Genomic DNA, 72,089 nt, shown 5'->3' on the forward strand with positions numbered 1-72,089 from the left:
TACACAATGACAGTGGTGACTATCAAAATTGTTTATATGACCAGACACCAAAGGTGAGTGATTTCAGTATTTGGGACTAGTAGACTTGTTACGCTATTTCCAATATATCAAATGAAAAGGTAGCATTTAGGCACTGTATACCATCATATCCACATATAAATCAGACTGGAGGTCAGAAAAAGATACAAACACTTCCAAATGAATTAAAACTAAAATAATTTTTCATATCAGAATTCTTTCCGCTTGCATTTCAAATCCCAGCAGGGCAGACTCACACCTACATTCATTTACGAATGACAGACAGGCTGCCAATAAGTTGTTACTAGTAACAGCTCTAATTTATTATCTTAAGACATAACAAACGTTAGTAACAGGTGCTACATGAGAACTATTTACAATTGTTATGTATTTGTTTGAGAAAGGTGTCAGTTCCAATTAATTTCTAGAGTACTTTTACTCAATTATCATGGACGTCACACAGGGCTGAACATAGATTGCTTTTGGTACAGTACAGAGCAGGGTTGAGATTGTAGCCAGGTGAAAACGAAAGCTCAGGGAAAGGTGGTCATTCTTTTGAATGCCACATTTCAAAATACAAGAATGCTCTTCCCCATCTGCTGTCTGTGCCATGCATTCTCACAGCTCCTTTAAAACGTTCTTGCGGCTCTTCTTTTCTTATTTTAATTAAACCACTTTGGGCCCGATGTAGGTGGCCCATTACTGGTCGGTAAACCTGAAATTCGGTAAATTTCAGGCATACCGACCGGTATTGAGCCATTTCAGATGTAGGGGATGATTCGGTAAACACCGAATCAGTATTTACCGATTCTGTATTTACCGCACCATTATTTACCGATCGGTATTTACCGAATCGATAAATGGCATGTAGGAAGCACTTTTAAGAGTGCTTTTGTGCTTTATGGATTCATTAATTACCACCAACTATTAGTTGTTGGTAAATACCGAATACCTTTGAAAATCTGTGCATTTTCAACAGTGCCATGTGGCAGACATACATGCCCATAGGGCCTCCAGGCCCATAGGAATGAATGGGAATTACCGAATTGGTAAATACCAATTTGGTAAATACCAAATCGTACCGATTTGGTAATAATTACCAATTTTCTTTCTACATAGCATTTACCGATTCTAAAATACCGAAATGGTAAAATTCGGTATTTTAGAATCGGTAAATGTACTTTACCTACATCTGGCCCTTTGTTCTCAGCAGGATTGAGGTTTAGCACCTAGGGTACCCAGGAGTGAGTGTCAGGTATCAATGCAACTCCATTCATTCACTCATTCATTCATTTACTCAACCATTCATTAATTTACAGTTGGATGCACTGGAAGACAACACATACACACATGCACACACACAGTCAAATAACACCAATGTGTACACAGACAGACACAGGTGACTGTTGCTGAAAGCACGGGTGGATTCATGGTTCTGTGGATGCATACACCCATGGAGGGATAGTTACATGGGAAGATGGCTGTGGGTATTTATGACAGTGGATGAGTGGCCAGCTGGCCAGCTGTGACATGTATTCGCTTGGGTCAGGGTGGAAACATGGACATGGGTGGAAGAATGTAAGTAGGAGTCAATTGAAGTTAGAGTAGAACTAAGTAAGCTATGCTATGCTATGCTATGCTATGGACACTTATAATGCGCACAGATGCTCCAGCAAAGGAGCGTCCTGGCGCACGACAAGGTAGAACACAACACCGCTAAATGCAAAGACAGTAAAGGGGAACAGCTACTAGGGCAAAATTTAAAATAAGAAGGTTTTAGTGGCCTTTCGAAACAACAGGAGGTCCTCCAACATACGGATCTCTACCGGAAGGGAGTTCCAGATAGCCGCAGCTCTCACTCGAAAGGAACGGCCCCCAGCTCGGCTGAACTTGAACCGGGGGACCACAGCGAGAGCTTGGCCCAAGGATCTGAGAGAGCGTGTCGGGACATACAAAGACAAGAGGTTGGCAAGGATCTGGGGAGTAGAACCTTTCAAGATTTTGAAGGCCAGACATAAGACCTTAAAATGAATTCTCATCTTGACCGGCAGCCAGTGCAAGGATCGTAGGGTGTTAGAAACGGAGCAGAACCTGGGCAGGCCAACTACCGCTCTGGCTGCAGCATTTTGAATGCGCTGCAGGCGAGTGATTTCTGCCTGGTTGGCCCCCACCAGGAGAGAGCTGGCATAGTCAAGCCGGGACATCACTGTCGCCTGAATCACCAGCTGCCTGGTCGGGGCATCAAAAAATTTGAGGACAGGTCTTAAGCCCCGAAGAACACCAAAGCAGCAGGCCGCAGTTCTCTTTGAGTGGCCAACAAAGCTGAGGGTGGGGTCCAGCCAGACTCCCAGGTTTCTTAATTCCGTAACCGGAGTCGGAGACGGCCCTAGTTCCGGAGGCCACCACCTGTCCCCCCAGAGTTCCGCTCTCTTACCGACAATCATGATTTCAGTCTCTTTTGCGTTAAGCTGGAGACAGTTGGCATTCATCCAGCTAGCCACCGCCCTCAGTCCACTCTGGAACCTATGGGCATCCCGCTCAGCATCCCCGCTGATTGTGACCGCTAGCTGAGTGTCGTCGGCATATGAGACCATAGTCATGCCCCACTGCTTGACGACATCAGCCAACGGTCTCACGTATAGATTGAATAACGTGGGACTCAGCGAGGATCCCTGCGGAACCCCCATGTCCAGAGGATGGAATTTGGACTGGTGAGGTGGGATGGCCACGCAAAAAGAGCGATTGTCGAGGAAGGAGCGGAACCACTGCAGAACAAGCCCACCGATGCCAATCTCCTCCAAGCGATGCAGAAGAATACGGTGAGAGACGGTGTCAAAGGCGGCGCTAAGGTCTACTTAAGCACGAGTAAGTAACAGTAAAAGTAAATTGCTGTAATACTATGTATAGATATAAGTAAGAAAAGAGCGAGTACAAGAAAGTGTACGACAAAGAATGTATAGAGGTAAGTAACTAGGAGTAAGAGTAGAAATAATTAGAATTAAGTAGCTGTAAGGATTGTTAGGAACAAGAGTGTGCTCAAGCAGAAGTAAGTCGGCGGAATTAGAGGTACGGTAAGAGTGACAATTATCAATGCAATTACAAAAATTAAGAAGGAGTAACAGTAGACATAAGTAGGAGCAAGAGTGAAAGTGGTAGGTGGAGTAGGGCAATGTGGGAGTAATTGGACGTGACTGAGTGTAGGCACAATTAGAAGTACAAGTAAGAATAGGAGTATGTCTTGAAAGAAGAGGAAGAGTAAGTAGAAGTAAGATTAAGAGTAAAATAAGCATTGTAAAGGAGACTGCAAAGAACAGTGAGCAGGAGTATGAGTACACATACATAGGAGTATGCATAGAAGAAAGTAGGAGTAACAGAATAAATATTACTAGTAAAGAGGATAGAAGACTAATAAACCATAATATTGGAATATACAAGAGCAATTACAAGTAATTAAAAATGGGAGTAGGCATAGGTGTATGAGTAAGTGTAAGAATCAGAGAAGAGGTAAGTAGGAATAAGAAGGCGTAAGTGTAGGATTATGAGTAAGCATGAGTTAAAGTAGGAGTGACAGTAGGTAGGATTAACATTGCAATTAAGTAGAAGTCTGTGCAAACAAAACCGGAGGTAAAACTAGAAGTACGTCAAGGGATAAATGTAAGAGTGTAATTGAAAATAAGTGTAGCAGTAAGCTGAAGAGTAAGAGTAGGAGTAAAATAGAAGGAAGGATAGGAGTAATCGTGAGAAGGTGCAAGCAAAAACTATTTTGAACATGTCCTAGGGAGGTTTGGTGTCACGAGGCATCAGACACTTTGTAAAACTGCCCCCTCCCACCCCCAGTCGAACAACCACAATGTAATGAAGTCGTCTAGAAGCCTGTGATGTCATTAAAATGATATGTCAGATAATATGCTGCCAACAACATTTCAGACACTTGGCTGTGGAAAGATATAGCAGCATAGCTGGAATTCCTTTAACAAGTGCAGAGGGAATGCAGATGAACTCCTGCCGAAATGCACGGTGGGTACTATTCATCGGACCACTCCTTGTCTCTGAAGCTGCTGACTTTGGAACTGAGGAACCAGAATCGAATCCCGGCGGCGGTTCAACATCTTGTGATTCTGAGCAAATCACTTACCCCCAGATGCATCAACAACCCATTTTGCGATTCCTTAATAGCGAAAAATACCGATTCGCTATTAAGGAATAGCAAAATGGAATGCATCAAGAAATCACAAAAAAAATATCGACTCGCAAATTGTAAGTCGCAATTAAGGATTACCTCCCCATTCATTCCTATGGGCCTAGAGGCCCATTGGAATGAATGGGAACACAATCTCAATTTGCGAATCCCAATTAGCGAATCGCAAATTGAGATTGTGATTTCAAGGGTGCAGGGGTGTCCAAAGGACATTGATCTGTGCACATATGCTGTGTATGTGTGCAACATGAAACTTTGAAAAATCCACTTTAGTGCATTTTTCAAGTTTTTGCAAATTACCATGAAGTTGTACTTCATGGTAATTTGCGTGCCCTATTAGGTAATTCGCTATTTTTAAAACTCTCATGCATTGCATTTAAGGAATCTCAATTTGAGATTCCTTAAATGCAAATAATCACAATTTAGCGAATTCTCAATTTGCGATTTTTGCATTTGAGATGATGTATCCCAAATGAAGAAATACCGGTCGCAAAGGGACAGATACTGAGAATCTGCCCCTTTGCGAGTGGATTTTTGTTTGATGCATCTGGGACTTAATCTCCCCGTGCCTGACAAAAAATGGATGCATCCTTGTGTGATGTAACTGGTGCTCATGTAAAGCCTCCATACTTTCAGGTCGAGTTTGCGCTATATAAATATATATAATAAAAAAATGAGCAAAAGGCTCACATAAATGTATTCGTCGTCACTACCAAACTGCAGAAATAAATGCAAACTACAAGGGATAATGTTTAAAAATGCCCGCAAGCACCAGCTCAGCCTTTGCTTCGGATGTTAGGAGTGTGTTTGAAACGTGTCTTTGCCTTTAAAGCAGAACAATGCTCCTTTGAACAGTGATTTCCAGATGTGTTGTGGGAGGCTGTTTAAAATAGAAACTCCAGCGTAATCTCCTATTCTGTGCAAAAAGAGAACATGCAGGATAAGCTGCTTAAAAATCCATCCTTTAATGTGTTTGAGCAATAGCATGTCGGACTACTTTGTCTCGTGCGTGCTGGGCCCTTCACAATGAGCAGGCGCAAGAAAACAAGCACGTCGCCATCATCAACAATGCACACGAATCCAAGCAGCCAATGAGCGTCCTGTGGGTTTACCAAAGTACCCACTGAAAGTGCGCCAAATGAGGTTCAGTTTCCATAGAGTGACTGACACTTCAGCAGAGCAATGGATGAGGAAGGGGGGCCCTGAGCTCCCGTATGTAACTCAATATAGTATTATTTAACGTAATACAATGTATTACCTTTAACAGATCTGGGGTCTCATGTACATGTGCAGACCTTATGAGTCAGTAAATCAGAGTGTTTGTGAACTCCAAAATTCTTTTTAAATGTACTAAACACAGGGCCGGACTGGCCAAAGCGGGCATTGGGTGTTTCCCCGGGAGGGTAGGGGACACTTTTGGAGCGGTGGGGGCCGGTTTTGTTACTGGGGGCCAGTTTTGCATCGATGCTGCTATATCGGTCACCAGTAATAATAGCAGCAGAGCTGGGAGCCGGGATTGTTAAGCGGCAGCGCTTCGCGCTTGCACTCCAAAACCCCTTTCCTGGGATGGGGGACCGTTTGACAAAATTGCCAGGGCCGCTTTGGGTTCCCTATCCGGCCCTGACTAAACCCTTGAGGAATTGCTATTTGAAAGGGGATTGTTAAGGGCGCCCCTTCCAAATACCGATGCCTTATAGTATGCATTCATATTTTTCAACTAAACCGATCTAAAAACATTATTTTACCACCAACTCAAAGGAGGTGGTAAGCTATTCACAAACGGGAAGGGGCCTGCAAACGACCCCTTTGTGAATGTTTCTAACATGTTTTACGAGTATGCGTTCCTAAAAAAGGTTTGTCTAACTTGGTATTTTTGTTTTAAACACCTCCCCTTTTCCTTCAAGGAAAATGGGCTGCATTTGTTAAAATAATTGCTTTATTTAATAGTAGTAACAGACATGGTTGTCTGCTGACGCCAGCAGGCCACTATCCTGTGATTGTGTCTAATTGTAGTGTGTCCCAATTTGCAATGTAATCCATGAATAGTAATCAAGTAGGTCGAATTACAGCGCACAATTTCGTGAACTGTCTTACTAGTACATAAGTTGGTTTGCAAAATACCAATTTATTTATTAGAAGTCGGTGCTCAAATAATGACTATTATCAAACTCAACTAAGAATTTGTAAATTGTGAATCAGTAGTAGTCACAATTTACGTTTTTTTATTTGGAATCTTTATACACGAGAGCCCTGGTGAGACAGATTACGATGTTTTTTAGGTCTCATGCCTGCGTTGCACTGCGCGAGACATTTAGTAGCTGAAAAACGGGGTTTAGGCTGGTGACCTAGGAAAAGCACACGCTTGTGCGTGTGCTTTTCCTGTTGTGTCCCCCTATTGGCCTTTACATGCGTGTTTGTCAGTAATAAGGCATGCAATAGGCCAAAGGCAGGCGCGCTGCTCCGTCCACGGCCTATTGGTGTCTATTACGCGCTTGATGCGCGTAATAGACACCAATAGGCCAAGTGGTTTCAATTATCGTGCCCAGAAACGGGCGCTATAATTGAAAACAAAACCAGGGCGCGCTGTGGCGCGCGCGCACCACTCGCGGGCTTCAAACACCCCAGCTGTAAGAGCTTGTTAAAGAAACCTCTGCCAAAATCGTAGGTGTGCTATGGTCAAGTGCCAAGACTTCGAGCTTCCTTCCAGAGGCCGGGATTTCCATGCCTTCTAGGCAAGCGAATTCCGCTCAATCTGGACCTGCCCACTTTTTTCCTACTCCTCAGTGGCTCATGGGTGTTATTGCAGCGAGAACGTGTCACATCTGGGATTCATAAAGTCATTACTGGTGATACGAATTTTGCAACACGTGAAAGAGGCGAGCAAATAACAGCACAGAGAGCGACAGGAAAGCGTGCGAGGCGGCTGCTTGTTAACACTGATGCGTCTTTGAATGTAGGGAAGACAACTTGTTGCATTCCCCGAGGGCAAGTGGGGCGCCCGTGTCTCTGGCAGGTGAATTATTGATGCTGAGAAAAGGGGTTTGAAATCTTGGAAGGTCAGAACCCGTGGCGAAGAAGGAACCGCACTAAAAATACTTCAACAGCATCACAGGTGAATTATTTTATTTTCTTCCACGCTGGAGGGAAAACCCTGTCTGAAATGTTTGGGTTGGCTAAATAGCGCTCTTCCACAGCGTAATCTCTTTAAGCACGAGAGAGAGATATGCAAAATTTGCATAACGCCATGTTCGTGAAACAAGTACTTCCGGTGGAAAAGCTTTTCTTAAAGAGATAATCAAAACCAGATAGGTTCTAACTACCGTAAACATGTAGGAAAATGTAACAAGGCGAGTGCCATTTCAACAGTAAGCAATTAACTATAATAGGATGGACTGTATAATTTGCAAAAATTAAAATGAGACCCAGTGTTGAATATTGTGGTTATCCAATCATATTTAATGTACAGTTCCTTGCTCGACTCGGAAACATCAAATCTACTGTGTCACTGCAGGCGCGGAAATTAAGAGCAATTACTGGTCCTCACCTGTTGCTAATAATTAGGTACACACAACATTCAACAAGCAGAGCTAAGTTTCATTTACCACCTCTCCATAGTCATTAGCTAAAGCTTCCTCCATCAACCAGGCATATCTATTAACTAGAGTTTGCTTCACCGGCCATGGATATGCATGGGGTGGAGTGTTCTATAACATTGCTTATAGGTTGTACATGGCATTAACAGCCCTATATAGTGTTTGTATGGAGCCGTATCAAATAATCAGGCATAGCCCCTGGCCGGAGATTCCTCTATCACCACTGCACATCCACTGGGTGGAACTTCCTCTACCACAACCAAATAACTTCCCCATGGAACTTGCATACCTGCCTTCGCCTAGCCACTGGATGACTCTTGCCTCTGTCACTTCTGCTTTGTCACTGCGATGTCCTTTCGTAGTCACCACTGCATAGGTGCTATGCTAATCACTAGACATTGTGAAATGCACACTAGCCATATATGTTCATAAAGTTCTACTTGCTCAGTCACTCTTTCAAGTGTCTCTGCTGAGGTACACGTGTGTGCTTAGTAGGTGGTTCATACAATGCCACCCCTGCACACTCACTGTGTGCGGAGGTGTCCTGCCTGGTCACCCCATAATATTGCCTGAACACTCCTGCTTATTGATTAGGTGGAGGTGTACTTGGCTCTTCAGTATATTAATTAGATGCTTATGGTTCTTACAGTGGCATCCCTGCGGGTGTATTAGGTAGTACTTGCCATGGCACTTCTGCTTATTGATTACCAAGTGTGTTCCCTGCCATCCCCCTCTCTCCGACTCATCCCAAACACCAATTCTTCTACTAAGATCAACAAAATAACCCTTTGTAGACTCTTCCCTCTTCTACCCCTCCTTGCATCATCTCATACCTCTTTTACTATTCAGATTTCCCAAACATCTGTAGACCAATTAACGAAAAAGGGGTGATGGCAGGGCAGGCCAACAACTTCCTCAGCACACACCTATGCCTTGGTACAAAGATTTTTAAAAAAAGTATATGTTGTAACACTGATGAACAAGGAAAAAGTGGAAGAGGCAGATTCTCCAGTCCGGCACCTTATACTATATGCATATGCAACGCTGCAGACGTCTCAGCTACTTACAACCACTCCCCCCTGCAAACAAATATTTTCACTTTTGTTTTTATGTTCCATCCTGCACCGCATACCTGACCTCGCCAACCACATGCTGCAAAACAAGCATTTGCAATGCAATAGGTCTCGCATTATTAAAGTTTGAGCTATTGGCATTGCTAAATAATGCAACACCAATAGCTCAAACTTTAATAATGCGAGACCTATTGTATTGCAAATGCTTGTTATATTGGCCAGAGCTTGTATGACCATGGGAATGAGGGGAAATGGATAGGATTAGAAAAAACGTTGACAAATAAATCACTCCTTCTATATACTAGGCATCTAATTACATCTCATCTCCCCCTGCCCCTGACATGGTTTTTGCTTTTTTGCTGTAAAAAAAGGGTCTGCTTTTCGGAATGTGTGTTAATATGCAGGTAGATTCCTGTTTTTTTGTAACGAACTTCAGCAGTGCGTTCTATATCCATGGCTGCTTAAATGTGTCCTTACCTGCTAATGACTGAGCCCAAGCAAGATTGGCTAAACAAAAAAAAAACAATTGGAAAACTTGTTATCCCTTTTATTCTTTGAACAGTTTTTTCAAGTCTTCTCCTTCACCCAGTGAAGTTCCTTACAGTGATATCACAACTCAAGTGCAACAACCCATTACAGTAGAGTAGTGATGCAATTTCTTACTGTGGTGAGCACTAATGTACAACTACACAGTAATATGTAGAATTATTGCCTACTCACGTTGAATAATAGGGAGGTATTACACTGAGGGGATCTTAGCAGCATCAAATATATGATGAGTTCAAAGCTCAAATTGTCTGACATCTTCAGACATCATCTAGAACCCATCCTACCCTCAGCACTACCCTCTCTTCCAATCACAAATAATAAAAATGAAAGGGCACCCCGCCATCTCTGCCCCCACTACTATGTGTGCCTTACCTTAAAATGACGTCAGAACAGCTCTGACTGAGCTCTGTGACAGCGGCTCATCAGCACAACCAATCCCCTGGCAGTCCTTGTCTGTGCAGATCAGTACTGACAGGGAAGACAAACAAACAACAGCAAAAGATTGCTACTCACATCCTCCTGTCTCCTTTGGTTCTGTGCAGTGCCTAATTTGAGCTGGTAGTTTCAGGTGGGGCCTACAAGAACTTATTTTTGAGGGCTGGCACTTGTTTTTGGTCATCAGATTTTGTCGCAGAGCAAGAGTGAGAAAAACACCAAAGGGGGAAAGAAGGAGGAAGAGAAAGAGTGAAAAGTTGTGAAAAAGGAAGAAAGCAAAGACAAAAAACATCCTGCAAGAGTGAGATTAAGGAGCCAGGGAGTGGCTGGTGGGAATGGAAGAGGCAAAAGGTGGCATCACGAAAAAGTCAATGGTAATATCATTCTCCTAAATGTACAGTTTGCATTTAAAAAATGCTTGGAACTTGTTCTAAGGGAATTGCAATTTATGTAATTACGTAAAATTGTGACTACAAAGCCTTTCATACATCATAAACAGCTATTTTGATTAAGAAAAGGCTGAATTTTGTGATTCGTACTGTTTGAGAATGCAAAATTGTTTCATACATATGTGGACCCAATTCTTTTACAAATTAAGCACTGGCTGAGAAAACCTGAAAGATGTCAAAAAGTATGGTGATATGTGTTTAAAAGTTACTTTGAAAGAGACAGCAGTGCCCACTAGGGCCTATAGCATTAATGCAGCGCCATCTACCAGTAGCACACCGCAGTGGCCATTGGAATGTTGACGTCACTAGCAGCTGCCAAACTGAAGAAGCAGGATAACCGATACAACACGGCACTCAAACATTATGTCCAGGATGTCATCACTGTGTAGACTGCATCATTTATCGGCTCAGATGGTACGAAGAGCCCGCTGAGATTCAGACTAGAAAAACATATATGGCTGCCAAATTAGAGGTTTAGGACTGAAGTGTCAACTAAATTGTGTCAGATCTTTGCCTTCAAGCCAAACCATTGCTTTAAATAAACCATACAGCATTATAAGTTTCCACTTAACTGTGTGTTGCCTTCTGTGTATTACATGTAATTGTGAGGCATGAGCCTTGGTACTGCAAATGCATCGGTCTGTGGCTCTGGTAGTATGTTAGACTTGGCATAATGGTGTGTACTTAGAATAACTGAGTTGGAGCAGAAGAAGGAACATGGAGGGTGCGGACTACACACAACTAACAAGAAAAATCAGGGGTAGCAAGCGCACCATAAATGCAAACCCTTCCCTCTTCTATCCCTGCACTATCCTTTTCAATCCAAATAACAGACTAACATGTCCACCATTCAAATGAATGTCATATTTCCCTTTACTAATTCACCACTAATCCTTTTTGGGTTGGTTCAGGAGTAACGTGCTACTCAACGAAAAGCGCTTCAACACCTCATCAGGGGTAGCAAACGCTATATAAATGCAAATCCTCTCTCTTCTATCCCTCTACTATCCTTTTCAATCCAAATAACAGACTAACATGTTGACTGTTCAAATTGATTTTATATTTTACTATGCCGGAATAGTGTGCTATTCGTGAGAAAAAAGCGCTTTGACGCCTGATCAGGGGTAGTAAGCGCTATATAAATGCAATTACAGTAATTGGTCAGCAACGTACAGTGGAGGACACACAGGCCACTCCATTCAGTTTCCTTTTGTTTCCACTTTAAGTCACAGTTGACCATTCTGACGGTTTTAAAATATTCTGCATGACGTGAATAATCCTGTCATTTAGAGCCCAAGGGACAGCGGAATAAAGAAGTGTTTCTACATACCTGAGCTTGCAGTCCTCATTACACTGGTGACGAGGAAACGCTGTGCAGGGGGCAGCCACCTCTCTTCCCCTTTCAGTCAGAGACGTTTTAAGGCATAGGATAAGTGGTCTCTGGCCAAGGGCCCAAGCCTTTCCGAGGGGGCCCCTGAAAGCTCTGTTCTGCAGAAACTCTTGCTGTGACCTTGAATAATTGTTCTACAGATTTTTCAAGTACCGTTTTCCTTTATTCTTAATGTGGGTAATGTGTGGGAGTCTATAACAGAGAAATATTGCGTCTATGTTTCATTCAACATCAATAAAAAAAAATCTTTTGGACCAAAAAAATGACCTCACTTATTCATGTCACAGAGATTATTTGCAGGAATATTAGTGAGCTGCTGCTGAGTTACAATGTTGAACACACATCTCACTATCCCTACATGTCGGATGTAAACACATTTAGAATTTGCACAAGTGTGCATGGGTCCTGTCAGTGATGTGGCCCAAGAGGGCATACAAGAGCTGAAATGAGATCATTCATTCAAAGCTGTTCCCAACAGGCCGCCCCAAAATACATTTGGCCCAGGTCCCCTAAATTCCTTAAGAAGTCCCTACTTTATGTTCCAACTCTCCAAGAATTTGTTGGGATTTCCACCTCAGCGTCTCCGGTGTTCATTGAGAACTGAAAAATCCAGAAGAGTTATTCTACCCATCATCAGTGCTCCACTAGCTTCCCCCGAAGACTTCATCCAGTGGCTGTTCACAAGACTATTTATGACGGAATAAATCCTCATTCGCAGTGGTTTACCCTTCATGGATGGATCCCAGCATCACGCCACCACCTGTCCACACTTACTGAGGGAAGAGTGAAAGGCAGAGCAAGAGTAAAACCTTTATGTGGTGTCTTATGAGGCAACGGCACTGAGTACCTACACCACGCACTAATGAGTCATTATTTTAATTACCAACATCTAGTGAGTTTCCCCAAGCACTACGGCTCATGCTACCACTTGTCCTCCTGAGATGATAGATTCTAAATAAACACATTGTTGGTGAAATTGCATCCTGCAAAATGACAGCTGCAAGAATGACCCAACCACCACCATTTCCCTACGAGGTGGGAGAACCTTTATTACCCTAGAAGGAATGGGTAAAGTTATTTGAATCTTACCTTGTTGCCATTAATGGAGAAATAAATAGTGCATTTAGGAAACAAAGCATAATTTAGCAATCCATGGGGGGTAAATTATTAAACATTACCAGAACCTATAGATTTACCTGAAAGTGTAGAGGAAGGGGATTTAGATGTGTAAACTAAAACATTTTTTAAACCTGAAGCACAATTTCGTGATAAAATAAACGTGGATTTGAAGAGACAAACATTTTTCAATAGACCACAAGGAAAACAAAAAATTGTCACAAATTATATTACCATATTTCAGGGTCTTAGTACATTTTGTGGCTTTGCTGACTTAAACGATTTATCAATTTGTCACCAACTTATATATGCCACCAATAATACATTAATAATATAAGACAAATTGTTGTAAAAAAAATCCAGGGCTACAAGAAGCGAATGAAATTGGTCAATTAGTGGGACATACTGCTTCATGCATTAAGGAAAATGGCTCCTGAATGTAATGTGATATATTTCTATAGGTACTGTATCGATCCCCCTATTCCTGACCCTGGTTTGGTTAATAATTAACTAGCAGCCATCCAACGGTGCAAAAACCGTTATCTGATTAAGCCACACTACGGCACAGAAGCGCGTTATCTGATTAGGTAATAACGCATGCCATCTAATTAGGCAAGCACTATTCCTCCAGCCCCTGATAAGGATTACGGAGTTCTCAAAACAAATCAAACCTACAGCGACCTGGGAAATTCCCGTAGCCATTGTTTTGATTTCACCGAGAACTTCAGTAAAAGAATGTGTGAACGAACCCGTTCGTATGACATCCTTATTGACGTATATATGTCCATCCTTACGCAATCTCGGCACCTTTAAGGTATAAATATTACCGACATTGCCTTAAGCAAACACACGTGGTGGTGACGAGATTGGAGCAGCGAGACTTGCCGAGGAGCCCAGCAGAGAGCGAAGCCCACAGGTGCTGCCCCGCCTTCCTGACGCGCTGAGAACGAGACGCTGCCTTTCTCCTGCCAAGAAATCCAGCTCCGGCGCTTCCAAGCAGCCCTCGCAGGCAGCTGGAATATCAAGACCTGGGATAAGAGATACCAGCCCTCCACCATTCTAGATCTCAGGTACAGAACTGAATAACCCCTTGCAGAGAATTCTTGAGTCAGTCCCTTGGCAAAACAAACTTAACTTAAACTGCTACTTATCTACTCCCGTCCACATATTAGGCTTAGGTCAGGTACACTGGCGTGGTTAGAAGCACCAGTTGAGTACGATTAGTCAAATGTATATATGTATATATCTATTTTATCCATGTTAAAGTATCATATGGCTCAGAAACCATATCAATGCTTTTTCAGTATTATTTTATAATTCTGTCTTTACTGTATGCACTTTACTTAACTATAAGTATAGCAATAATAGCGATTCATTTCTCTTGTATGAGAAAAGAGACTGATCAATAAATACCATCTTTTATTGAACACGCCCGTCTCTTTCTTTTCTCTACAATCTGGTGAAACTAAGAATGCACTGAACTGACTGAGTAAAATAAGTTGTCTTTTGTTTTCACACGACTCTAGAGATACACTCTTGATTAGGGGAGAGCAAAGTTGTCATGTTCTATGGTTGTCAGAAACTAAATCCCTTCTTGTCTATCCAGGGAGGTTAAAATCCTCCTTGCCTATTCGAGAAAGTTTCTAGTGAACTCTGAGCTAGCTGGCAAACACAAAACTTTAAGTCTAATATCGTCAGTAGAAGACCTAGTTGACCCCAGTCCCACGTCTATACTATTGAAGATATTATTCCAATGCGCAGAGCCTATTGGAATGATAGGAACTACACTACATGGCGCCCAAACGTTTGGATAGGCGATAAAACTAACGCAAGACATTAGAGTAACTCAGTCGTGCTTTTTCACACAGAGCCCCTTTTTTCCCATAATACTCCAAAGACGTCTGGAGTGGGTGAAAGGTCATATCCGCCAAACTTCGCAGGAGGAGACTCCTATGTATGGTTCTTGGTTTATTCAACGTTGAAGGATACACTGTTCCAAAATATTGTGCATCTAATCTTTGTTTCCGTGGAAACCTGATCTGTAAACAAACAGAAGAACCTTCTTGTCGGTAAAATGACAGACAGTGAAGAAGAAAGAGAGACAGTTAGAATAGCAGCTGAACTCGTAGCAGCTGATACTATTATGCAGGAAAATGACCCGGATATAATACTCATCCCGGTCAACATAAGGAAATCTATAACTTTAAAACTTATAGAAAATGGACTGACATCGAGAGGTGGTACAGTCATATTCGTAATTGAGGCACACGAATATCGGCAGACAGAGGTATTCTATTCATGGATAAATTTTCCAGCAGCAAACGCTGTAACAAAGGTCTTCCACTATTACAAAACAGAGGAACCTCCTAATGAGTACATTCCTTTTGAGGAGGTGGAAATACCACTCAAATTCCAAGAGCACCTGCTCTTGTTTAATGGCGCCCTAAAACATAATAATCACATCACCAGGCTCGGTCCACTAGGTAGACCAGGAGCAACGTGGCCGGTCCTAGCCGGATACACACCACATCCAGACATTGAAGAAATGCCTGCAGCAGACCTTTTAGCACAGCTAAAACAATTAATAAAAATACATAGACAATTAGTCCAATATGTAATGCGGACTTCAACAGTCCAACCAGCAATTAAAATTCCACAGCTGACCCCTACTCAGGGGAACACAAATAAAATTACACCACAGAACATACAGTCCTGTCTAGGTAAAGTACCCGCAAAACGGGAACAAATACCTTTCTGGCTAGCACAAAAAATCACTCAAATAGAGGCTGTGTTCCCAGATACGACCTCTGTTGAGAAACACAGGATTCTGACTATCTGTCTTTCAATGGGAATCGCACCACATGTGGAGGACTGTGACACTTGGGGAACAGTCTTTGCTTCCATTTACACAAAAACACATGGTGTACCATCCATGTCAGTAATACCAGATGTGCTAAAACAAATTCAAGATGAATACGGTCCAGAACCCGCTTTAACTCTCGGTATGAAATTACTGAAAGACTTCAAGCAGGTCTCGGCAATATTATTAGCCAACATAAAGGGAGAAGCAGCAAATGTGGCGATCCGCCAGAGGTTAAAAGAGACAAATATAGCAGACCAACCATCTGAAATTGCCAGAATCATAGAAAAATCCTATGAAGAACTAGGAAGAGATAGTTTGGGTGGAATATCAGTGAAACCCCAACTAGTTGAAAGTCCTGAAAAGGTATTTATTAAAAATAATTTAAACACTCAAAAAAAGAGCTGGGATGAAAATAAACAATCCAATCCTAAAGAAAAAAGATTCCAGTCCAGAGGAAGGTCTCCTCGGCGGAGAGAAAGATCTCCTGACCAAGGACGCAAGTCTCCCCAAAGGGAGCCCTCTGTGAAAAAATACAACCTTAGAAATAGGGATAATATAAAAAAAACTGATAGATATCAAGATATTGATACACGTCCCTCTCAATCTTTTCAGACTTCCTCGCAGAAATCGGAAAGAAGAGGACGATCAGAACACAGGGAAGAGCACGTCAAGTCCAAAGACAAGGAACCTGCTCATCTGAATAAAAAATTACAATTTCCAAAAAAGAAGGTAGCCAGTATTAAAGTAATCAACAATGCCGAGAATACTGAGGACACAGCTGAAAAACGGAGAATGGGCTCAGACAATGCTAGACAGCGCAGCAGAAGTGAGCATAGCTCGCAAAGTCCTTATGAATCATCTGGAGACAGTGGACACGAATGAATACATTCAGGTGGAAACTGCCGATACCAGAGTTAGCAAACCTCATAAAATATATGAAATAACATTACGTATAGAGGGGGATAAGACTAGAAAAATAAGGGGTCTATTTTGGGATAATCTCTCCGAGGGCTATGACATCCTTCTAGCTGAAAGAGACTGGCCACCAGAGTTTGTCAGGGAGTGCCCACATGGCGAAGAAATAATTATGCCTGCCTTCTCAAATCATATTCCAATTCATAAAAAATATACACTTGCAAGAAAGTGGGCAGTAGCTCAAGCCCCTGCCTTATATAAAAATCATGTGGGATGGGATGAGGACTCTCCTCCTCACAAAATCCAGTTAAAATCACAACCTACTGCACAGAGGCAGTACCCGATTAAGCAAGAAGCTATAAAACAGGTAAAAGAGATCCTAGATCAACTTGAATACTAGGGGGTGATTGAAACTTGCACCTCACAAATGAACAACCCTTTGTTTCCTGTCTCCAAGCCAGACAATTCATATCGTCTTGTTTTGGACTACAGACACCTTAAATCATGTTGCAAAACCTTTGCAGTACAAAACTCGCATAGTGCTGCACTAATGAATAACATAGTGCGCAAAAAATACAAAACAACATTAGACATCTCTAATGGATTCTTTTGTCAGAACATAGCACCAGAAAGCAGATATTTAACCGCGTTCTCAATAAATGGCGCGCAAAAAAATTTCTGTCGTTTGCCCCAGGGGTTCAAGAACAGCCCAGGATTATTCTCAGCGAGAGTAACAGAATTACTACAAACATATGATGACGAGGCATTATCTTATGTCGACGACATCTACCTAACAGACGATGACTTGGATACTCACTTGAAGAGAGTGAACACCATAATACTTGGGTTCGCAGCAGAGGGTTACAAATTCAACTTTAAAAAGTCAAGAATTGCCCATCTAACAGTCCTGCTTTTAGGATATGAACTATCAAGTGAAGGCAAAAGCCTGGCTGACAATTTCCTAGAGAAATGTGCTGTAATCCAAGCACCTAGAACACTAAAAAACCTACAATCAATTCTAGGCTCCATGAATTTCGGAAGAACTTACATTATAAATTACGCAGAAAGGGTTAAACCCCTTTATGATCTAATAAAACCAGATTTTAAAAGAATCAATTGGACTCAAAAACACACAGAAATTTTGAGATCTTTACAAACAGACATGTTAATTAAAACAAAATTACAAAGACGTGATAACACACGCAACCTTGTGAATCGAGTCATCCCAGGAAGATGCGGATTCACATACCTGACCTCTAATGAGGGAGAAAAGGTACCAATTGCATACAAATCACACTTGTACACAAAAGCTGAAATGAAATTTAGCCCAACGGAAAAAATTCTGACCGCGGTACAGACTGCTGTAGCAAAGGAGCGGGCCCTTGCACAAGGTAAACGAATAATCATCGTGACACCGATACCAGCCCTGGAGGCGGTAACAAAGGCAAGCATTCCGAATGCTAAAGCACTCCATCCAAGGTGGATACAGTGGGCTAACTCTCTTGCTGCAACAGACGTGGTATACGAATTTGATCCCAACTTAAAAACACAAGAATTTCTCCAATATGAATTTGAATGTCCTCCGCCAACCGAAATTCTGCCTCTAGAACATTACGGCTGTATAATATATACAGACGGATCAGCACAACCCGCAGTAGGGGGTAAACAAGCTTACAGTGCTCGATTGTTAAAGGTCACTGGCACGAAGGAAAATTTAAACCACTGGTCACTAAAACGCAATCTCTAGGAGATTGTACAGCTCAGCGAGCAGAACTACTGGCATTCAAGATGGCGCTTGAAAATACCGATCGAGAATTCCCCACACTCATAGTGTGCGATTCATATTATTGCGTTCAGTCTTACAATGAATACTTACAGATCTGGGTTCAGAATGGTTTCAAAGATGCGAAAGGTGGCACAATCAAGCATAAAATGCTTTGGGAACAAGTAGTTCTTTTACAAAAAGAACTACAAAAGACTCACGTGATACATACACTGAGTCATCAACGTGATGGCGTTCACGTTGCAGGGAATTCATTGGCTGATGAGGCCGCGAAGGCAGCTGTGCAAACGGCTTCCGTAGCTGCCATCACCCGTTCAAAAACAAAAATAGACAGCAAAATATTACAGGCTGTCAGCGCTACAGTAAAAGAAGCGATAGAAACACTCCCGAAAGGCTTTCCAGTAAAGTACTCATACATAACTGATGCAAATAATGTTCCGTTTGCTCGAATCCCTGGAGTGGGGGATAGGGCAATTCCAAACATGGAACATAGGTTAGGACTCATCATAGCGGCACACGAAGGGCTTGCTTCTGTACATGCTGGCGTTTCAGCCACAGTATCATTACTAAAGCAGAGATACTGGTGGCCACAAATGAGAAGACAGACAAGGAACTATGGTCTAGAATGTGAAATATGTCAAAGAATGAAGGTATCAACAGTGAGACGACCAGCACAGACGCCCCTTCTAATCTCAGATAAACCATTAGCCTGTGTTTATCTGGACCACTGTGGTCCCTTACAAAGGGATGGTAACTATAAATATATCTTGGTCGCAGTGGTTTCATGTACGAGATTCATATGGATGTGGCCCCAGCGATTGGCTGACGCCAGAACTGTTATAAAAGATTTGCGAGTCTTTATCGGCACATACGCAATTGGCATGCTACATTCTGACCAGGGTCCTGCCTTTAGCTCTCGAGCTTATAAGGAGGCCATGACCAGCATGGGCATTGCATTGCGGTACTCTTGTCCATTTCATCCTGAGGGAAACGGAATCGTAGAAAGAAAAAAACGTGACATAAAGCAATCTATAACAGCAAAGTTATTAGGTTCGGGAGCTGGGTGGGTCAAACATCTAATAAGTGTCCAACGTAGTCTAAATAACCTGCCAAGAGATTCTCTGAGGGGATTCAGTCCGTACGAACTATTGTTTGGGACTAGAATGATGATCCAAGATCTTGACAGTCAGACTTTAGTGGTTAAAGACAAAAGCTTTGATATCAAAGACCGTTTGGCTATTTTGCAGCACTTAAATGAAACAAGAAAAGACCTGAGCAACATAAAGTTGAAACAACAGCCAACAACCACTGAAGAGAAACCACCTGTCCCAGCAAGACCTGTCTCGATTCCAAAAGTCGGGGATCTAGTCATAGAGAAGATCGCGGTAAAGAAGGAATTTGGGCCTTCTTACAGGAAAGCAGTTCCTGTCTTGTCTATCAACGGGACAAGATCAGTAGTACTACCGCCCCTTGCTGGTAAAAAGGAGAACAGAGTTGTATCCATCGACCTGGTAAAACCACAATCATGTGGCCGATAACAAACAGTAGGCCAAGTGGACTCACAAGAAGTAGTAGAACACCGATGTTTGCTACAAATCCAGAGGTTCAAACTAAGAGGCTAATCACATTCGAAATGCCCACAGAACATCAACAAGGAATATGCAACAAAGCAATGGAACTTGAACCTCTAAAAACCCAAATAAAAACATTTAGTCGAGACACACCAACCTACAATGAAGTAACATATGAGTATGCTGATAAAACAAAGGAAAATTCTAGAACAAAAAGTAATCCAGAAGCAATTGGAACAATTGACAGAACAGCATCCGGCTACTTCATCAACTTCGATGATTCATCTGAAGATCTGAGTGAATCTAAGAAACAGCCATCAACAAAAACTTTTAAAGATAAAGCTAAGGAACTTTTTCAACAGCTGAAAGAAACCTATCTGATTTCTCCATGGATTGAATTTTGGGTGGCCTTAGGTGCATTTATCCTCATACTTTGGCTCACCATGGTACTATGCTTGGGACATTTCATTGAAGGAAAATATGCTAAAATGGACACAGCAAGCCAGAAAATCAACTTGGTCCTTAAACCACACACACATCTTCACACATCGAGAAAAGAGAACTTTCTTCAGTGAACTTCACAGCCAATCCTATACCAGGCGGTGTAGCATGGGACAAAACTGATTATGAAATCTATGGTCCGGTTGAAATCCTGAAGTATCCACACCAATTCAAGATCTCATTGAGTGACTTTGTAAAACCAAGCACATTTGCTGATGATTGGGACTTTGAAAGTATTAATGATATGATGTCTGATCTTGTGATGTCTGCTAAATTTACAGAACATGATTATTTGCAGGGTTCGTCTAATTATGATCAAATGTTCTGCTACAACCACTATGGTAACCATTATCTACACAAATCTGCCCAACCTAGAAATGTTTTAAATTATAACCAATGGGAACATTGTGCTACTCCTCCAAAAGGTAGCTCGAAAACATTTTATGATAAATATTCATACTTTTCAGGGTTTAACACAAGTAATGCAGAAACACTTTTATTTCAAATTGTCAAATAAGACAGGTAAGAAGACCATGCTTACAAACACAAAATTGATATATTCAGATTCATTTTTTGAGCAAATGAATACATTTGGTTTTGATTTCTGGAACAATAATATTGAAGCAAAAACTGTTTGGGGTACAAGAGATTGGCAAGTACAAGGTATAGAATCATTGTTTAGAGCCTGCATGATCCCAGAACAAATTATATTTTTGAATGACACTATTCAACAAACTACCTGTCTTGGCTTAGCCAAAATCAAAGATTTAAACAAACCGTCTATTCCAAAGCCGACAGTGAACGATAATAGCTCTATAGATGTCGAGATAGACGTAAACCATATACTAAACCAAAACAGAACACATCCTGAATGGAAACAATGGTTGATCTGGCCCACAGATACAAATAACTGTCAAGACAGATTCCTGAACAAAATACAGGGGTTCACATTGACCAGGCCAGACCCTAGATATTCCCAAAGAAAACATCCAGGGATAGTAACCACCTACAGCGTGGGCAAGCTCTGCCTTCAATGGCTACAAACGTCCACACTGGCAGAAATTAAGCAACACCTAACTTTACTTACAGAAGGTGCTGACTTGCGTGATTTCATTATGGGACCACGCAAACAGCGTCAAAAACGTTTCATAGCGGCCTCTATATATGCATCTTATAACGAAGCCTGGAAAGAAACTCAAATTGAGACAGCAGAGAAAATACGGGAAATTGACCGTATTAATTTGGAAAAATCACTTTCTGTGGTGGACAATGGGTTAATGACTCTGTCCTCCAGAATATATTCTCTGGACAGCATTGTGTCTTCAGCAATCGATATAATATCGCAAGACTTACTGATGTTACAACACGGTCAGTCCCAATTGCGTTCTATTGTACAGCTTGGCTGGACGTTACAAAATCTGCGTTCAGGCTATGTGCCTTGGCGTTAAATCAACACAACGTCATTATTTAATATCTTTAACCTTACTGATAAACAAATCAGTATGGCACAGAAGGGTGCTGATTATACAATCCTGAGCATTGAAAAACTAGAGAGATTACCATTGACAATGTCAGAACGACCTGTCATTGAATGGATAATACATGGGATAATAAATATTCCGATATCTACTTTCAGGTTTCAATACTGCCAAAAATATATACAGGCAGGCCAGTATGAAAGGTTGGGTAAAGGGTACATTAAGTCAACATGGAACTTGCCCTATACACACGAATGTGTCAGTAATAAAGGCCAGAAAGTGTTTCTTAGTGGCAATATTTGTGCAAGATCACTAAGTGGTACACTTCTGTGTCAGGGTATTAGCTTGCATGGAGCCTGTGAAGGGACTTCAAATAACCTTTCATGTTACCAGCTAGGCACACCTGCAACACAAATAGAACCATTCTTTAGGAGACTCTCGAACGGGAGTTACATTCTAATAGTAGATCGCAGATGTTGTAGTTTGCTGCCCGGAAAACCTTATCTCATAACCGTGACTAGGAAGGTCATGTGCTGTGAACGAGTATTGCTCCCGAACGATTCTCCAGACAGGGAGGCAAGGTTATGGCCCAATTTGAAAATTGCTTCTATTCGAATTGATACTTTAAGCAGAATGAAGACAGTGCTCCTACAGACGCCGACCAGGCTAACGTCATCAAAAGAAACGTATGATCTCCAAGTTGCAAGGACAACGGCAGAGATTCATTTATTGTTATCAACAAATTCCCCCATACATTTCGCAGAAATACTGAACGAAATCTTAAATATTTCTGATACCAGCGGTGTCTCAAGTGTATTTAAGACAGTGTTTTCAGGAATTTTGACACCATTCAAAGCCATCCTGGGTATTTTTCCAGACTTTGGCCATTCCATCTTTGACGGACTTCCTCTCCTTTTGGGACTGGTGGCAGGCATCCTATTTTTGATCCTGTTATTTCGCTATGGCAAACCATGTCACAGACAAAACACCTGCGACAAGGGAAGAAACGATCCTAGCCATTGGCTACCGGGACCGCATAACTAGAGTCCTTGGACTAGCACGGCTACGGGACTTGAACATGACTTGGTTTCTTTAATTTAGACCAATATGGCAACGTTGTGTTATGCCTGTATTAAGGTGCTTGCTATGCGGCGAAGAATGCGTGTTAGACACCTGTTTGACATTACAATCGGATGTGCCATTGGACGCAGAAACCTTGTTGGGTCCGGTAACGGCTCATGCATTGTGCTGCCCCCAGCGGCTTCCTATCCTGATGACGGCATTTGTGGAGACTTCACCACTACGATTGAGGGGTAGTGAAGTACGAGATGAAAGCAGCATCGATCAGGTACGACCTTCAGTCAGCTATGCTGATCAAAACATCGATGAAGGCAATCATGCTCATGAATGCATGGTAACAACTTTTTCCGAGTTAGTGGAACTTTCGCAAGAAGCTGTTGACAGTTTTTTCGACAGTCTAAATGATATGATGTTTTCACCAGAGCAGAAGGAATGACTTTGAGCAAGCTAGCACACGGAGTTCCCCGCAAACTTGAATTTGGCCTTCAACTTTAAATGTGGAGCAATGAAATGGAACAATATTTTTTTTTCTCCTCTCACCTCCCTCAATTCTAAAATATTTACAATTTTTTGGGGCACTTATCTTCTGCTTAAAGTAGACATTATTCTTAGAGAACTGAATTTCTATTTTAGGTAGTCAAGAGACATTAGCTACCCTCTAGCATTTTCATACAAAACTTTATGATTGTGATGAAATGGTCTCGCACTTTTCTTCTGTATAAAAGAGCCATTTCATGTGTAGTTTTCACAATTTATTCATGCTGAGTTTGAAATATGCGTTATATGTTTAGCATTATTATACTGCTTGTGCATACAGTACATGTGATTGTGTTTCGTATATTTCATAATTCCAATTTTCAGAATGCATATGAATGCATTTTGGGGTGGTACGGTATACACAAACGCTACTAGTTTCACTATGCCTAGATTTGTAAATATGGACATAGTCTACGTGGAGTGGGTGTGATGTATTTCTATAGGTACTGTATCGATCCCCCTATTCCTGACCCTGGTTTGGTTAATAATTAACTAGCAGCCATCCAACGGTGCAAAAACCGTTATCTGATTAAGCCACACCACGGCACAGAAGCGCGTTATCTGATTAGGTAATAACGCATGCCATCTAATTAGGCAAGCACTATTCCTCCAGCCCCTGACAAGGAATACGGAGTTCTCAAAACAAATCAAACCTACAGCGACCTGGGAAATTCCCGTAGCCATTGTTTTGATTTCACCGAGAACTTCAGTAAAAGAATGTGCGAACGAACCCGTTCGTATGACATCCTTATTGACGTATATATGTCCATCCTTACGTCAATCTCGGCACCTTTCAGGTATAAATATTACCGACATTGCCTTAAGCAAACACACGCGGTGGTGACGAGATTGGAGCAGCGAGACTTGCCGAGGAGCCCAGCAGAGAGCGAAGCCCACAGGCGCTGCCCCGCCTTCCTGACGCGCTGAGAACGAGACGCTGCCTTTCTCCTGCCGAGAAATCCAGCTCCGGCGCTTCCAAGCAGCCCTCGCAGGCAGCTGGAATATCAGGACCTGGGATAAGAGATACCAGCCCTCCACCATTCTAGATCTCAGGTACAGAACTGAATAACCCCTTGCAGAGAATTCTTGAGTCAGTCCCTTGGCAAAACAAACTTAACTTAAACTGCTACTTATCTACTCCCGCCCACGTATTAGGCTTAGGTCAGGTACACTGGGGTAGGCGTGGTTAGAAGCACCAGTTGAGTACGATTAGTCAAATGTATATATGTATATATCTATTTTATCCATGTTAAAGTATCATATGGCTCAGAAACCATATCAATGCTTTTTCAGTATTATTTTATAATTCTGTCTTTACTGTATGCACTTTACTTAACTATAAGTATAGCAATAATAGCGATTCATTTCTCTTGTATGAGAAAAGAGACTGATCAATAAATACCATCTTTTATTGAACACGCCCGTCTCTTCCTTTTCTCTACAATCTGGTGAAACTAAGAATGCACTGAACTGACTGAGAAAAATAAGTTGTCTTTTGTTTTCACACGACTCTAGAGATACACTCTTGATTAGGGGAGAGCAAAGTTGTCATGTTCTATGGTTGTCAGAAACTAAATCCCTTCTTGTCTATCCAGGGAGGTTAAAATCCTCCTTGCCTATTCGAGAAAGTTTCTAGTGAACTCTGAGCTAGCTGGCAAACACAAAACTTTAAGTCTAATATCGTCAGTAGAAGACCTAGTTGACCCCAGTCCTACGTCTATACTATTGAAGATATTATTCCAATGCGCAGAGTGTGGTACATCATGAGAGGATAGAGCAGGAGAACTCCTACGAGGCAACACAGAAGGAGAAGAAGAAGAAGAAGAAGAAGAAGAAGAAGAAGAAGAAAGAGAAACATCAAGAGGCAACATATGAGCATCATGAGAAGACTGAAGATGAGCGACAGATTTGCCCACTTTTACAACCCTGGCAACATTCCACCAGTTTTTCATGTTGACTCTCACAGAATTGCCACATACTTTGTCAATGACAAATGGTTCAGAGAACTTAGGATTACCCTTGGTAGAGTGAGTGGGTAACTTGATCCGAATTCTATCACCCACAACAAATGACTGGGAGATCACCTTCTTCCTGGAATCAAAAACATCCTTCTGTTTGGACTGGGCATGTATGACATTAGACCTAGCAACTTCATCAACATTGTCAATAGAATTCAATTTCACCCAACGTGACATCCACCCAGGGCAAACCTTTGAACATAGTTTCCTCCCACGCAGCAGTTCAAATGGGGAAACCTTGGTGGAGGAGTGGGGAGTGGTACGATAGAACCACAACATGGACCTGACAGCGTTCGGGACATGACATTGTTGAGCAATGGCCCACTGAATGCAATTGTTAAGTACCCTGTTCATGCGCTCAACGAGACCATTCGTCTGAGGGTGATAAAGCGCACTCCTCAAATGATCAATGCCACTCAAATTCACAAAAGAACCAAATTCTTGACAAACAAATTGAGAACCATTATCGCTTACAATGGAGGAAGGAAAACCTTCACGCAAAACAAGTCTTTCAAAAAATCAATAACATTCTTGGATGTGGCTTCACTTACAAAACGGACCTCTGGCCATTTAGAATAGTAGTCGACTGCAACTATCGCAAATCTGGAGGCAGGAGGAAGTAAATAGAACGGACCAACCAGATCGATACCAATCTTTTCCCACGGCCTATCAGGAAACTGGATGGGTTGAAGGGGAGGGGAACGTGTTTTCAAACACTTTTCAGCACTAGAGCAGACCACACACTCAGCAACGACAGTGTCTATGTCCTGATCCATCTTGGGCCACCAGTAATGCTCTCTAACCCTTCTTATGGTCAGTGTTCTGCCAAGATGACCTTCATGCGCACCTTTGACTATCCTAATTCTAAGGTCACTGGGAGGAACAAGTCTATCACCACGCATGAGGATACCACCCTCAATAGAGAGTTCATCAGAAACTTTGACAAAGGTCTGAAGGGACACATGAACATTCTTTTCCCTGGGCCACCCTCCTCTGACAAATTTGATCACTTCACAAAGTAAGGTGTCACTGGACAAATGCTCCCTCCACTCTCTTTCACTAATAGAGCGCATATCATCAACCCCAACAAAAGCTACAAAACAATCCTCCTCATCATAATCATCCTCACAATCCTTGTCAGCATCAACATCAACAGGATTCCTGGAAAGATAATCGGCCCTTATGTTCTTATTGCCAGGTATGTAACTGACCTCAAAATCGTACTGGAGTAGTTTAGTTGAAAGTCTGGCAATCCTAGGAGAATGGTCTTTAATCCGAACACCAGTAAGGATAGAAACTAAGGGACTATGATCAGTCCTCAGACGAAAGCGTTTACCCCAAATATACGGATTAAATTTCCTAATGGCCCAACAACAAGCTAAGAGTTCTTTTTCAATAACTGCAAAATTGGACTCCGCTCCACGAAGAACTCTTGAAGCATATCCAAGAGTGTGCTCCACCCCATTAACTTCCTGAGTGAGGACAGCCCCTAAACCAAAACCCCTGGCATCCACAGTGATGGTGCACAACAAATTGGGATTAAAGGGCTTCAAAATTTTAGAACCGGTAAGATCTTGTTTGATCCAAGAAAAAGTTTTTTCACAATTTGCATCCCATAGGAAAGGTACTTCTTTCTTAAGCATGTTGGACAATGGTTGAACTTTAGTGGCATAATCAGGTAAGAATCTAGCATAGAATTCACACAGTCCAATGAACGACTTCAAACCACACTTGTCTCTGGGTGCAGGACTGTCGACGATGGCTTTGACAAGACCAGGTCTGGGTTCTACACCCTTCTCAGATAATACGTGTCCAAGATATTCTACCTTGGGCGTTCTAAAAATGCACTTTTCTGTCTTTAAAACAACCCCCGCACTACTCAGTGCTTTTAAAACTTCTTTTAGAGTTTTATCATGGTCATCACAACTTTTACCATGAATAAGTACATCGTCTTGAAAAACGACCACCCCACTGATGTTGTTGACTCGCAGACAGGTTAATCATTAAGATGATTTATTGGAACAAGTGCTGCGCAGCAGCTCACACAGCCAGTTGATCATCAATAACAGTTCAAGTTTAAACAGCATTCTAAATAAGAATACAGTAGGCAGAGGAGATAGAACATAGAGCATGGATCATTCTATAAAGACTAGAAAGCCAACCTAACATAACACTACATCATCCTCTCTCCTACAAAACAAAAGCAGAAGAAGGGAAGGACAGTAAAAGATCCAGAACAGAACAACCATGAAATTAGCGGAACCTTTGGGCATACGGCAATATTGATAGGAACCTATAGGGGATACAAAGGCAGTAAAGTGTCTGGAAGCAGGGTCGAGGACCACCTGGTGATATGCGGATGCTAGATCCAGCTTGCTGAACCACCTGGAACCATCAATAAGTGACAACATGTCGGGGATCTTGGGCAGGGGAAAGGAATCGACCCATATATTCCTATTTAGGCTGCGTAAGTCGACACAGACACGAAGCTCCCCAGTCTTTTTTTTAGCAACCACAAGGGGAGAAAGCCATAGGGAGGATTCAATGGGTTCAAATATTCCCCTGCTACAAAGGTCATAAAGTTCTGACTCGAGTTGCTCTCGCTCACTGAACGGGACGTTTCTCAGTTTGTGTTTAATTGGGATTGCATTGTCTTTGACACGGATGGTATGCATGAATCCTTTCACTTCCCCCAACTTACTGCTAAAAACCCCAGGAAAATCTTTAGTTAAAGTGCAGACAAAATCAGCATTTTCAGTGGAAAGGAGATCGTTTGTGGGAGGACTGTCATCAGATTGAACAACAGCAATGGAAATGGGATCTTTGGTTCCAGGGCGGAGAACCATCTTAAATAAACCTTGGTGGAACCAACCAAGGATGTTCAACCCTTTGACTGACACATACACTTTGCCAAAAATTTTCCTCCCTCTGAATTCAATGGAATCTTCAAAATATCCCAATAGTTCAATCTTCCTGCCCTCGTAATTCAAAGGTAGTCTGTCTGGAGGAAAGAGTTTGCGATTACCCCAAACCTCCTCGAAAAGCTCCTGGGTTAGCATAGTTATTCGTGCCCCGGAATCAACCAACAGGCAAACTATCTTATCTCCGATACCAAAATCGGAGTAAGGATCCACACATTCTGACTCAGGATCTTCAATGCTAACCACAGCTACCATGTCTCTCAGATCATCTTGAATACTAGTATCGTCCTGAGGGAAATCAGACACATACGCAACTGAAGTGGGGGTATAATTACTGTTCCACTGTTTACCGGATTGAGGGAAGGAAGAGCTTCTTTTTACATTTTGACACACTTTTGCAAAATGTCCAAATCTGCCACAAAGTCTACATGTGACACTCCTGGCTGGACAAGGACGACCAGATTTCGAATGAGGAAAATTGCCACACTTAAAACATATATTAGTTTGTTTGAAGAATTTGTTGTCGGCACGACCTAAAGTGCCCATCTTATTATCAACAACCTTTATTGAACTGACCACGGTTTCATCTTTAGCAATGGATGAGGAAGATCTAATATCCAATTCCTTGACAGAAAGTTTAGAAAATTCAATACTTTTCGCTACTCGCACAGTCTCCTCGAGAGAGGGATTATCAAGTGAGAGTAACTTCTGTTGAATATTTTTATCTAAACATTTGCAAATGTACTGGTCTCTTATCATTTGGTCCCTAAAATTTTCGAACTCGCACTCCGCACTCAACACCCTAAGCGTAGAAATAAAATCTTCCACCTTCTCCCCCTGTTTTTGCTCAGATTTGAAGAATTTGTGCCTTACAACAACTATACTAGGCTTAATATCAAAACGCAGTTCAAGCATTTTTACTGTTTGATTGTAGTCATCCAAATCTTCTTCTTCAGGAGCAGGTACCAAGGGGGGTAAATGTTTAAAAATTGAGCGTCCTTCAAACCCCAAACTGTTCAGCAACAGGTATTTCTTCCTTTCTGCCCTGTATCTGGATGCACCAATAGCCCCTAAGTAAGTGGTGAAAGCGTCAAACCACTTTTTCCAGGCGATTGGAGGCTCACCTGGAAGATCAAGAAATGGTGGAGGGGGAGAAACTGCTTGCAAATTCATGTTCGTATGGATGTTGCAGAGCGCTGGGGAGAAACTCAGTCAAAATAATTAATGCAAGATGAATGTAGGAGAAAACAAAAATCGTGACTTAAATGGCCACCGCAACTGTGATGGACCAACACTGTCTCCTCGTTATGTGCTGAGAATAGTTACCAGTACTGTCTCCTCGTTATGTGCTGAAAATAGTACCAGTTCTCAAACACTTTAAAGTGTTCGAACTGTCTCCTCGCTCCGTGGTAACAGAAGTGAAATAGTTGCCACTCACCTCATGAAAGTTAACTTCATGGAACAGTTCAGCCTTAAGCAACTTGTCGCGCTTCTGTTTTTGTTCTGAAATTCGCTAACTTCTGCTGTACGTTGGCGGTGTGACAATAAACATTGAAAGAAAAAAAAACGAAGATGATCATAAAATGGCCTCCAACGTTGCGTTTCAACGTCAGGGCGTTGCGTTCCAGTGACGTTTCTGGAATTAGTTTACGCCAGTTGCGTTGAGAAAAACATTTGCTCCAGTGGCTGGGCGTAATACAATACGCAAAAAGCGTAGACTAGATACGCTTGGAGCGCAACTGACGCGAATAAACTGACTGACAGGAGACTGCTGCCGCTTCCTGTGAGAAGACTTAAAAGTAAGTACAGTACCTTTTCCTTAATTTCTTTGGTTCAGCGAGGTTGAGGGAAAGAGCGGGTGAACCGGTTCTTACAGCTGCTCGACGTATTCTCGAGTGGCGGTTCTGTTCCTCTGGATGCTTATCGTCCTCTGTTTCCAATGTACAGCTGAACTTCGGAATTGCCGAATTTCACTCCATAGACGCACGCGTGGAGGGCAGACACTTGTTCAGATATCGTCGCCACGTATTTTGTGGTAAGTTGACTCGCAGACAGGTTAATCATTAAGATGATTTATTGGAACAAGTGCTGCGCAGCAGCTCACACAGCCAGTTGATCATCAATAACAGTTCAAGTTTAAACAGCATTCTAAATAAGAATACAGTAGGCAGAGGAGATAGAACATAGAGCATGGATAATTCTATAAAGACTAGAAAGCCAACCTAACATAACACTACACAGAGCCTATTGGGATGATAGGAACTACACTACAGTAATAAACTCAAATGTTTTTGCTGTGGCAGTGGCAACCACCTAGCAAACAATATCAGTTGTTCACCTAGACATGTTACTGTAAAAATGTACGCTGACTCATGTTCGCCATTTATGCTGATAAGCTATGAGGGTTTTAAAACTATCTCAAAACACATTGATGCAGTTCTTGAGACTCCAGATATATATCCAAGTGGATACAATAGAGATCCCGTGCCCTTAGTAAAGATGATTAAAGCTCACATATACTTTAAAGAAAAATCCACAGTGGGTGAAGTATATGTGGTGGAATAACAGTTAAACTTTCTAGGGTGGAAATATCAAATTGAACTAGGAATCAACTTGGACCCCACTAATCCATAGCAAATTTTGATAGTAAACAGGTGAACAAACATTTGATGAGTTTCATGAACTATCCAAGTATACATTGGGTTTGTTAAATGGCTTCCAGCACAAAATGACATTGGAAGCTAATTCTGAGTAAGTGGTTCCTAAGGGTTGTAATGTTCCACATATGATGAAAGAACCTCTGCAAAAGCACTCAACTTCCTAACTGAAGTAGGTATTATCCAATCTATTGATTGTTCAGAGTGACTTGCCCCAATTGTTTTGGTCAAGAAAGACAATGGTAATAACATACGTCTCTGGTTGGATTTGCAGGATCTCAAAACCATATTTGAATAGAGTGGCATCCCTTACCTCTCTAAATGACATGTGTAGTAGAATAGGCCAGGCAACCCATTTCACTGTCATAGATTTCATAGATGCATGACATTTTGTTATGTTTAACTCCATCTTGAGTCTAAGACATTAACAGCTTTTATCTCTCCATCATTGGCATTTGTTTCACAGGATGCCGTTCTGACTTGCCTCCACAGAGGAAATGTTTAAAAAGATTATGTAGAAGATTTTAACTGGTGTCCCAAACCTTACTGAAGTTGAATACTACATTTAGTGGTTAACCTGTCTTTTTATAGCATTCGAAGACTATTTTATGCCATTTTTAGTATTCAATAGTGTTCTTTTTGGGAAGACTAGTGCATGAAGACTACTGATATGTGAGTGGTACTTCTTGAATACTAACAGAATACTAAGCACATACTTATTTGTAATCGCATAGTCTTCATTTACAATGCAGAACATTTAGTGAATACAAACAATTTGAATACTACTGGACTTTACCCAGACTACTATTAACATATTATTCAAGCTGCATGCTGCATGCTGAATGGTAGATCGGTGCCTCGTTTATTATACTATTTTTATGCCTTATTGTTGGAAACCGGCTATTTCTGGTAGGCTAAGGCTTATGCCAAAGCCAGGCAGAAACCACCATTCCAGTCAGGGCAAGGAAGTCACACGCCAAGATAACCCCTGCTCACCCTCTAGGTAGCATGGCGCGAGCAGTCTAGGCTAAACTCGGAGGCGATGTGTAAAGCATTTGCGTCAGCGCACGACAGCAACAACATACTAGGCCCACCACAAAAGAGACTCCACACAAGGTTATATTAAAATAACTTTTGTATTGTCAAAACATATCAGATAGAAATCACACATGTACATTGTGCCAACTGGCACGGCAGTATTCACAAGGGATTATTTACAAGACAGGGCCACATGGGCCACTGTCTGAATCAACACTTTGCAGATATAGACATACTTGTCAGAAATCAGAATAAAAGTATATAAACTTCACTGTAACACAAAGTAACAGTTATAGATCACACCCAGTAACTACTGGGAACAGGTAAGTACATACTACGCAACCCTAAACACCTTAGGAGCATGTCACGCAGGTACCCAGGACCTCACTAGGACCACCTGTACTGGAAAGAACAACCACCTAAGGATGAAATCCACTTAGGGGTATAGCTCAAAACACACTACCCATGATGCATGAATATACATTCAGAGGAGTAGTAAAGAAAGAAAACACATGATGTATAGACCTACACATTCAGCGGTGTTCAGGACAGAGCACATGATGCAATTAAAATACAGTCAGGGGTGCAGCGCAAGAAGACACATGATGACTAAACATTCAGAGGTGTAGCGCAAGAAGAGAAAGACACATAATGCATGAAACATTCAGGGGTGTCAAAGTAATACAATAGCGCAAAAATCACATGAGGCCTAAAAACCTTCAGAGGTGCAGGAATAACACATGATGCAAGAAATCACATTCAGAGGTGCAATAACCATATGATTGCGCACAAACTCACATACGCCACCACCTGTGGCAGTCCCTAGGCCAATGGCCTTGTTGGGGCTCAGACGCCCTGAGTCTCAGTGTCAGGGTGCGCTGCCATGCAGCGCCAGTCTCAAAGTACCAAAAAGCCTAAACGTAGCAGGTGCCCACTAAGTGCTGGGCACCTGGAGAACAACAGAACTGAGCCAGGGCCCTCACTGGCTCTTCGGCGCCAACTGCGCCACTGCTGGAGCCACACAGGCTCTGGGCATAACACACATGCCCCAGACGTTGGAGCCACAGAGGCTCTAAAGCAATGATGCCAACCGTTGGAGCCACACAGGCTCTTAAAACACTGGTGCTCCCATGAGCCTCGTCGGGCTTTGGACAAAGAAATGCCCCCTCAGGGCCTTCTCCAGGCTTTTCCACGGTGGGGCGACCCTCTGCCAATCGGGGCCGCCCTGATTCCGCGTCGTTCACGGTGGAGTCCCCCACGGGGGACTCCAACTTCTAAAAATGCCCCCCAGAGCCTCTCAGGGTTCTGAATACCACATGAGGCGGGGAGCCTCTCCGGGCTCCGTGGACGTTGGGGCGACCCACTGCCAACCGGGGCCGCCCTTGAAGCCTTCACGGCTTCGCGATGGCACTAGGCGCGAACACCGACAACGTGTCCCGGCGCCTCTCTTCTTCCCCACTCTGCCCAGCCCTCCGCCCAGACTCACCGGGTCTCCTGCGCGGCGGGGGCGGGGCTCGGCGGCAACGGAGGAGCTCCTGCTCCTCGCAGACTCTCCTCGCTTGGCCCGGTCCCCCGTCTCGGGACCGGGACGCAGAGTGGAGCCAGCCAGGCTCCCGGGCAGTCTCTTCTCTCGCGGCAGGACGGGGGCGGTCGAACCTCTCTCTTCCTGCAGGGCTCCCTTGGTACACGGGAGCCCTGCCAACCGGCCGCCTCGTCTCCTCAGATGCCGCCGGGCTCCCTTAGCTCACGGGAGCCCGGCCGACCCGCCAGCAGGCAGCGCCATCTTCCTTCTTCCTCGGCGCGGCCCAGCCAATCCGGTCGCGGCTCCTGCGCCGAGCCCCTCATGACGCGAGGCCGCCAACCAATGGCAGCGCGGCCTCGCCGATCCACGGGCCAATCAGAGCACGGCTCTCCTCGGGTCTCAGCCAATCCGGTCGCGGCCCCTTCGTGGTTTGTTTTCCTCCGCGACAGATCGAGGTGGGCACTCGTAGATAATTATATCCATGCAGGCAGGAATCCTCAGCGCATCCAGCGCTATAAACAAGCAGGAAAAGCGCTCCTAAGCGCTAGAAAGTCCAGAAAAGGCGCTCTCAAGCGCGTGGGGGGAAATTAAGCGCCCCAGAGCTCTAGACAGCAGGCAGAGCGCTCCCAGGCGCTCAGGGGGAAGCCCAGCGCCTCCAGGCGCTAGAAATCAACTCCAGCGCTCTCCCCAGGAAAAGGCAGCTTCTCCATGCTGCCAGGGTCCCAGAGCTTCCCCAGGGGCCAAGCCAAGTCCCCCCTTCAGCCCAGGCAGGGCAGAAGGGTCCCCCAGGAGTCCAGGAATCCAGGCACCCAGGGGCTGGGCAGCGCCCACCCCTGGTAGATCCAAGTCAGCCACAAGAGCTAGAACAAGAACATTTTGGAAGGAGACACCGTCCCTTCTTATACACAGAAATGCCTTTGAAGTACTTTGAAGCTTTCGTGCAAGGGGCCCTGAGTACTGGAATGTTTCTGGTTTACGTCTCCCTGACAGCTTCAGGGCCAGAGGTGACAGTAGGCCGCCAGGATGGAGAGCCAGCAGGGTGGGCGACAGGCACAGCCCGGCACCACCAGATGCTCTTTCCTCCCATCCCTGACAGCAGAGGGGCCTTTCATCTACCCCCTCCTCCGGGGCCTTGCAGACCCTGCAGACCCTGTTCTACTCAAACCAGACAGTCCATCTACCAACAGGCCCAGGCATGCCTGGGCCAGGCCCATCAGCCAATCACGTGCTAGCAGACTCACTACACAATTATGCCAACTTCTAAAAGTGGCGCTTCTAGACTACACACAGCCATGCTGCATACACCATTCTGCAGCATTCATTCTCACGAGTTCATACATATCAAACTCGCCCCTGCACTCCCCACGCATCAGGAATCTACCATGGGCATACATATTTCCCAGTCATTCCTATGGGAGGGCAGGTCACTCACCATCCATACACAGAAAGCACACGCACTTTATACTGTACCACAGTGAAAAAGTGCGCAGAGGCCTACAATCACCAATCCAGGTTCCAAAAACAGGCTAGGAAAAAGCAAAAAGTCACGGGGTAAACCTGCCCAAAGGACCGGGTCCAACACATCCCCCTTCCAGCCAAAACGCAGGGTAGACCAATCACTACACTGATGGTCTTCAATGCTTTGGGCGACAAAACCACGGAGACGGGCCTGCAGGGCAGGGCCACCTTACAGTTTTTCGCCACTCTGAACCTACAGGGATTTCCCTCACAAAAGCTCTCTGACACAACTAGGATACCCCACTGGTACACTCTAGTCATCCACAGCCAGGACCAGGCCCTAGGCCATCCACAGATCACAGGTCCTAACCAATCCACAGAGTGGGGGGCAGAAGCCCTTGGCACACAATAGCCAATCTCCACTCTCTCTCTCAGGGTAGCTACACTACCACTGATCCTACAACCTAGGGACCACACCCTCAGGCTGACTAGAGGTCACGGACAAGCATGCCCCACCCTACCTCTACTCCATCAATGTTAGAACTGGGGGTCTCATGTTGGCAGAGGTAAGTACCTTAGACCAAGTAGGGACCCTTGCTTCCAGTCATGGTGAAGGAATAACCCTCACAGCGAAGCACTCACCAGAACACAACTCTCCCACCAGATCAGGACCTCACTCCGTCACTGGTCTATCACCTGGAAACGATTCCACTTCTGAGGTACAAAGCACACAGCACAGTCCCTCTTCAAGCAGGTGGGGGGGACACAGCACACAGCAAAGCCCCCTTTCCTCTACCTTAGTGGAAACAACAAACTGCAGGTGGGCCCCAGAACACACAGCAAGGGCCGCCTCCTCAGTCTCTTCAGTTGATCCACCTTAGTAGAGACTCCTCTTGACCTAGAAGTTTCCTAATCTCCCAACCTAGGATTTACACCCTTAAGTTGCACCGGGGTCAGAAGTACACCGTCCTTCTGCACCCCCTTCCAGTTCCACTATCACAGGCACAGTATGTCTCAGGCTAGACAGAGCACACGCCAGCGGCGTAGCAGCGACACACTCTCCTCCCGTACTCCTTATCACAGGGTGATTCTCAGTATGTTCCAGGCTAGACAGAGCACACGCCAGCAGCGTATCAGCAACACACTTTCCTCCCACCGGGGTCAGAAGTAAGGACACCGTCCCTCTGCACCCCCCTCCAGAGTTCTGCACCCTCCCACCTGGGAGCGGTACCCCTGGAAGCCAACAACCGGTCAGGACACTAACTCCAGATGCCCTTCCCTCCAGGTCAGGCTGAACCTGAACCTGGCCTCCCCCCTCCTCGGGGAACGACCTCCAGAGGCCCCACAAATGGTCAAGCACTCTAGACGGACAAATGCCCAGCGAACCAGGACTTCTGCACCCTCCACTTAGGAGCGGTACTACCAACACCAGGACCGCCGGAGTTCTGATTACAGACACTCCCCGTCCTCTAGACACAGGAAGATCCTCCTCAAATGACTTATAAGTACAGCCTAGGCCCCTGACCTGGCGCTCCCTTAGGGAACCCTCCAGGCCCACAGACAGGGTTTCGGGCCAACGTGGGGCACACCGTCCCACACTCACTCCGCCTCCGCTGAGACAGGACGTGAGCCCCTACACCCCTATCATCCTAATGGGACATAGCTGGGCTACACATGAACCTCTTCACCTACACAAGATCATCAGATACACAAGCCACTACTTTTAGAATCACTTTCTAATGTCTCTGCACGACATCCAGCACACCGCCAGACATCCACCTCACGTGCGAGCTCCTTTAAAAAAAAAAGAAAACTCACACCAACTCCTCCAGTTCAACACAGCACTCATCCACACACTCCCCCTCCAGACTGGTGAGACAGTTCCTCACTGCCTCTGACTCTCAACCTGTCACCCTCTTACTGAGCGCACCAGGCACCATACTCTGGGAAATGGGAATGGGAATTCGCGCACTGGACACATTTAAGCTGCCACCACTGGATCCTACCATACTGGGGAATCCAGACACACACACTACACTCAGGGAATAACCACCCTCCTGAGCAAGCAATTTCTCCTCCACCCTCCCTCTCTTCCATCTACCCACACAGGGACAGGAACGGGAATTGGACACTGGACCCAGCAAGGGATTCCTAATCTATGGGAACCTCCCCTCTCTACTGGCGTCCCGCCATGTCATTTTCTCTCATCTGCCACTAAACATAAAGTGCAGGAACACCATCTGAAAATGACACTTTTGAGGAAAAATAGAATCAAAAACAATAATCCCAAATATGTGACTATCTGAAAAACGCAGAGTTTTTGTAATGTAGCCAGTTGTCGCTATGGCACTGGGCAAACGCACGTCCAAATCCCACCGCTGCCACCAATGTTGGAAACCGGCTATTTCTGGTAGGCTAAGGCTTATGCCAAAGCCAGGCAGAAACCACCATTCCAGTCAGGGCAAGGAAGTCACACGCCAAGATAACCCCTGCTCACCCTCTAGGTAGCATGGCGCGAGCAGTCTAGGCTAAACTCGGAGGCGATGTGTAAAGCATTTGCGTCAGCGCACGACAGCAACAACATACTAGGCCCACCACAAAAGAGACTCCACACAAGGTTATATTAAAATAACTTTTGTATTGTCAAAACATATCAGATAGAAATCACACATGTACATTGTGCCAACTGGCACGGCAGTATTCACAAGGGATTATTTACAAGACAGGGCCACATGGGCCACTGTCTGAATCAACACTTTGCAGATATAGACATACTTGTCAGAAATCAGAATAAAAGTATATAAACTTCACTGTAACACAAAGTAACAGTTATAGATCACACCCAGTAACTACTGGGAACAGGTAAGTACATACTACGCAACCCTAAACACCTTAGGAGCATGTCACGCAGGTACCCAGGACCTCACTAGGACCACCTGTACTGGAAAGAACAACCACCTAAGGATGAAATCCACTTAGGGGTATAGCTCAAAACACACTACCCATGATGCATGAATATACATTCAGAGGAGTAGTAAAGAAAGAAAACACATGATGTATAGACCTACACATTCAGCGGTGTTCAGGACAGAGCACATGATGCAATTAAAATACAGTCAGGGGTGCAGCGCAAGAAGACACATGATGACTAAACATTCAGAGGTGTAGCGCAAGAAGAGAAAGACACATAATGCATGAAACATTCAGGGGTGTCAAAGTAATACAATAGCGCAAAAATCACATGAGGCCTAAAAACCTTCAGAGGTGCAGGAATAACACATGATGCAAGAAATCACATTCAGAGGTGCAATAACCATATGATTGCGCACAAACTCACATACGCCACCACCTGTGGCAGTCCCTAGGCCAATGGCCTTGTTGGGGCTCAGACGCCCTGAGTCTCAGTGTCAGGGTGCGCTGCCATGCAGCGCCAGTCTCAAAGTACCAAAAAGCCTAAACGTAGCAGGTGCCCACTAAGTGCTGGGCACCTGGAGAACAACAGAACTGAGCCAGGGCCCTCACTGGCTCTTCGGCGCCAACTGCGCCACTGCTGGAGCCACACAGGCTCTGGGCATAACACACATGCCCCAGACGTTGGAGCCACAGAGGCTCTAAAGCAATGATGCCAACCGTTGGAGCCACACAGGCTCTTAAAACACTGGTGCTCCCATGAGCCTCGTCGGGCTTTGGACAAAGAAATGCCCCCTCAGGGCCTTCTCCAGGCTTTTCCACGGTGGGGCGACCCTCTGCCAATCGGGGCCGCCCTGATTCCGCGTCGTTCACGGTGGAGTCCCCCACGGGGGACTCCAACTTCTAAAAATGCCCCCCAGAGCCTCTCAGGGTTCTGAATACCACATGTGGCGGGGAGCCTCTCCGGGCTCCGTGGACGTTGGGGCGACCCACTGCCAACCGGGGCCGCCCTTGAAGCCTTCACGGCTTCGCGATGGCACTAGGCGCGAACACCGACAACGTGTCCCGGCGCCTCTCTTCTTCCCCACTCTGCCCAGCCCTCCGCCCAGACTCACCGGGTCTCCTGCGCGGCGGGGGCGGGGCTCGGCGGCAACGGAGGAGCTCCTGCTCCTCGCAGACTCTCCTCGCTTGGCCCGGTCCCCCGTCTCGGGACCGGGACGCAGAGTGGAGCCAGCCAGGCTCCCGGGCAGTCTCTTCTCTCGCGGCAGGACGGGGGCGGTCGAACCTCTCTCTTCCTGCAGGGCTCCCTTGGTACACGGGAGCCCTGCCAACCGGCCGCCTCGTCTCCTCAGATGCCGCCGGGCTCCCTTAGCTCACGGGAGCCCGGCCGACCCGCCAGCAGGCAGCGCCATCTTCCTTCTTCCTCGGCGCGGCCCAGCCAATCCGGTCGCGGCTCCTGCGCCGAGCCCCTCATGACGCGAGGCCGCCAACCAATGGCAGCGCGGCCTCGCCGATCCACGGGCCAATCAGAGCACGGCTCTCCTCGGGTCTCAGCCAATCCGGTCGCGGCCCCTTCGTGGTTTGTTTTCCTCCGCGACAGATCGAGGTGGGCACTCGTAGATAATTATATCCATGCAGGCAGGAATCCTCAGCGCATCCAGCGCTATAAACAAGCAGGAAAAGCGCTCCTAAGCGCTAGAAAGTCCAGAAAAGGCGCTCTCAAGCGCGTGGGGGGAAATTAAGCGCCCCAGAGCTCTAGACAGCAGGCAGAGCGCTCCCAGGCGCTCAGGGGGAAGCCCAGCGCCTCCAGGCGCTAGAAATCAACTCCAGCGCTCTCCCCAGGAAAAGGCAGCTTCTCCATGCTGCCAGGGTCCCAGAGCTTCCCCAGGGGCCAAGCCAAGTCCCCCCTTCAGCCCAGGCAGGGCAGAAGGGTCCCCCAGGAGTCCAGGAATCCAGGCACCCAGGGGCTGGGCAGCGCCCACCCCTGGTAGATCCAAGTCAGCCACAAGAGCTAGAACAAGAACATTTTGGAAGGAGACACCGTCCCTTCTTATACACAGAAATGCCTTTGAAGTACTTTGAAGCTTTCGTGCAAGGGGCCCTGAGTACTGGAATGTTTCTGGTTTACGTCTCCCTGACAGCTTCAGGGCCAGAGGTGACAGTAGGCCGCCAGGATGGAGAGCCAGCAGGGTGGGCGACAGGCACAGCCCGGCACCACCAGATGCTCTTTCCTCCCATCCCTGACAGCAGAGGGGCCTTTCATCTACCCCCTCCTCCGGGGCCTTGCAGACCCTGCAGACCCTGTTCTACTCAAACCAGACAGTCCATCTACCAACAGGCCCAGGCATGCCTGGGCCAGGCCCATCAGCCAATCACGTGCTAGCAGACTCACTACACAATTATGCCAACTTCTAAAAGTGGCGCTTCTAGACTACACACAGCCATGCTGCATACACCATTCTGCAGCATTCATTCTCACGAGTTCATACATATCAAACTCGCCCCTGCACTCCCCACGCATCAGGAATCTACCATGGGCATACATATTTCCCAGTCATTCCTATGGGAGGGCAGGTCACTCACCATCCATACACAGAAAGCACACGCACTTTATACTGTACCACAGTGAAAAAGTGCGCAGAGGCCTACAATCACCAATCCAGGTTCCAAAAACAGGCTAGGAAAAAGCAAAAAGTCACGGGGTAAACCTGCCCAAAGGACCGGGTCCAACACTTATGTATTATACTATTGTGTGTTTGTGTAGTGTAGGGTAGTGTTTTAGTGTTTAGGGTAGTGCTGGCGAATCGTGCTGTGTAGTGTTTGAGTGTAGGGACCAGACTGGGGGTCGGGGTGGTCGTGCAGGGGGTACTGTTTTAGGGTTTAGGGTAATATTGTGGTGTTTGTGTAGTGTAGGGTAGTGTTTTAGGGTTTAGGCTAGTGCTGGGGGGTCGTGCAGGGTAGTGTTTAAGTGTGGGGACCGGACTGGGCATCGGGAACGGTCATGCTGGGGGTAGTGTTTTAGGGGTTAGGGTAGTGTTGTGATGTTTGTGTAGTGTAGGGTAGTGTTTTAGGGTTTAGGGTAGTGCTGGGGTGTCGTGCAGGGTAGTGTTTGAGTGTGGGGACCGGACTGGGGGTCGGGGACGGTCATGCTAGGGGTAGTGTTTTAGGGTTTAGGGTAGTGTTGTGGTGTTTGTGTAGTGTAGGGTAGTGTTTTAGGGTTTAAGGGTAGTGCTGGGGGGTCGTGCAGGGTAGTGCTTGAGTGTGGGGCCAAACTGGGGGTCGGGGGAGGGTTGTGCTGGGGGTAGTGTTTTAGGGTTTAGGGTAGTGTTGTGGTGTTTGTGTAGTGCAGGGTAGTGTTTTAGGGTTCGGGTAGTGCTGGGGAATCGTGCTGTGTATTGTTTGAGTGTAGGGACCAGACTGGGGGTCGGGGGGTCGTGCTGGGGGTAGTGTGTTAGGGTTTAGGGAAATATTGTGGTGTTTGTGTAGTGTAGGGTAGTGTTTTAGGGTTTGGGCTAGTGCTGGGGGGTCGTGCAGGGTAGTGTTTAAGTGTGGGGACCGGACTGGAGATCGGGGCGGTCATGTTAGGGGTAGTGTTTTAGGGTTTAGGGTAGTGTTGTGGTGTTTGTGTAGTGTAGGGTAGTGTTTTAGGGTTTAAGGGTAGTGCTGGGGGGTCAGGCAGGGTAGTGATTGAGTGTGCGGCCAAACTGGGGGTTGGGGAGGGTTGCGCTGGGGTAGTGTTTTAGGGTTTAGGGTAGTGCTGGGGGGTCATGCGGGGTAGTGTTTCAGTGTGGGGACCGGACTCGGGTTGGTGGAGGGTCATGCTGGGGGCAGTGCTTTAGGGTAGTGTTGTGGTGTTTGTGCAGTGTAGGGTAGTGTTTTAGGGTTTAAGGTAGTGCTGGGGGGGTCGTGCATGGTAGAGTTTGAGTGTGGGGACCGGACTGGGAATCGGGGGAAGGTCGTGCTGGGAGCAGTGTTTTAGGGATTAGGGTAGTGTGTGGTATTTGTGTAGTGTAGGGTAGTGTTTTGGGGTTTAGGGTAGTGCTGGGGAGTCGTGCAGGGTAGTGTTTGAGTGTGGGGACCAAACTGGGGGTCAGGGGAGGGTTGTGCTGGGGGTAGTGTTTTAGGGTTTAGGGTAGTGTTGTGGTGTTTGTGTAATGTAGTGTAGGGTAGTGTTTTAGGGCTAAGGGTAGTGCTGGGTAGTGTTTGAGTGTAGGGACCGGACTGGGGGTCGGGGGAGGGTCATGCTGGGGTAGTGTTTTAGGGTTTAGGGTAGTGTTGTGGTGTTTGTGTAGTGTAGGGTAGTGTTTTAGGGTTTAGGGTAGTGCTGGTGGGTTGTGCAAGGTAGTGTTTGAGAGTAGGGACCGGGCTGGGGGTCGGGGGAGGGTCATGCTGGGGCAGTGTTTTAGGGTTTAGGGGAATGTTGTGGTGTTTGTGTAGTGTAGGGTAGTGTTTTAGGGTTTAGGGTAGTGCTGGTGGGTTGTGCAAGGTAGTGTTTGAGAGTAGGGACCGGGCTGGGGGTCGGGGGAGGGTCATGCTGGGGCAGTGTTTTAGGGTTTAGGGTAATGTTGTGGTGTTTGTGTAGTGTAGGGTAGTATTTTAGGGTTTAGGGTAGTGCTGGGGGGTCATGCGGGGTAGTGTTTGAGGGTGGGGACCAGACTGGGGTCGGCGGAGGGTCGTGCTGGGGGTAGTGTTTTAGGTTTTAGGGTAGTGTTGTGGTGTTTGTGTAGTGTAGGGTAATGTTTTAGGGTTTAGTGTTGTGCTGGGGTGTCGTGCATGGTATTGTTTGAGTGTAGGGACCGGACTGGGGGTCGGAGGGAAGGTCGTGCTGGGGTACTGTTTTAGGGTTTAGTGTTGTGGTATTTGTGTAGTGTAGGGTAGTGTTTTAGGGTTTAGGGTAGTGCAGGAGGGTCATGCAGGGTAGTGTTTGAGCGTGGGGACCGGACTGGGGGTTGGGGGAGGGTCGTGCTGGGAATAGTAGTTTAGGTTTTTGGGTAGTGTTGTGGTGTTTGTGTAATGTAGTGTAGGGTAGTGTTTTAGGGTTAAGGGTAGTGCTGGGTAGTGTTTGAGTGTGTGGACTGGACTGGGGGTTGGCGGAGGGTCGTGCTGGGGCAGTGTTTTAGGGTTTAGGGTAATGTTGTGGTGTTTGTGTAGTGTAGGGTAGTGTTTTAGGGTTTGTGGTAGTGGTGGGGGCCATGCAGGGTAGTGTTTGTGTGGGGACCAAACTGGGGGTCGGGGAGGGTTGTGCTCGGGGTAGTGTTTTAGGGTTTAGGGTAGTGTTGTGGTGTTTGTGTAATGTAGTGTAGGGTCGTGTTTTAGGGTTAAGGGTAGTGCTGGGTAGTGTTTGAGTGTAGGGACCGGACTGGCGGTCGGGGGAGGGTCGTGCTGGGGTAGTGTTTTAGGGTTTAGGGTAATGTTGTGGTGTTTGTGTAGTGTAGGGTAGTGTTTTAGGGTGTAGGGTAGGGCTGGTGGGTCGTGCAAGGTAGTGTTTGAGAGTAGGGACCGGGCTGGGGGTCGGGGGAGGGTCATGCTGGGGCAGTGTTTTAGGGTTTAGGGTAATGTTGTGGTGTTTGTGTAGTGTAGGGTAGTATTTTAGGGTGTAGGGTAGTGCTGGGGGGTCATGCAGCGTAGTGTTTGAGGGTGGGGACCAGACTGGGGTCGGCGGGGGGTCGTGCTGGGGGTGGTGTTTTAGGTTTTAGGGTAGTGTTGTGGTGTTTGTGTAGTGTAGGGTAATCTTTTAGGGTTTAGGGTAGTGCTGGGGTGTCGTGCATGGTAGTGTTTGAGTGTAGGGACCTGACTGGGGGTCGGAGGGAAGGTCGTGCTGGGGGTAGTGTTTTAGGGTTTAGTGTTGTGTTATTTGTGTAGTGTAGGGTAGTGTTTTAGGGTTTAGGGTAGTGCAGGGGGGTCATGCAGGGTAGTGTTTGAGCGTGGGGACCGGACTGGGGTTGGGGGGAGGGTCGCGCTGGGGATAGTAGTTTAGGTTTTTGGGAAGTGTTGTGGTGTTTGTGTAATGTAGTGTAGGGTAGTGTTTTAGGGTTAAGGGTAGTGCTGGGTAGTGTTTGAGTGTGTGGACTGGACTGGGGGTTGGCGGAGGGTCGTGCTGAGGCAGTGTTTTAGGGTTTAGGGTAATGTTGTGGTGTTTGTGTAGTGTAGGGTAGTGTTTTGGGGTTTATGGTAGTGGTAGGGGCCATGCAGGGTAGTGTTTGAGTGTGGGGACCAAACTGGGAGTCGGGGGAGGGTTGTGCTGGGGGTTGAGTTTTAGGGTTTAGGGTAGTGTTGTGGTGTTTGTGTAATGTAGTGTAGGGTAGTGTTTTTAGGTTTAGGGTAGTGCTGGGTAGTGTTTGAGTGTGGGGACCGGACTGGGGGTCGGGGGAGGGTCGTGCCGGGGGTAGTGTTTTAGGGTAGTGTTGTGGTGTTTGTGTAGGGTAGTGTTTTAGGATTTAGGGTAGTGCTGGAGGTCGTGCAGGGTTGTGTTTGAGTGTAGGGACCGGACTGGGCGTTGGGGAGGGTCGTGCTGGGGGTAGTGTTTTAGGTTTTAGGGTAGTGTTGTGGTGTTTGAGATGCACCAAAAATGTAGCAGCGGACCTTGCAGTGCCGCACCTAAAACCCAGTTCCAAAGAGTCTTTTATAAGTTTCTGTGCAGCCACCCTCGACGTCAGCTTCTAATTGGCGTCGCTGTGTTATCCAGATCACAGGTACTTTGTTAGGCTCTTATGGGGGCGCACAGGAAAGAAGTCCAAGAAAGAGCTGTCAATTTTGAATATATGAAAAGTTTCTTTATTTAGTATTATTCATTCTTTTTAAAAGCAGTCACAATGCAATTTGCAACAAAATCAGCCAACGCGTTTCACTCCCTACCAAGGAGTTTCTTCAGGGCGAGTAATGTTTAAACTGGTAGCGCATGCTCGGATCCTCAATAGTTGTAAAGGAAGTTCCCTGCCTCCTTGCTTGAATATCTAATTATCCTGTTGGTTCGGTAGTGCTGTGTGTAAGTACTTAGATTCCACCTTAAAATTGTTCGTGAATCTCAGCCGAATCTCACAGGATGATTGTGAGAACTCCCCTATTAGTAACATGTCACGCTCTGATGATTGAGATTCTGGTGGAGGAAATCATATTCATTTCTTCTTCCACATACAAGTATAGGTTCAAAAGTAGTGAACGCAACAGAGTTTCCTAGTCCGCATCAAAGTAACGGCATGGATGGTACCAAGCAGCCTAACATAGTGTTGTGGTGTTTGTGTAGTGTAGTGTTTTAGGGTTAAGGGTAGTGCTGGGAGGTCTTGCAGCTCTAAAGTCGGCATTTCTAGACTTACCACCCAACAACACCCACAAGATTGGAAGCATATTCAATATTATATACAGTGAAGTCAAAGTTGTTGCTGATTTATCTTATTCAGTTCAGAACCATTGACAAAGCCAATAGTCCTGGCTTGTTGTAGGTGTAATGTTATTTGTTGTGTTATATATCTGGATGAATGGACAGACGCAGCAAAATACCAGTGGGGCAGCACACTATGATAAGTACAGATTTTTAGCTAACACTTTCTATTTCCAAGATGACATCATGATTTATGGTTTGTCTATATCATGGCACAATGACATCATGCAAGCAGTATGGAGGAGATTAGGTGAAGTGGGACTCACCCTGAAATGGGACAAATGTCAGATTAGATTAAATTCAGTTGACTATCTGAGACACACCTTTACAAAAACATGGGTTCAAACCAAAAATGTGTCTTCTGGTTTAGGTAAAACAATCACCCTACCCTCCTAATGAAGATTAACTGACATCAGTCCTTGTGTTGTTGGAGTACATGTCTAAAAATGTCAGCTATGTATCTGAAATTGCTTATAATCTAAGAGAGTAAAAGAACAATGGTAAAAAACTTGAGTGGAATGAGGAATGTCCAATCTCTTTTGAAAGTGTAAAGAATTGCATCATTAGGAAATTTTGATTCTCAAATCTAGGTCTTTTAGACAATGGATGCTAGTAACAAGGGTCTTTGGGCAACTTTGTCTCAAATGGTGGAAAGGAAGGAGAAAATTGTTTCTTTTGCGGCACACACACTTTCCAAATCTGAAGAAATTTACTCTGTGGAGGCTTTAGACTCCTTTTGGGCTATTTGACATTTTCTGTTATTTCTATAGGGTTCACAATTCACTGTTTCAACAGATCATAAACCACTAACGTACATGTTCACAATGAATGGAGCGGAGAACAGCACCTCACGCATTGCACAATGGGTCCTTGGTTTGGAGGTTTTTTGTTATGAAGTTGGGTATTTTCCAGGTAACCCCAGTCTAGTAGTAGACTTCCTATCAAGAGCGCATTTAGATATAGAAGACAGCTACAAGGTAAACGAAAATACAGTTCTGAAGGTATCTAATCTACAAGGTAAACGAAAATACAGTTCTGAAGGTATCTAATTCAGCTATTTCTATTGATGAATGGAAGGAGCAGACCAATAAAGATACTATCTTGAATAAGTTAAAAAACTTCAGTGTTTATGGTTGACCATCCATGTATAGTGCACTTAGTGAGGATCTGAAAGGCTACTGGAAGAACCAAACATTATTAATTGCATGGTGTCGAGGAAGGGCAAGCATATACCCCTAGTAGACTTGCTAGACAAGATTGAGGATCTAGCACGCGATGGGCACATAGGAAGAAGTCAAGTCTTTGGTATCAATGTTAGTTTCCTAAGGTGGTGGAGTGGTGTGGCTCACTGGTTAGAGGCAGCAGACCCGGAAGCAGAGGACGGTCCGGGACCAGGGTTCTATCCCCGACGCAGCAGGGTCGTGGACCAGGGTCAGCGGACTCGATAATTCTCGCCTCGGTGCCTACTCTAAACAGGGATCACACTCGGCAACTCTGGGCATTAGCTTGCCTCATCTCCACAACGGCCCCCCACATACGCTGGGGATGCCTGGTTTCACCTTGGAGATACCCAATAGGGACCATCTCACAGGGAAAGCCAGGACGGGTTCCCCAACGGTCTACAGCGCAGAGATACTCCTTCGGGAGTCGATTCTAGCGCTTTAGAAACCCACAATTAATTAATTAATGGTAGAAGTAAAAGTAAAAGACTGCAATGTATGTGCTTGTAGTGACAAATAAAAAACCTGTAGCACTCCTCTGTCTCCAGTACCTGTTCTAGAGAAACCACGGGACGGGTTAGTGTCGGACATTATTGGTCCTATGAATAACAAAGGTGTTACAAAACGTTTCATGATTGCATTATTTGACCACCATTCGCATTGGGTTATGCCTAAAGGACTAACTGAAACCACAACAGATGTGCTTATTGATTTCCAGGGGACGCCTTTTCTTATGAGGCTGTTCCTGCTGCTCTAGTTGCAGACAACCTGACATGCTATGAACGATTTTGTGTCCAAACTATCCACTGAGCATCACAAAACGGCCTTATAATGTCCTCATTCCAATGGCCTAATTGAGAGGGCCAACAGAATGATTGAAGGTTGCATTCGGGTTCCTTGTGTATATGGTCAACCTGTAGTTAAAACTATTCAAGTTATGTTATGGGCATACAAAACTGCCCCCACTTTGGTCACAGGTGTGTATCTCCATCTGTCTCACTTAAAGGCAGACTACCCTGCTCCAAACCATGACCAATTGGTTTGGGCGGATTTTGTACTCATTCCTGTTGCTCAGCCTAGAATGTTTGGTGTGAGAGCTTGTTGGAATGTTGAGTGTGTAAGACTGTCAGTTGGATGGAGGGCTGAGCGGCAGGAGGCTGCTCCAGGTGGGGTTTTCCTACCTTCTTCTTAACTTACCATCTTACCTAAATAAACTACTTACAAGGAACTACAAGGACTACGCTATGTTTATTTACAACAGAGGAGTTCCTACAGTTTTTGACAAAATGGTTCACAAGAACAAACTATTAAATCATTGACCGAGATATAAAGAATGGCATGATTCCAAACATGGTGGGAAAGGTCCATGTTGGAGGGAAGGTGATATTGGTGTTAATCAGAAAGCCTATTCTTCAGGATGAGTGAGTAAATTCCCCATTGTTGTTTTTTTGTTGTAGTTGCAAGCAAAGTTTTTTTTTTTTATTCAGATTTTTGCCCTTTGCAAAGGTTTGCTAGTCACCACAGCAATGTTATTTCCCACACCGCAATATCATTTTCACTGCTTATCGATTTACTTGTACCTTTTAGCAAAGCCATCCAAGCTGGAAAATACAGGCATAGTGTCTCTCTGCAAATTTACCATTTGAGAAGCTTTGTGATCTATAGTGGCAAATACCTGTAGATCTTTTCTCTGCAAATTCAATGTTAATAGTTCTTTTTTATACACCAATACACTTCACAGGAGAAGAAAACTCAGGACCTCATTCGTCCCCGAACAGATAATAGCATTACTGGGGTGATACATACCAAGTGTAGGATTAGTGCATCACGTTCTGCACCTCAGAATGCAGGATAACACAGTAATAACACATATTTCCTCCCTTTCTCGATGCTGAACTGGACACAAACTCTGAATGAGCTCAAATAAAGATTCCTGCAGGCCCTAAAAGGGTGACCAGCTGTTTTCACAAAGTAAGGGCATTATTGAAAGTTTTGCAGCTGCAGGACACCTGCCCAAAAGAGGTGGATGCCATGCCTACCTTAAAAGTGCAATGACGTCACTAGCCCTATAAATACAGCAGACAGAACACCCACCACTTCTTGGAGTTGTCCTTGCTTTGTCAAACTCCAAATAAGGCCCCAGGTCTTATGCGAAACCTTTTTTTGTGACAAATGAGTATTCTTGTGACATTAATTGCTGCAAAAGAACTTCCAATGGCTACTTGGCAAAGTCAAAACTTATGACATGTCCCTGTTACAAAGCTTTCTATAGGCCTTTGTTTGACTCTAGCAAATCGTGTTCTCTTCAATGCAAATAGCAGATTCTCATTTATGGAAGGGTATCTTGACATACTCCAGGATCAACCTTATCAATAGTGCCGCAGATGCAGAAGCCCAGGGTAGGGAGAAGCCCAGTGTGGGGAGAGGCCCGGTAAACCCCAATTATGCTTGTGTTTTATTACCAATTGATGGCTGTAGGGCGCATTTTCCTTCATTGCTGTGAGGGTCATGATAATCTTGCTATGCCACTGGACATGGGCGTCCACATCGGAAATGTATGGTCATGGTATTGGATTTTTATAGTCATAAATTTAGCTAAAATGTGTTGAATTGGAGTTAGCCATCAACAAAAAAATCTGTAAAATACACAACCTAAACGGTTTTTGTGATTCCCAAATGAGTCATTTTATGAAGATCGTAAAGTTACTAATTTTATGTGTGGCATAAGGGAGCTTAAAAAAATCTGTGACTTAGCAATTATCAAATCCTATTTTCAGTTTGTAAGAAAATGCCACTTTTTGCGTGTCCAACCCATTTTTTGCAGACTTTTTTACTTGATTTCCAATTCCAAAGACTTTATTTCGGTCATTACAGACCATAAAAAGTAAGCAAAACAAGAAGTGAAAAAGACAATTTAAATTATTTTTTTTGTATTATATCAATTAACTGTCTATACCACCAATGGAAAAGGATTAATGCCACTTTTTGCCTGATCAACCCATTTTTGCAGACTTTTTTACTTGATTTAAGCTCAGCACACTACGGCACTGCTCTCTATATATATTCTGTCTGCTAAAACTTGTAAAAAATGGCTAATCCTTATTGGCACATCTAACTCTAATATAAGGCCATAGTATACAATGTAGAAACTGCACCAATGGCACGGAAAGTTACATGTCACCTTTGGACTGTAGCACTTCCTTTTAAATATTAGTGAGTCACCCCCTATCTAAAACATTTAACCCACAAGCTAGGGTGCATGATATTGAAAATGTGACATGTAATGCTACCATGTCCTTGCAGTGACACGCCAACAAAAATTACTTTAACTGGTGAAGGCTTTGGCTGTTTTTTGAGTAAACTAGAGTACATATTCAAATATGAAGTCTGCTATTTTGGGTTTGGGGCAAGCCAGAAAAATAATGCAAACTCCATGGGAGAAATCGGTCTGCTGAAACCCTTCTCAAGCAATAAATACAATCCACATCAGTATGAACCACAAAAAGTTACTAAATTAACTGGAGCTTAACTCTCTGGTAGCTTGGCTCAAAAGCAGTCAGTCTTAACTTAGAAGCAATGTTTAAAGTATTTATGCAGTACTTGGACAGTAATAAAGTGAAAATAAAACATAATATAAATCCTACACTTATTTACTCAACACCAAAACGACAACATTTCAATCAGTAGTACAGGAGTTGTGACTTTTCAAAGATTTAGGTATGAATAGCGCCCAAAAGCACAAAGAACCACTTTCATTTTTTTGATCGTTCTAGACAGTCATAAGTTCAGGCTGACCATTGTGGAGCATGGGCGGGATACAGGGACCCGGTTATTCCCACTGAAAAAGGTACCTTCTCAAAGTGCAGCGCAAAGAGTCCAGCTCACAGTGGCGGATGCTGCGATGAGAGTTGTTTGAAGAGCAGGTCGGGTATCCTAGATGGTCATCGCTGTATGGCTAAGATCCTGTCAGACGTCATGGAGGGTTGTTGCTGGAGCTTCGCATTGGCATTCACTGCGGGCTGTCAATACTGGATCGTAAAATGCAGATCTCACATTGCCGGTTGTCACAGATGGTCACTTTTGCGCGAAGATTGGGGTCCACTGAAGCTTTGCATTTGCGGTCATCGTGGGAGATGACAATTCAGCACGGACTGGCCCGTTTACAGTCGTAAAGCCCAAAATATCAGGATCTGAAGAGGGCAATTGATGGCATTAATGGGTCCACTGGGGAGGCACTTCTTGGGGATTAGGAACTCAATCCAGCAAAGGCCAGCAGGCCTCAGGCAAGTCCAGTTACCGGTCAAGGTAGGTGCAGTGCAATAGGTCAGCAGGGCAGTTGCAGGGAGGCCCCTGGAACTTGTTGCGTTCCTTTAGCACAGAACAGGAGGTTAGCGAACTGGCCATTGGATTCACTCTGCATAGGATGAAGGGAGCAGGTCCAGTCTTCCTTCTCAGAGAGCAGGGCAGGCCTGAAGCAGGGGGCAGTCCTCTGGCAGCAGTGCAGTCCTCTGGCAGTCTTCTGCAGAATCCATAGGTCCAGGAGTGTACTGAACAGTAGATCACCTGAGAGTGCCAGCTGGGAAGTGGAAGAAACTTGTGGAGTTTTACCCCCACAGATTGTTCTGGAATTTCCTTCCTTGTTGCCCTGGTACCAGGATGTCTGGGGTGACAAAAGGCTAATGTGAAGTCCTTTATGAGTGTGCTGAGGTAGCTCCTGTAAAATGTAGGTGGGGCTGTGCACAGCTATGCCCTTCCCATCCTGCCAACACCTCGCCCCCCCCTTTTTTGTTACTGTCTGGGAGGAATACACAAAGGCCAACTACACCTAGTCAAGTGACCCAGGATACAGATTCTTGAGACAAGAAAATTCCAAATTTCTAAAAGTGGCATTTGCAGAAGTGTGACTAAAAGTCTGACCTTACCATTAAAGAGGGTTTAATTCATTCGAGTGTAAATGTGACATTTCTACTTGTTCCCAAACAAAAGTTATCACTTATCAAATGTAATAAGGTAACCCAATGTTTTCCTATGGTAGAGGTAGGTGTTGCACTACCAGACATTTACAACTTAAATGTGCATTTCCAACATTTTAAATAGACTGCACCATACCCTGAGGGCGTCTGAGTGCTTACCCTAGAGATGACATATATGTATTAGAAAGGAAGGATTAGGCCTGGCAAAAGGTTTAAATGGCTAGTTAAAAATGGTAGTTTAAAACTGTACACAGGCTGCAATGGAGGGTCTGAGATATGTTAAAGGGATACTTAAGGGGGGGCACAATAAATGCTGCAGACCCACTAGTAGCATTTAATTTATGGACCATGGGTACCTGTAGTACCACATTACTAGGGATTTATACGTAAATTAAATGTGCCAATTTACTGTAAGCTAATCATACCATGTTTTAGGGGGAAAGCACAAGTACCTTAGCACCGGTTAGCAGTGGTAAAGTGCACAGAGTCCTAAAGGCCAACACAAATGTGTTCAGAAAATAGGAGGGGTGAAGACAAAAAGTTTGGGGGAGACCCTGCAGAGAAGGCCAAGTCTAGGACTCTATTTTTATTATTTATAAAAAATGCACTATAATGATAACTGGATTTTTAATGGGAAAAGTAACTTTAAGAAACTTACCTTTTCCATGCCTGAAGTCCATAGAGGCTAATTTCCATTAGCCTACCAGGAGCAGCCCTGTCAGTGTTTGACTATAATGAGGTGTGAAAACCGCTCCCATAGTACAACAGTGGCTTTGACCTGGGGGAAGGATAAGCTGGGAACAGCTGCAGAGGTTTCCTGAACTTCAATAACTGCAAATGGACAGATATTAAGCCTGTCCTTTCATAGTTTAGTGTAAGGAAACCCTAAGGAATGGCAAGCCTTCGTTCTTTAGGCCCGGGGTAGCCACACCAGCTCACTGGAAGGGGGAGTGGATCCGAAAACCAGTATCCAAAACCAGTTGGTGTATTTTAGGATGATGGGATTGCTAGTTTCTCTACACACTCCTCTGCCTGGCACACATGCTCCTTTCATAGACAGATTTCCCTTAGACTAGTACAATCTGGGTTAGTTTCCATTATACCAAGCATTGTGTGCTTTAAAACTGAGTTGGTTGGCCCCCAGAACATATTTCCCATTGGTTAGGGAGTGTCCACATGTCACAGTACGCACTGGCTAGTAAACCTACAAAGCTGACTCCGTACTATTAGCTTTTCAGCACACTTTCTGGACCTGCAGAATAACACAAGAGGACTGAGCCTATTATCTGAAACTAATAAAGAGACCTAAATGACTGGACCAGCCCCTACTCGTACCCTGGACAAAGACATGGACTCTAGTGGTCAGTTGGCTTACCTCCTGTGTAGCTCCAGAGACATTAGAAGCTGCAAAACGCTTGGAAGTAGGGTGTGTGGCCCCCTCTTCTTGAGCCACAAAAGGGTCATCATCGCCAAGACCCAACATTTATTTTTTGGCGAGTGGGTGTGCTCCCTGTGCCTTTTATATGCCCAGAGATCCCCTCCCCTGGGGTTAATATTTGTTTGTTTTGGGGCATGGCCCGTAGAGCCCCCATCCCCCAATCCACTTAAGGGCCCTGTTGATTCCATCTTCAGTGGCTGCTGTCTTTTTTAGTGATGGTGGCATTGGGCCCCCTTCCAGACCAATTAAGAGCTCCTAAGACCCATCCTCTGGGGCTGTTTCTGTTTTTTGGAGAAGGGGTGCAGGGTCACCCTCCCAGATCCATGTAAAGGTCCCAGGGACCAATCCTGTAGGGCCTAAGCAGTTTTTGGGGAGGGGGCATGGAGTCCCCTGTGCTGGCACCACTGTGGGACAGCCACCACAGGACTGCCCCCCTGGAATAAACTCGCTTTCCGGCAGGTGGTCTGATTAGGGGTTTGGCAGTGTGACAGCGGGGCGCTGGCATGGCGGCACACTGCCACATCACCAATCTCGTAATCAGGCCCTAAGTGTTTCTGATGTATTTAATCTTGCACTATAGATTCCACTTTCATGTCTGGAACCACACTGTCTCTTTTCTTTCAAAGAGCAAATCACAAAGGATATACAGAGTTTGGAGGATAATGATGTTTTGACCATGTATTATGAGGAATAAAATATACTCTTCTATATGTTAAAAGGATATTACAAACCACCTCAGAGTTCGAAGACCTTATAAAGGAGCAAAGATTCTTATAATGTACAACAGGGTAGTTTATCTCATTTATAAAAACTGAAACCGGCTAGGGATTGATAACAAGTGATGTTTACAATATATGTCTGCAATGTAGACTTGAGAATTTGTCTAGTATATTAGGGAGATAGGGATCTGATGTATCAAAGGGCTGGTCACAAATAGTGGGGGTTACTTCTGCAACATACTTTTTGTGACCTGCCCAGCAATTTGCGATGCGAGTGATGCATTAATCAGTCGCATCGCAATCCTCCTGCCTGTTTAATATTAATAAGGCAAGATGAAATTTGTGACTATCAATCAATCAATGAATCAAAGCATTTATATAGCGCACTACTCACCCGGAGGGTCTCAAGGCGCTAGGGGAGGGTGGGGGGGGGTCCGCTACTGCTCGAACAGCCAGGTCTTGAGCTGCTTCCTGAAGGCGAGGTGGTCCTGGGTCAGGCGGAGGTGGGTCGGGAGGGAGTTCCAGGTCTTGGCGGCCAGGTAGGAGAAGGACCTTCCCCCTCTGGTGGCTCTTCGGAAGCGGGGGACGGTGGCGAGGGCGTGGCCGGTCGATCGAAGCTGGCGTGTGGGAGCGTAGAAGTTGAGGCGGCTGTTGAGGTATCCTGGGCCTTGGTTGTGTAGGGCTTTGTGTGCGTGGGTGAGGAGACGGAAGGTGATTCTCAAGTTGACCGGGAGCCAGTGCTGGTCTCTCAGGTGTCCGGAGATGTGGCTGCGACGGAGGATGTCCAGGATGAGTCGTGCTGAGGCGTTCTGGATCCGCTGGAGTCTCTTCTGGAGTTTGGCGGTGGTACCGGCGTAGAGGGAGTTGCCGTAGTCCAGACGGCTGGTGACGAGGGCCTGTGTGACCGTCTTCCTGGTCTCGGTGGGGATCCATCGGAAGATCTCCAATAAATGGCAGCGAATGCAGGGAGGGATCAAGACCAGCAAGTGACAACAGACCTCCTTTCGTTCGTTTGCGCATCACTGACAGAAAAATCAGGGGTATATTTGCAATAAAATGGCGGAGCATGGTGTTAAGCTAAAAATGCTAACGCCGCTCTCCACATTCTTAAAACGCAGGGATGCGCTGCATTTGAAATAGTGCACCCCTGCATTTTCCCTAGTGCTGGGGATACATTCAGCTGCCTAGAGCCACCGCAGGCACCCTTGCACTATAGTGCAAGGGTACCTGCATTGAGGGAATGATTGTTTATTTGCAGGTATGTATCCCTTCCAGCACATAAACAATCACTAATGACGATTTGTAACTCCTACGTGTGCTGCATCGTGCAGCACGCAAAAAATTTCATATCATCTTTTTTTTAACATTTGTTTATGTGCAGGAAGGGACACCTGCCTGCACACAAGCAATAATTCATGGTAGTTTGCTGTTTCTATGTGTGCTGCAAAATGCAATACACACAGAAACAGCAAAAACGAGGAGAAATGTATCATTTCTCTTCATTTCGCCACGTTAAGAGCAGGCTATTTTTGGTTTTCATTTTGGCTCTGCCCCATATTTAAATAGTCGGAAGCATCAAAATCAATGGGTGTTGCAGTGGAACGCCCACCGCAACACCCATTGCCCACACCTTTAACGGTTAGTGTAGCATAAAAGGAGGCCTTATTTACAAGGCGGTGTTAAACCACTTTAAGTGGCTTAACGCAGCCTTGTAAATAGGGTAAAGGGGTTATCACCACAGGAACGTCACAAAAAGTGACGGTCCTGTGGCGATAGGGGCTGTAAATATTCCCCTCAGTCCCCTTCCCTAATGGGGATGAATAAGGATGAATGAGATACCACCCCAAGTCGGTGTTGGTATCTTATCACTGATGTACGACCACAATTGCGCCTTCAACGCACTGGTACATACCATTTTGAGTGTTAATAGGAGTGGGGCACCCCTTCCAGGCCCCCTTTTATTTGCGATTTGTAATGGGTCACAAAACGTTTATGCAACTCTACCAGAAGTGTTGTAGACGACAAAACACTCTTTTGTGGTTGCAAAGCCTGTGTTTTTGAGACTCACAATACGATGCCCATAGGTTATAAACGGAGAAGGTTTCAATGTTGTTTGGACCACACCCAGATCTTCTTGGCTATGTAATGTAACACATGACCAGAATCCTTTCTTTGGAAAGTGTTGCTAGCACACACTTAATTTGTCAGTGGAGAAGCGTGGCTCAGTGGTTAGAGGCTATTAATTAACACAAGGGAACCCAACTGGTTTGCTGAGGACCGTGGGTAGTTACTGTTATCAAAGACAAAGGTCCTTAGCTTACATATTTTACAAGGAAAAAGATAAAATATAGACCATGATAGGCGACTATATGTGTCACTGTCCAGCCGGACAGGATATTTTTATTTTCAAGAATTAAGACTTGTAGTTCAAAGATAAGTCAACAGGCACAATCCTGTACCAAAGAAATTCAGAGAACATACAAGGTGTTCGAAAGTTTTAAAGCAGGCAAAAAAATGAGAAAAGAAATGAGCAACATTGGCCACTTTTAAATCAGTGTTCAATTGAAGTAGTGCCAAAGAAGGCACCAGACACAACAGAGTTTAACATAATAGTTTGGTTGTGAAGGTGCTTTACAAAAGTCGACGTTTCGATCCCCTATGCTCAATTGTTTGGGATCATCATCAGGACTGACATATTATACAGCTTTTGCCTGACAATTTAACATACACGAAATTTAACCGCCTGTGAGAAGGGGAGAAAAAAGAGAAAAAGGTAGGTAGCTTTAGAAAGTTATGTACTCAACCTAGAAATTTAAGAAAAGAAAATTACTCCTGAATGTCCAAGTGTTTCAAAGGACCATTATACTCATTCGGATTCGACTTACTGGTGCCTAATATGTTGTGTACCACTCGTGAGGGGCCGGTCGGAGTGAATGTGACTTATGTGACTGTGTAGAGAACCACTCTACTGGCTATGTACAATTTAGAAAAATACTTTTTCTATTACCATTCAGCCTTTGTGAATCAACAATTATTTGTACCCTCCGTGGAGAGTCAATTTCCTGGCTATGAACACAATTGGGACAGTTACTATTTCATTATACATTGGACCTTGGTCGATCACCTTTTATTTACCCCTTGGTTGAGAAACAATCTTATACCTATGGACACATTTAAAAAACATTTTGAACGCATTTTATGCTCATTATATCTTTTGAATCATCCATTATTTGGCCCCTTGGTAGCACACTAAAAACACTGTTTACGTTTATGCTATAGGTTTAAAACCGATTTAAATAGTACTCCTTGACATGCACTTACACCCGTTATGTGACGCTGCTAACATGCATCGGGTTGCAATCGCGGGTTTGTACAAGTTGAAGGGCTTACCCTGAATGGGGTTAATTGGTACCAATTCAACCAGGTGGTATTATTGCCGACCTGAAAATGAGAAGCGGGGAGAATGGTCAAGGCGAGCCCCGAGCGGGAGCGGAGGCCTGAGTTCAGAGCGCGGCGCGGGCTAAGGTTTACCTGGGCGCAGTCCTTCTGGATTAAGGACTTCTGTGGAGAATCAGACAGGCGGTGTGTTTATGCCGACCTGGAATGGAGAAGGGTGGAATGGTCAGGGGGAGCCCCGTGCGTGAGCGGAGGCTTGAGTTCAGAGCGCGGTGCGAGCTAAAGTTTACCTGGGCGCAGTCCTTCTGGAGTAAGGACCTCTGTAGCGATGGCTTGGGGCAGGTTAGATTAGCCGGATAATCCTAGGGGAGAAGGGGGGTGACAAGAAGGCGGATCAGTACCGCGTCCAGTTGCACAGACTGCGTTTACAGTCCGTAGCGTTCTGGTGTGGTGCGGGTCTTACCGTGCGGAGGGTTTTGCAACGATGTGCAGTACCGGAGCTGGCGGAGCGGTGTCCTTCTTTCAGCTACCGTCTTAGTCAGAGACGCGTGCTTAAATACATTAATGCCGAATGAAATTGGAAAGAGAAAATGGATCGGCGTTGGCCGCCATCTTGATGAGGGAATGCGTGGGCATTCAGTCGCGCCATTTTGGAAGGGGATTCACAATTGTGAGACGGAGAGAGAAGATGGATCGGCGTTGGCCGCCATCTTGGTGAGGGAATGCGTGGGCATTCAGTCGCGCCATTTTGGGAGGGGATTCACGAATGTGAAACAGTGTACAATATTTACATTTGGTGGTGACTTAACGTGAAAAATCAATTAGTGATTTGTGCGGGCGGCGCTTACGTGGGTGACTTTATAAAACCATATTTACATTATTTACACTGGATTATATTACTTAAGGCAGCCAGTAACTCATTTTCAGATACACAACAATAGAATGGACCCAATGAATTATGGTTTGACCAGATGCTCAATCATGTGGGCACCCAAGGCATACAGAGGGTAAATGTTGTACCTTTGGCTCAAATTATAGGAGACTAGTCCAATCTTCGAGGCGATTCAGGCCATTTTGGATAGTGTCGAATTTTATCATAGTCCTGAGTTCATCCCTGTTCAACAGTTGACCAATGTTCCCACCTCTTGGGGGAGGTTTTATTACCTTGAGAATAGTCCATTTAATATCATTTTCGTTGTGTCCAAAGTTGATGTAGTGATCCACCAGGGGAGCGTTCGCCGTTCTGCAGCGTATTCGACTCCTGTGCTGGCAGATCCTGGTCTTTGCTTTCTGTGTCGTTTGACCCACGTAGAGTTTAGGGCAAGGGCACTCAATTGCATATATAACATTTGATGTATTACAATTGGAGAATGATCGTCTCTCATACGTGGTGCTTTGGTGCGTGAATTTTTTACCCTCCACCGTGAATTCGCATACATTGCAATTTCCGCATTTAGCATGACCAATAACAGGGGGTAAGCCCCATGCTGATTGGAGTGTGTTATCCTGCGGAGTGGTTGGTAAGGCTGCCCTTACTAGGTGATCCTTTAAGTTTTTGTTTTTGCGAAACGCAAAGAGTGGTTTATCAATTTTGATATTACCAACGTTTATGGTGGGCCAGTGTTTGAGGATCGATTTCCTAATTTTGTTGGATATTGGAGAGAAGGTGGTCACACAGGCTATTCTATCTCCTTTAGTTTTGTTTTTTGGCGATAGTAGGACTTCGCGGGGACAGTACCAAGCTCGCTTGGAGGCTTGTTTCACTATCCTCTTGGGGTAGCCTCTATCCTTGAGCTTATTCGAGAGTATTGCTGCCTCTCTAAAGTAGTCAGTTTTACAGGAGCAGTTGCGCCTTATCCTCAGGAACTGTGAATAAGGTAGTGAGTCTCGGAGGGCCCTGGGGTGATTGCTTTTGTAATTGAGAAGCGTATTGCGCTCTGTTGGTTTCCTAAAGAGTTTAGTTAGGAGTTCACCTTCAGCATGGAAAATTGTAAGATCTAGGAATGCTATTGATGTTTTGTCATGGGTCAAGGTAAAGGTTAGACCACAGCAATTGTTGTTTAGCCAGTGGAGAAACTGCAATAGAGTATCAGTATCTTGCCTCCAAATTAGGAAAATGTTGTCTATATAACGACGCCATAATTTTATTCCCGGGAGAAAGGGATTAGAAGGCATCAAAATGGAGCCGACCTCCAGTTGGTCCATAAAAAGTATGGCCAGGTTGGGGGCAAAAATAGCCCCCATGGATGTACCTTTGATCTGCTGGTAGAAGATGTTATCAAAGCAGAAAAAATTCCTGGTCAAGCAGAGTTCCAGTAATTGGAGAATAAACAGAGAGGGAACCCTGTGTGGACGTGGCCGTGTATCTAAGATGTTTTGAATAACTAACAGGGCTGCAGTCTGTGGAATATTAGTATACAGCGATTCCACGTCTAGTGTGCAAAGTGTTTCATGCAAGGGGTTGAAGTCTAGATGTTCCACCATGTTGATCATAGACATGGTGTCCCTGATTTAACAGGTCGTGGAGGGCACAAAGTCCTTAATAAAAAAGTCGACATATGCTCCTAGCGGTTCTAGAACAGAGCCACAGGCTGAGACAATCGGACGTCCTGGTGGACTGGTGAGGTTTTTGTGTATTTTAGGGAGAGTGTAAATTACTGGGACACGTGGCGACTTAGTGTTGAGAAAATTATATTCCTTTTTGCTCAAATAGCCATCTGCACAGGCTTGGGACGTTACCCCCATGATGGCCTCCTGTATTTGTTTAGTGGGATTCCCCGAGAGTCTTTGGTAGTGCTCGGGGTTGTTCAATTGGCGTAAGATTTCAGCCTTGTAGGTCTCGATTTCCTGAATAACTATGCCCCCTCCCTTGTCTGCACTTTTAATAATTATGCTATTGTTACTTTTGAGGGTTTCAATGGCAGTTTTTTCTTGAAACGAAATGTTGTAGGGTACAAAAAGTTTCTGATTCTGCAGTAGTGTTAGGTCATTAAGTACTAGTTTTTCAAACGTCACTATTTCAGGAGGTATCATAGATGCCGTTGGTGAAAAAGTTGAAGGGGGTCTGAAAGGGGTATATGAGTCCTGTATGGGACTTGGGTGTAGTTGGAAGAATGCTTTCAAGCGAACTGTTCGGAAAAATCTGAGCAATTCTGTTTGCAGTTCCATATAGTCAGGGCGAGTGGTTGGCACAAAGGAGAGGCCTTTTTTGAGAAGATCTAGTTCTGTATTGAGTAAGGTGTGTTTAGAGAGGTTGAATATAGGAATCATCTCTTGCGGTGGGCTTATCACCATTGGTAAAAATTGTTCCTGGTTTTGCGCTCTCCAGGCGGGTTGTACCATCGCTGCGGTTTCTTTACCCGACCGCGTTGCGGGGTGTTGGGCTGGCCTCTGGCTAAAAAATTAGATTGACCCCTTCCTCGGTTGCTCGTGGAGCTGGACCCTTCCCCCGGGTCAGAGCTGTCTGAGGACTCGGCTGATGTATCCGAGAAACCAACGAGGTTTTGACGACGATTATATCGTCCCCAGGGTTTGTTTCCACGTGGGTTTGAGTAGCCTTTATTGGTATAGAAATCTTTTTGAAGATATGGGTACGTGTTTTCAGTGTTATAAGCTTTGATGTCTTTTTTTACTTTATTAGCCTTTTTATTTTGCTCGATTCTATAGAAATCAGCTATAGTTTTTTCTAGCTGTTCCAGGAGTTTGTTCACATCAGTGGTGGAATTGGCGTCTTTTATTTGTTTTTCTAAATCGGCAATTTCGACCTCAAGGGATACAAGTGACTCGGTTGCTATGTCAATTCCCAAACATAACCAGTGCCTAGAGCAGGTGGTACCAATGTAACTGAAGTTAGTTATATATTTTGGATTGTCTGTAAATATTCCGGGAACATTACGTACTTGAAGGCCCATTGGAATTACATTGGCCTTGAGATAGTCAGTTAGCATTAAGACCATAAGCTGGAGACGGACTTGTTTTTTCCGGAGCTTTTCTAATTGCTCAGGTAAGGAGCTAGTGGCTGCAGTTGGAGTTTCAGAGGTATCTGAGAGAAGGGAAGGTCTCTCACAGATTCGTTTAATATAATCATCTGTGTATAATGGTGCGTGATCGGACATATCAGGTCTTGGGAAACGTGAAGGAAGTTATGATTAAGAAGTTGTTATTTTTAATTTTTAGTACTAGTGGTTAGAGGCGGCATACCTGGAAGCTGAGATCGGCTCAAGAATTCCACAGACTCGACAATTATCGCTCTGGTGCCTACTCAACTCACGGGGTCACACTCTGCGACTCTGGGCAATAGCTTGCTTAATCTCCACTACGGCCCCTCGCGGCGGGATGCCTGGCTTTCACCTTGTGGATACCCTGCCGGGGTATCTCACAGGGGAATACCAGGACGGGTTCCCTAAGCAAGCGCTTAGATACCGGGTCGGTGATTTGCGCTATATAAATACACGCACATTTGTCACAACATAAAAATATTTCTATTCACACCGGATTAAAAGACTTGTCTTTTTAATACCAAGCACATTTTTATAGTCTTTGTGGTAGAGTTGGATTTCTTTTTACAAGATTTAAATCAGAAATCTAGAGCACAGACAGCATGTCAATACAGCATTCAAATTAAGATCCTTTTGGCACAGGCCATACATTTTTTAAATGTATTTGTACCTATAGACCACAGATGAAGATCTGGTTGAAGAGTATTGCACAAAAAGAGGAGGACACAACAATAAATTTACTGTGAATGAGAAATTGTATTCTCTATACTTGTTGATGGCCCCCTTCAAGGTGTAAAAAGTCACTGAGAGACTAAATGGAAACAAAGTAGAGCTTACCTGAAACAATAATCAACATGAGAGTACATTTGAGAAACTTTTTTCATCAGACTGCATTGCCTGTGGTCAGTAGGACGTCTCTGTCAACCTCAGCATCTGCATTTATGTTAACAGAGATTAAGTTAAGCATTAGTGTTGGGTGGAAGAAAAGAGTGAGAGTAAGTGTTTGTGAACACTGGGGGAGGAGTTAAGAGTATGGTCAGTTTTGAGGGAGTAGTTAAATGTGTCCTAAGTCAAGTGGATGTGGCCAGATGTGATGCTATGAGGATGTGAGTGTCCTCATCTCCATTACAGCCCAAACTCCTTTATTGACTTCTGTAAACAGACACGATAAAGTCGGCTTTCTGAAACCACAAAGAAAAGCAGAAATTATTTAGAAAAAAGTGATATTGAATTACAAATACAGACACCCATGCAAACGTATGGGGCAGACCTACCTTCACAAATTGATAGCGGTGCATAGTGAGGTGGCCTTATGAGCCAAAGCTGATATTACAGGCACCCCCTTCAAGGGATATGAATTACCGTCTCCATTTTGAAACCTAAGATACTTTCATCACAGCATCCCTAGAGCCATAACTTGAAATGAGAAAGCTCCAGGTTGGCTTGTCCTTGAAGGGCGAAACACGTATCGGCTGACCCTGTAAATAACTGCAAACCATATGCTTAGAGCATGATGAAACAATAAACTGTGTAACCTCCTTAAAAGTATTGTATTATTTGTAGGTGTGGCCTAGAAACAGCTCAAGCTGTTTCGACAGCATCATGCTTTCCAAACCAAATCATAAAAAAACACTTAAATGTATGCAAACATACTGTGGCTTTCAGACAGCCCTCTTCATCCATTGGTGTGTTCAGAGGCCATTCACATGTTGCTTACCTCCATGACAGCCTATAGCATGGGACAGTGGATCAGCCCCACTTCAGCCATTGGCTTTCTTGCACTGTGAGCGACAGCATTTTTCCTGATAACATGGACACAACTGCCTGAACACAAGTGCATTTCAGCGCCAGAGCTGGTGCACCTGCTCTACTGGGCAACTTTTTTATGCCAGTTCTTGCACACATTCCTTTTACTTGCAAAAGAATACATTTAAGACTGGAAGAAACTGAGAATGATTGCAGACAACGCTATTAAGTGAAGCAAACCAATAAAATGCATAAACACACCAAAGGTCAGAGCCATACCCTCTTCCACACACACAAAAGGAATCCAGACCCTCAACAGGTAAGGGGACATGTAGCCCTATGTCCACCACTTATTATGCCCTGATAGATGTATAGTGCACCAGACCCACTTAAAGCCACAAATGTATGCAATAGCAGTAGTCCTCAATTTCATACTAACAGATCTACAAAATGTGTTGGGCGATGTGACACTCTTGGAAAAAACACGAATAGGACATCATAGGTAAAGTTTCCCAACGTCATAGAATTGTAAAAGAACTACCCTAAATTACCAAAAAACTAAAAGTTCTGTTTGAAGGATGAGCATGTCAGGGCTCGAGGTAACAATATGTGGACTGTGGCTCTGCCAGAACTGGTAAAGGAGCAGAATGTGAAACGCCTTAAAAAAAAGAATGCAAGAGAAAAAAAATGCAACCAACTCAAACCAAGAGGCATCTTGTAGGAAGGTGGGTTATTAGTAGGTGCAGGTATGTACCCAAAGGTAGTAATAATACCACAACACAAATAAGGTCCATTCAAGTACCGAGCATTCAGGCTCAATTTAGGAGTCAGGTATGTAAAGCATTTAATATCACCAAAACAGTGAATAAGTAAAGGACACAACAAAATAAAAATCCATAACCAATTTATGAAAATAGAGAATATTTTTATATTTCAAATGACACCACAGCGACAAAAATCCAATGTGGGAACGGGAGATATCAATTTTTAAAGATTACATTTTTTTAAATGTGCTTTCTAGCACCAAAAAGCTTAAAGCAACACTCGCAGCTGTCTGGTCGTGCTGGACCTGGACAAAGTCAAAGTTTCATGCCGCCCGCCATGGAGCGTGGGTTGGATATGATCAGTGCTAGGTCCTGGTCAAGAATTTACCTTTGCACGTAGTCACTTTTTTGGTGCTTTTTCTCTCAACATCGAGCCCTTGGGTACTGGAATCTGGAGTTCACGATGGGGGCCTGCTGCAGCGCGATGCCTCAGTGAGCCCTGGAAGTCTTAGTTCTTGGCATCGACGGTGAGGATCTGCAGAGCTTTCAGTGGGACAAACCAGTGCGGTCAGGGAAAGTCGGTGATTCAACGTCACTGGCTTGTCTTGCTATACGGTTCCCAACACGGATGACATCTTGTGAGCCTCCTTTGATTTTTAATTCGGCCTGGTTTTTATATTCCATTTTAACGTTTTTGTTATAGATAAATTTTAATTTTTAATCATCATGGTTTTACATGCCTTTGTTTGCTTGGCTTGTGAATGTGATTATTGTTATGGGTATTTTTAGTACAGTTTCTGTATAAGCTGAGTCTTATCACAGCCAAGAGGAGGGTATAGTGAGGCCCTCTTGGACCAACTTTGGTTCTCCATCTTAGTTTTATATCTTACACATATTAGCAGACTCGTTTTAGTTACATTCATTTTTGATGTTTTATTTCAGAGAAGACGCAGCACGTTGCTCGTTTTTAGACAGCCTTTACTGCAACACAATCTATGTACCTCGTGGGTCCAAAGTGGGTCCAAGAGGCCATGCATGTTGTCTGGTACCCAAAATATATGATCCTGTGACTCATTGTCACATGAGTGAAAAGCAAGAGTACACATATCATATATTTTGTTCATTCCCATTTAGGAGTTGTATACCATATCTAAATCAACGTGTGGCGTTCAGTCCCTAGCATTATGTGCCATACAAGGTTGATATTGGGCATGAAGGAAGAAATGTAATGGCTACTATCATCGACAAAACATAGAAGACGCAATGGACTGGGAGGTTGGGAGAGTTGAAAAGTGGACATGTGAGTATTGGCAAATCCCTACAATCTGTATATGAAGATGACTAGAAAGAATATGTACTGATCTGGAATATTAGAGGGATAAATAATTATGTTGTGGAGCATTATAAGATACAGATTATATCTATGCAGGAAACTCGCTTATTGAAGGAAGTAAACTCCCTAGAAAATGCAAGGCAGATTCTATCACTTGGCATATACTACTTACTCTAGGTTTGTAGTAAAAGGTCGCCTGGTCACCTGGTCTCCCCTGTCTAGGTCGGTGTACAGTCATAATATCGAGTCAATTATTTCGACTGGACAGAATATTGAGTAAAAAATATAGAATGGACATAATATCGACTAGACATAATATAGACAACAAAAATATCGACTAGAGAAAATTAATATCGAATAGAATGGACATAATATCGAATCAAAAATATAGCATGGACATAATATCGACTAGACATAATATAGACAACAAAAATATCGAATTTAAGGTAAGTTAATAATAATTTTTATTTTTTGTGTAATATAAGTCTGTAGCGGGTTGTGGGTTTATAGGGGAATAGGGTGGGAAGTAATTTAATTCTAATTAATTAAATATGTTAATTTATTTATTGATATATATTTAGAATTAATTGTTAATTAATTATTAATTGGTAATTAATTAAAATATAATTGGTGATTAATTATAATTGATTAATTGATAAATATTTGAATTTTAGTAATTTATTTTCTGTAGCGGGTTGTGGGTTTATAGGGGAATAGGGTGGGAAGTAATTTAATTATAATTAATTAAATATGTTAATTTATTTATTGATAATAATTTAGAATTAATTGTTAATTAATTATTAATTGGTAATTAATTAAAATATAATTGGTAATTAATTATAATTGATTAATTGATAAATATTTTAATTTTAGTAATTTATTTTCTGTAGCGGGTTGTGGGTTTATAGGGGAATAGGGTGGGAAGTAATTTAATTATAATTAATTAAATATGTTAATTTATTTATTGATATTTTTAAAAAATTAATTGTTAATTAATTATTAATTGGTAATTAATTAAAATATTATTGGTAATTAATTATAATTGATTAATTGATAAATATTTTAATTTTAGGGTTCAGGGTCAGTTGTCAGTTTTTGGGTAAAGGGGTATTTTTAGGGTTCAGGGTCAGTTTTCAGTTTTTGGGTAAAGGGGTATTTTTAGGGTTCAGGGTCAGTTTTCAGTTTTTGGGGTAAAGGGGTATTTTTAGGGTTCAGGGTCAGTTTTCAGTTTGTAGGTAAAGGGGTATTTTTAGGGTTCAGGGTCAGTTTTCAGTTTTTGGGTAAAGGGGTATTTTTAGGGTTCAGGGTCAGTTTTCAGTTTTTGGGTAAAGGGGTATTTTTAGGGTTCAGGGTCAGTTTTCAGTTTTTGGGTAAAGGGGTATTTTTAGGGTTCAGGGTCAGTTTTCAGTTTTTGGGGTAAAGGGGTATTTTTAGGGTTCAGAGTCAGTTTTCAGTTTGTAGGTAAAGGGGTATTTTTAGGGTTCAGGGTCAGTTTTCAGTTTTTGGGTAAAGGGGTATTTTTAGGGTTCAGGGTCAGTTTTCAGTTTATGGGTAAAGGGGTATTTTTAGGGTTCAGGGTCAGTTTTGGGTTTTTGGGGTACAGGGGTACTTTGTAAAAATAAGGTAAAATTACATTTAAATTACATTTATTTAATAAAATTAAATTATATTAAATTATATTATAATATTTTTTATTAATTTATATTCAAAAAATTATTATATACTTACCAATACTTATGTTGTAATGGTATGCGTTGTAAAGGTATATGCGTTGTAAAATCTTGCGTTGTAAATGTATGCGTTGTAAAAGTTTTTGCGTTGTAAAAGTTTTGTTGTAATGGTAGGCGTTGTAAAAGTATGCGTTGTAACGTCATACATCCCTGGAGTGGGAATAGTAATTTTAACCTCTACGCTATCCAGCGCTTTCCCTACTGTTGCACCCACTGGAGTGGGAGTAGTAAATTTTACCTCTACGCTATCCAACACTTTTGCTAATGTTGAACTCACTATAGTTGTAACAATAAATTTTAAACATTTTCTAAAATGTTATATATGTTTATTTAATAATATGTTTAAATATATATATATATATATATATATATATATATATATATATATATATATATATATATATATATATATATATATATATGTGTGTGTGTAATTTGTGGTGATATAATTTTTTTAATTATATAAATTATTTATTAAAATTATATTTTTTTAATAATTATTTCTAAGTTTATATTAAATATATTTATTACTATATTAGTTTTAACTTACTTTTAAGACATTTTAAAAAATCGATATTTTGACAGTCTATATTTTTGTAAGTCGATATTTTGGAGTCGATATTTTGGTACTTACCTGTTTGAAGATAGGGAGTCGATATTTTGTCAATCGATATTTTTGACTCGATATTTGTGTATCTCGATATTTGTGTCGTCGATATTATGTCAGTGATCCGTCTAGGTCACATGTCGAGAAGGATCAAGAAGGCAGATATGTTCTGCTAACTGGACTGTAAGATGATGTAGATACTTGTCTTTTGAATATATATTGCTCCAATACTGTCAAGTGAGCCAGATCAAGCCTTGCTAATTTCCTCTCTCCTTCATGATCTAATTTCCATTTAGACCTCTCTCTGCCAACCACATGCATTTCCAACCTGTTCCCCCACTATTGGACATGATGCTTGGGGATGGAGTGAATGCGTGAGTCAGCATCTTGAATTGGCATCTCTTCTGCACGGGGAGCCAGTGGAGTTGCTGGAGAGGGGGTGGGGGGTGATGTGGGTTCATAATGGGAGGTTGAGGACGAGTCTGGCTGCCGTGTTCTGCATGGTTTGAGTGAGTGACACTATCAAGTCTCTACATCGTTCGACTATACTGATGTTCGCCTCTCCCTGTCTCCTCTCAATCATATTGATGAAAACTCTCTGCTCTCTAATTCAACTTAACTTCCAGGACTTGCTACATTACACTATGACCCAATTCATAAAAAGGACCTTGCCTCATCCCCACATGATTGGCCACCTTCCAAATCCAATATTCCATCACTGACCTCGAAGCAAAGATAATTTATTTACAGCAATATATCCTTCCAGCAGTTGAAGCCATCATAAACATGTTAAGGGGCTCCATGGTGATCACATAGCACGGAAGTGAGAAAACAGTGAAGTGGTGTATCTAAAGAGAAAAGAGAGACGAGAAGACATTCAGAATCTAAACCAATTCTTGCACTAGAAACAATTAGAATTCATCCACTGGCGTAAACCACGGCAGTTCAGGCGGCCCCCGAGATGCAGGGGGCCCCATCAGCATAGTACCTTGGCCTGAGAGCTCCAGATTGAGTCCGAAGGGGGGGCCACCATGTAACTTGCAGGGGTTCCCCCCTCAGGTTTCGTTACAGCACAGAATTGATCTATGAGCTGTTTCGGGTCTGCTCTTTAGGGTGTTGAAAATGTTTTGACCTTGTTACATGATTCACGCGGCCATCATCAGGATTAATGGTGACCATCCATGAGTATTTTTAGTGCTAGAGGTCATAGCCTGTGACAGAAAGCACTGTGAATGTGTAAGTAATGATTTTGTAAATGTGTGTGTATACTTGTAAAGCGCACTATCACCTGAAAGGTATCTTGGCGCTGTATACCGCTGTGGAACCCTTCCTGGCTTTCCCTGTGAGATGCCCCCTTACTGGGCATCTCCAAGGTGAGGCCAAACATCCTAGCGCTTTCGGGGCCATTGTGGAGATTAAGCAAGCTATTGCCCAGAGTTGCAGAGTGGGACCCATGATTAGAATAGGCACCTAGGCGAGAATTATCAAGTCCGTGGACATTGAGCCCAAGACCCTGCCGCGTCAGGAATTGAACCCTGGTCCCGGGCCAGACCTCTGCCTCAGGGTCTGCCGCTCTAATCGGTGAGCCACACTTCTCCACACTTGCATTACACACATTATAAGATAGACTGATACAAACTCTGCAAATAGTTTTAGGATAAAATGGAGCTTCCAAAATGTAGATTTTATTAATACCAGACCATAAGTAATGCAATTCTTTTTTTTTTTTTTTTGCACAACTGTCCCTTCAACACCTCCTCTGCGGTGCTAAGCGCTGTGTAAATGCATTCCTGATTAAAAGCAAGCAATTCACAGCCCAGTTGTTAACTCTTCATACTGCCACAAAAAAAAAAAAACCTTTGGCATCAGAATGCTTGGAGTGATTCGAGCAATTAAAGCCAGAACTGCTCCTAAGCACCCTTACATTTGCAGATTAACTCGCACATTTGCATTTCATTCAGGAAAGCAGGCATCCTGGGATGAAGGATTGCTTTACCTGTCTGCCCGGCCTTTTCCTTTCACAGCACATGAGGCTCAATTAACTTCACCTGAAGCATTGAAGTGCCCTGGATGGTTGTCTTTTTCCTTTTTACATATTCTAGATTCCAGGTAGAAGTGAGGCTGGGAAATGCATGGCCCCCTTCCCAGGACTCCACGTCCTGAAGACCTGTGGTCTAGATGAGTCAGAATTGGGCCACCTCTCTCTCTTTTCCTTGGCTTGCCCTGTGATGGGGGTTCTGCCATGGTGGACCTTGGGGGACCTTGTAACACAATAATCCAGGTGGCAGCCCCCTCCACTACCACAGATGGATGCATCGGACACTGGGGAGATGCACACTTTTTGAGCCACGACCAGTCACTGCCCCCCTGGGGGGGCTCAAGGGTTACGGGGCTTGACTCTACTTTACCCCACTGGCTGAACTAGTGGCCTGGGTGCACCTCCTCCATATTGGGGGTTACACATGACTTGGACCACGCCTGCACCGGGAGACCCCAACCTCATCGATGTCCTTGTCCTGAGGGACTTGTGGACCAAGGGCACCGCACAACACCCCCGTGAAAAAAAGGTTGATGGCTATGCCACTTACTACCCTACACCCAATGATTCTTCCTCTTTCTGGTGCAGGTGGCTCATCAGAGGTTCACAACCCCGGCCCCCAAGAGAGTAAAGGCACTTTCTCCCATCTCTTTCTGGTCCAGATCTTGGCCTTCAGTCTCCACTAGAAAGAGGAAGCCGGCCATCTCTCCCTTTCCTGCCTCGCCCTCGCTATCACCCAATGGACACTCCATTGGCTGCTTGTATTGCCCCGCTACCTCCCATCCTTGCCTTCAAGCGGGTCAAGCCAGGGTAGACACTGACCATACAGCTTGTATACACATGCCCTGACATACTCTTTGTTCGATGCAGCTCTGACCTGGCCAGCCAGATCAACCTTATGTGATTTCTACACCACAGAGGCGACTTCAGTCTGGAACACCATGGGTCACAACAAACCCACCACCTCCCAATCACAGGCCAAAATGGACCTCTACAAGGCCCCCACTTGTGCTCCTTGGCTACTCCACCGTACTGTCCTGATCAGCCTTCTAATCCTGATAAAGCTGGTGCCATCCTGTAGGCCATTCAGGCCTCTTGCTCCCCATTGGAAGCCAAAATCAATGAGGTGGGTGTGGCGGTCTCCTTCCTGCACCGGTACCTCAGGGGAGTGGTGGACAGGGTTACAGAGGCGGATGGCCGAGGGCCCGATTTACAGAACTAACTTAAGACAAAATCCTGAACTTACTACCATTTTCGTATTCACAGAAGACACTTACTCATTTCGGTATTCACAGAACACACTTACTCATTTCGGTATTCACAGAAGTTAGGACTCCTAACTTTAGTACTCCTAAATGCCTTCTGTGAATACCGAAAGTCTTAAAATTAGGATTTTTCACAATTTAGTAGTAGTGAAGTTAGGACTCCTAACTTTAGGACTCCTAAATGCCTTCTGTGAATACCGAAAGTCTTAAAATTAGGGTTTTTCTCAGTTTAGTAGTAGTAAAGTTGAGAAACATCCTAATTTGAAGACTTTCGGTATTTACAGAAGGCATTTAGGAGTTCTACAGTTAGGAGTCCTAACTTTACTACTACTAAATTGAGAAAAATCCTAATTTTAAGACTTTCGGTATTTACAGCAGGCATTTAGGAGTTCTAAAGTTAGGAGTCCTAACTTTACCTCTCCTAAACTGAGAAAAATCCTAATTTTAAGACTTTCGGTATTCACAGATGCATTTAGGAGTCCTAAAGTTAGGAGTCCTAACTTTACTACAACTAAATTGAGAAAAATCCTAACTTTAAGACTTTCGGTATTCACAGAAGGCATTTAGGAGTCCTAAAGTTAGGACTCCTAACTTCTGTGAATACCGAAATGAGTAAGTGCCTTCTGTGAATACCAAAACAGTAGTAAGTTTAGGATTTTGTCTTAAGTTAGTTCTGTGAATCGGGCCCCGAGTGTCTGAACTGTCTGGCACCATCAAGGAACTTAAGTCAGCAGCCCAATGTCTCACGACAATAACTGCGGTGCTGGAAACCCGGATGCAGGATGCTGGGGTCTGGGAACGTCACTGTAACCTACGCTTCATGTAGTTTCCCAAGGGGATTTAGGGACAAGCACCCGAAAAATTATTGGAGACCTGGCTGACCTCAAGACTGCCCTCCCCTCCATGTCCACTTATTTTGTGGTTGAGAGAGCGCTCCGCTTCCTTGCACAATGTCCCCGCCCGGGAACCCGCCGCGCCTATTATTGCCAAGTTATAAAACTACAGGGATTGGGACACCATTCTTCGGGAGACCCATACATTGAATGATCTCCACTACCAGGCTACTTGTGTGATGATGTGTCTGGACTACATCCGAGCCGTGCAGCAACAGTATGGGACATACGATGACATTAAACAACAGCTACTTTCCTGGGGGATCTGATACATGCTACTTTTTTCTGCACGTCTCAAGGTACTCAACAACTCCAAATCCTGGTTTTTTGACTTCCCCAAAGAGGCCCTCTGCTGGGCTACGGAGCAACTCCCCCGAAGATGCAACCCCTGGGCTGCGATGGCAGGCTTGGAGACATGCTTTGCAGTGCTACTGTAGTGGGTGGCACAATGGGTGCTGCTGTCCAATAGTAGTATTTAATTTGCATGTCCTGGGTGCAGGTGGTACCACATACTAGGG

This window comes from Lissotriton helveticus, chromosome 4_2, assembly GCF_964261635.1.
Source record: "Lissotriton helveticus chromosome 4_2, aLisHel1.1, whole genome shotgun sequence".
In the NCBI taxonomy this organism is placed as follows: Eukaryota; Metazoa; Chordata; class Amphibia; order Caudata; family Salamandridae; genus Lissotriton; species Lissotriton helveticus.